At 42.9% G+C, this 72,089-nt stretch overlaps 1 protein-coding gene and 1 pseudogene across 1 annotated transcript; one reads left to right on the forward strand and one right to left on the reverse strand.

Annotated features, from left to right (window-relative positions):
- The first annotated feature begins 28,459 nt into the window (after window positions 1–28,459).
- Window positions 28,460–31,542, forward strand: LOC123395751. The gene is made up of 7 exons (XM_045090783.1): window positions 28,460–28,761; window positions 28,865–28,941; window positions 29,271–29,379; window positions 29,792–29,874; window positions 30,040–30,198; window positions 30,891–30,992; window positions 31,103–31,542. Exons 1-7 carry the CDS (start codon window positions 28,695–28,697, stop codon window positions 31,259–31,261), a joined length of 756 nt encoding a protein of 251 aa, XP_044946718.1. The 5' UTR covers window positions 28,460–28,694; the 3' UTR covers window positions 31,262–31,542.
- A 4,023-nt stretch (window positions 31,543–35,565) lies between these two features.
- Window positions 35,566–46,074, reverse strand: LOC123396600 (annotated as a pseudogene).
- Between the last annotated feature and the right edge of the window lie 26,015 nt (window positions 46,075–72,089).

Genomic DNA, 72,089 nt, shown 5'->3' on the forward strand with positions numbered 1-72,089 from the left:
TACAATTATAGCATGGATAATAAACGATTATCATGAACAAAGAAATATAATAATAACTAATTTATTATTGCCTCTAGAGCATATTTCCAACAGTCTCCCACTTGCACTAGAGTCAATAATCTAGTTCACATCACCATGTGATTCCAACGAATCCAACACCCATATAGTTATGGGGTCTGATCACGTCTTGCTCATGAGAGAGGTTTTAGTCAACGGTTCTGAAATTTTCAGATCCGTGTGTTCTTTACAAACCTTTATGTCATCTTATAGGTGCTGCTACTATGTGCTATTCGGAAATACTCCAAACATCTACTCTACTATATGAATCCGTTTCACTACTCATAGTTATTCGGATTAGTGTCAAAGCTTGCATCGACTCAACCCTTTACGACGAACTCTTTAACCACCTCCATAATCGAGAAAAATTCCTTAGTCCATCAGTTACTAAGGATAATTTTTGACCGCTGCTAGTGATTCAATCATGGATCACTTTCTGTACCTCTCAATAGACTTTGAGTCAAGGCACACATCAGGTGCGGTACCCTGCATGGCATACTTCAGATTCTACGGCCAAGGCATAGAAGACGACCTTCGTCTATTCTCTTTATTCTGCCGGGGTCGGGTTTTGAGTCTTACTCAAATTCACACCTTACAACGCAACCAAGAGCTCCTTCTTTGCTGACCTATTTTGAACTCCTTCAAAAACTTGTCAAGGCATGCACCTTGTTGAAACTTCTATTAAGCGCTTTCGATCTATCTCCATAGATCTTTGATGCTTAACGTTCAAGTAGCACAATCCAAGTATTCCTTTGAAAACTCCTTTCAAACAACCTTGTATGCTTTACAGAAATTCTACATTACTTCTGATCCACAATATGTCAACCACATATACTTATCAGAAATTCTATAGTGCTCCCACTCACTTCTTTGGAAATACAAGTTTCTCATAAACCTTGTACAAACCCAAAATCTTTGTTCATCTCATCAAAGTGTATATTCCAACTCCGAGATGCTTGCACCAGTCCATTGAAGGATCGCTCGAGCTTGCATACTTGCTAGTATCTTTAGGATCGACAAAACCTTCTGGCTGTATCACATACAATGTTTGCTCAAGGAAACCATCGAGGAAACAATGTTTTGACATCCTATGTGCAATATTTCATAAATAATGCAGCAACTACTAACATAATCTAACAGACTTTTAGCATCGCTACGAGTGAGAAAGTCTCATCATAGTCAACTGTTTGATCTTGTCGGAAACATCTTTGCGACAAGTCGAGCCTTTCTTAATAGTGACTTATCACCATCATCGTATGTCTTCCTTTTAAAGATCCATCTTTACTCAATAGTCTTACTACCATCAAGTAGTTATTCCAAAGTCTACACTTTGTTTTCATACATGGATCCTCTCTCGGATTTCATGGCCTCGAGCCATTTGTCGGAATCCGGGCCCACCATTGCTTTCTCCATAACTCGTAGGTTCACTGTTGCTCAACAACATGACCTCCCAGACAGGGTTACCGTACCACTTTGCAGTAGTACGCGACCTTGTCAACCTACGAGGCTTGTAGTAACTTGATCTGATGCTCGATGATCACCATCATCAGCTTTCACTTCAATTGGTGTAGGTGCCACACGAACAACTTCCTGCGCCCTACTACACACTGGTTGAAGTGATGGTTCAATAACCTCATCAAGTTCTACCACCCTCCCACTCAATTCTTTCGAGAGAAACCTTTCCTCGAGAAAGGATCCGTTCTTAGAAACAAACACTTTGCTTTCGGATCTGAGATAGGAGATGTACCCAACTGTTTTGGATATCCTATGAAGATGCATTTATCCGCTTTGGGTTCGAGCTTATCAGACTGAAACTTTTTCACATAAGTGTCGAAGCCCCAAACTTTCAAGAAACAACAGTTTAGATTTCTCTAAACCTCAGTCTATACTGTGTCATCTCAACGGAAATACGCGGTGCCCTATTTAAAGTGAATGCAGTTGTCTCTAATGCATAACCCATACACGATAGTGGTAATTCGATAAGAGACATCATAGCATGCACCATACCAAATAGTGTGTGGCCATGATGTTCACACACATCAGCACACTATGATGTTCCAGGTGGCATGAACTGCGAAACAATTTCCACATTGTCTTAACTGCGTACCAAAACTTGTAACTCAGATATTCATTTCTATGATCATATCGTAGACAGTTTTATCCTCTTGTTACGACAAACTTCACTCTGAAACAGAATTGAACTTTTCAATATTTCAGATTTGTGATTCATTAAGTAAATACTCTTGTATCTACTCAAATCGTCATTGAAGTAAGAACATAATGATATCCACTTCGTGCCTCAGCACCCATTGGACTGCATACATCAAAATGTATCACTTCCAACAAGTTACTTATCTTGTTTTCATCTCAATGAAAACAAGGCCTTGCTCATGTGGTATGATTTGCATGTCACTAGTGATTCAAAATCAAGTGAGTATAAAGATCCATCAGCATGGAGCCTCTTCATGCAATTTATACCAACATGACTCAAGCGGCAGTGCCACAAGTAAGTGGTACTATCATCATTACCTCGTATCTTTTGGCACCAATATCAAGAACATGTGTAACACTACGATCGAGATTCAATAAACCATTGAAGGTGATTATTCAAGAAAATAGAGTAACCATTATTCTCTTTAAATGAATAATCGTATTGCAATAAACACGATCAAATCATGTTCATGCTTAACGCAAGCACCAAATAACAATTATTTAGGTTTAACACCAATCCCGATGGTAGAGCGAGCATGCGACGTTAGATCATATCAACCTTGGAAACACTTCCAACACGTATCGTCACCTCGCGTTTAGCTAGTCTCCGTTTATGTCGTAGCTTTCATTTCGTGTTACTAATCACTTAGCAACCGAACCGGTATCCAATACCCTCATGCTACTAGGAGTACTAGTAAAGTACACATCAACATCATGTATATCAAATATACTTCTTTCGACTTTTGCCAGCCTTCTTATCTACCAAGTATCGAGAGTTGCTCCGCCTCAGTGACTGTTCCCCTCATTACAGAAGCACTTAGTCTCGGGTTTGGGTTTAATCTTGGGTCTCTTCATTAGTGCAGCAACTGTTTTGCCATTTCACGAAGTATCCCTTCTAGCCCTTGCCTTTCTTGAAACTTAGTGGTTTTACAAACCATCAACTATTGATGCTCCTTCTTGATTTCTACTTTCGCAGTGTCAAACATCGCGAATCGCTCAAGGATCATTGTATCTATCCTTGATATGTTATAGTTCATCACGAAGCTCTCACAGCTTGGTGGCAGTGACTTTGGAGAACTATCACTATATCATCTGGAAGATTAACTCCCACTTGATTCAAGCGATTGTCGTACTCAGACAATCTGAGCACACGCTCAACGATTGAGCTTTTCTCCTTTACTTTGTGGACAAAGAATCTTGTTGGAGGTCTCGTACCTCTTAACAAGGGCACAAGCATGAAATCACAATTTCATCTCTTTAGAACATCACTTATGTTCCGTGACGTTTCAAAACATCTTCGGTGCCTTGCTTCTAAGCCATTAAGTATTTTGCACTGAACTATCGTGTAGTCATCAGAAACGTGTATGTCGGATGTTCACAACATCTACAGACGACGCTCGAGGTGCAGCACACCGAGTGGTGCATTAAGGACATAAGCCTTCTGCGCAGCAACGAGGACAATCCTCGGTTTTACAGACTCAGTCTGCAAAGTTTGCTACTATCAACTTTCAACTAAATTTTCTCTAGGAACATATAAAAATAGTAGAACTATAGCGCAAGCTACATCGTAATTCGCAAAGACCATTAGACTATGTTCATGACAATTAGTTCAATTAATCATATTACTTAAGAACTCCCACTCAAAAAGTACATCTCTCTAGTCATTTGAGTGGTACATCATCCAAATCCACTATCTCAAGTCCGATCATGACGTGAGTCGAGAATAGTTTCAGTGGTAAGCATCTCTATGCTAATCATATCAACTATATGATTCATGCTCGACCTTTCGGTCTCATTTGTTCCGAGGCCATGTCTGCACATGCTAGGCTCGTCAAGCTTAACCCGAGTGATCCGCGTGTGCAACTGTTTTGCACCCGTTGTATGTGAACGTTGAGTCTATCACACCCGATCATCACGTGGTGTCTCGAAACGAAGAACTGTCGCAACGGTGCACAGTCGGGGAGAACACAATTTCGTCTTGAAATTTTAGTGAGAGATCACCTCATAATGCTACCGTCGTTCTAAGCAAGATAAGGTGCATAAAGGACTAACATCACATGCAATTCATAAGTGACATGATATGGCCATCATCACGTGCTTCTTGATCTTCATCACCAAAGCACCGGCACGATCTTCTTGTCACCGGCGTCACACCATGATCTCCATCATCATGATCTCCATCAACGTGTCGCCATCGGGGTTGTCGTGCTACTCATGCTATTACTACTAAAGCTACGTCCTAGCAATATAGTAAACGCATCTGCAAGCACAAACGTTAGTTTAAAGACAACCCTATGGCTCCTGCCGGTTGCCGTACCATTGACGTGCAAGTCGATATTATCTATTACAACATGATCATCTCATACATCCAATATATTACATCACATCGTTGGCCATATCACATCACAAGCATACCCTGCAAAAACAAGTTAGACGTCCTCTAATTTTGTTGTTGCATGTTTTACGTGGTGACCATGGGTATCTAGTAGGATCGCATCTTACTTACGCAAACACCACAACGGACCTCCTCGGTCAAATCTGATTCAACTAAAGTTGGAGAAACCGACACTTGCCAGTCATCTTTGAGCAAAGGGGGTTACTCGTAGCGATGAAACCAGTCTCTCGTAAGCGTACGAGTAATGTCGGTCCAAGCTGCTTCAATCCAACAATACCGCGGAATCAAGAAAAGACTAAAGTGGGCAGCAAAACGCACATCACCGCCCACAAAAACTTTTGTGTTCTACTCGAGAAGACATCTACGCATGAACCTAGCTCATGATGCCACTGTTGGGAACGTCGCATGGGAAACAAAAATTTTCCTACGCGCACGAAGACCTATCATGGTAATGTCCATCTACGAGAGGGGATTTCCGATCTACGTACCCTCGTAGATCGCACAGCAGAAGCGTTATTGAACGCGGTTGATGTAGTGGAACGTCCTCACGTCCCTCGATCCGCCCCGCGAACCGTCCCATGAACCGTCCCGCGATCCGTCCCACGATCTAGTGCCGAACGGACGGCACCTCCGCGTTCAGCACACGTACAACTCGACGATGATCTCGGCCTTCTTGATCCAGCAAGAGAGACGAAGAGGTAGATGAGTTCTCCGGCAGCGTGACGGTGCTCCGGAGGTTGGTGGTGATCTAATCTCAGCAGGGCTCCGCCCGAGCTCCGCAGAAACGCGATCTAGAGGAAAAACCGTGGTGGTATGTGGTCGGGCTGTCGTGGCAAAAGTTGTCTCAGATCAGCCCTAATACCTCAGTATATATAGGAGGGAGGGGGAGGGAAGAGGCAGCCTCAAACCCTCAAGGTTTGGCCGAAATTGGAGGTGGAGGAGTCCTACTCCAATCCTATTTGGAGTAGGATTCCACCTTCCCACTTAGAAACTCTTTCCACCTTGTGTTTTTTCCTTCTCAAACCTTATGGGACTTAGTGGGAACTTATTCCAGCCCACTAGGGGCTGGTTTATCTCTTCCCATAGCCCATGAGACCCCTTGGGGCGTGACACCCCTCCCGATGGTCCCCGTCACCCCTCCCGGCACTCCCGGTACACTACTGATGAGCCCGAAACTTTTCCGGTGACCAAAACAGGACTTCCTATATATCAATCTTTACCTCCGGACCATTCCGGAGCTCCTCGTGACGTCCTGGATCTCATCCGGGACTCCGAACAACATTCGGTAACCAACCATATAACTCAAATACGCATAAAACAACGTCGAACCTTAAGTGTGCAGACCCTGCGGGTTCGAGAACTATGTAGACATGACCCGAGTGACTCCTCGGTCAATATCCAATAGCGGGACCTGGATGCCCATATTGGATCCTACATATTCTACGAAGATCTTATCATTTGAACCTCAGTGCCAAGGATTCATATAATCCCGTATGTCATTCCCTTTGTCCTTCGGTATGTTACTTGCCCGAGATTCGATCGTCACTATCCGCATACCTATTTCAATCTTGTTTACCGGCAAGTCTCTTTACTCGTTCTGTAATACAAGATCCCGCAACTTACACTAAGTCACATTGCTTGCAAGGCTTGTGTGTGCTGTTGTATTACCGAGTGGGCCCCGAGATACCTCTCCGTCACACGGAGTGACAAATCCCAGTCTCGATCCATACTAACTCAACTAACACCTTCGGAGATACCTGTAGAGCATCTTTATAGTCACCCAGTTACGTTGCAACATTTGATACACACAAAGCATTCCTCCGGTGTCAGTGAGTTATATGATCTCATGGTCATAGGAACAAATACTTGACACGCAGAAAACAGTAGCAACAAAATGACACGATCAACATGCTACGTCTATTAGTTTGGGTCTAGTCCATCACATGATTCTCCTAATGATGTGATTCCGTTATCAAGTGACAACACTTGCCTATGGTCAGGAAACCTTGACCATCTTTGATCAATGAGCTAGTCAACTAGAGGCTTACTAGGGATAGTGTTTTGTCTATGTATCCACACAAGTATTGTGTTTCCAATCAATACAATTATAGCATGGATAATAAATGATTATCATGAACAAAGAAATATAATAATAACTAATTTATTATTGCCTCTAGGGCATATTTCCAACATGCAGACCCTGCGGGTCCGAGGACTATGCAGACATGACCGAGACACTCTCCGGTCAATATACAATAGCGGGACCTGGATGTCCATATTGGATCTTACATATTCTATGAAGATCTTATCGGTTGAACCTCTATGTCAAGTATTCAAACAATCCCGTATATCATTCTCTTTGTCCTTTGGTATGTTACTTGCTCGAGATTTGATCGTCGGTATCGACATACCTATTTCAATCTCGTTACCGGCAAGTCTCTTTACTCGTTCCGTAATACAAGATCACGTGGCTAACTCTTTAGTCACATTGCTTGCAAGGCTTATTTGTGATGTTGTATTACCGAGTGGGCCCCGAGATACCTCTCCCTCACAGGAGTGACAAATCCCAGTCTTGATCCATCCTAACTCAACGGACACCTTCGGAGATACATGTAGAGCACCTTTATAGTCACCCAGTAATGTTGCGATGTTTGATACACATAAGGTATTCCTCCGGTGTGAGTGAGTTACATGATCTCATGGTGATAGGAATGTATACTTGACATGCAGAAAACAATAGCAACAAAATGACACGATCATATGCTACATTTATAGTTTGGGTCTTGTCCATCACATCATTCTCCTAGTGATGTGATCCCGTCATCAAGTGACAACACTTGTCTATGGCTAGTAAACCTTAACCACCCTTGATCAACGAGCTAGTCAACTAGAGGCTTACTAGGAACATTGTTTTGTCTATATATCCACACATGTATTTATGTTTCCATTCAATACAATTATAGCATGGATAACAAACGATTATCTTGAAGCAAGAAATATAATAATAACTATTTTATTATTGCCTCTAGGGCATATTTCCAATAGCTAGAAATCTCCCATTTTCCCTGAGAGCCGTCCATGGCTTAGTTGGTGAGTGGCGACTGGAAAGGGGGCGGAAGAGGAAATGGATCTGGGCGCTCGAGCTTGGAGAAAGGGTGAGTCGAGATGGGAATGCGTGAGGTAGGATTTGTGGAACTTTTTCCTTTTATGGGGATCCCGTTTACTACGTCTTTGGCTCCGCTACTTACCAGAATTATCGTGTCGTTGCACGCGTGGGTAAATATAGGCAGTTATTCATATCCACTTAAATGCGGAGCATGATCTCCTCGTCAAGACGTGTTTGAGGGAAAGTGGCCTCGAGCCGTTGTTCGAGTTTTTAATAACTAAACTATCGCGACCTTTCGTCAGAAAGGCTGCTAGATGAAGGGATTGTTCACACCCAATCTTTTAAAAGCATGTGATAAAAATGGTACCCACTTTGGAGGCATAAAAGTGTTGGGGAACGTCGCATGGGAAAAAAAAAGTTCCTACGCGCACGAAGACCTATCATGGTGATGTCCATCTACGAGAGGAGATTTGGATCTACGTACCCTTGTAGATCGCACAGCAGGAAGCGTTAAGAAATGCGATTGATGTAGTGGAACGTCCTCGCGTCCCTCGATCCGCCCCACGAACCGTCCCGCGATCCGTCCCACGATCCGCTCCAATCTAGTGCCGAACGGACGACACCTCCGCGTTCAGCACGCGTACAGCTCGACGATGATCTCGGCCTTCTTGATCCAGCAAGCAAGACAGAGAAGTAGATGAGTTCTCCGGCAGCATGACGGCGCTCCGGTGGTGGTGAAGAATCTACTCCTGCAGGGCTCCGCCCGAGCTCCGCAGAAATGCGATCTAGAGGAAAAACCGTGGTATTTGTGGTCGAGCTGCCATGGCAAAAGTTGTCTCAAATCAGCCCTAAAACTCCACTATATATAGGAGGAGGGGAGGGGAGGCTTACCTTGGGGTCCAAGACCCCAAGGGTGCGCTCGCTAAGGAGGTGGAGGAGTCCACCTCCAATCCTAGTCCAACTAGGATTGGAAGGTGGAGTCCTTCCCTTCCTTCACACCTCTTTTTTTTTTCTTTTCTCTTTGATTTTTTATCCTTGGCGCATAGGGCCTCCTTGGGCTGTCCCACCAGCCCATTGAGGGCTGGTGCGCCACCCCTAAGGCCTATGGGCTTCCCGGGGTGGGCTGGCCCCCTCCCGGTGAACATCCGGAACCCATTCGTTACTCCTGGTACATTCCCGGTAATGCCCGAAAACCTTCCGGTAATCAAATGAGGTCATCCTATATATCAATCTTCGTCTTCGGACTATTCCGGAAACCCTCATGACGTCCATGATCTCATCCGGGACTCCGAACAACATTCGATAACCACACATATAACTCAACTATACTAAAACATCGTCGAACCTTAAGTGTGCAGCCCTGCGGGTTCGAGAACTATGTAGACATGCCCCGAGGTACTCCTCGGTCAATATCCAATAGCGAGACCTGGATGCCCATATTGGATCCTACATATTCTAGGAGAGAAACTTGTCGTTTGAACCTCAGTATCAAGGATTCAGGCAATCCCGTATGTCATTCCCTTTGTCCTTCGGTATGTTACTTGCCCGAGATTCGATCATCGGTATCCGCATACCTATTTCAATCTCGTTACCGGCAAGTCTGTTTTCTCGTTCCGTAATACAAGATCCCGTGACTTACACTAAGTCAAATTGCTTGCAAGGCTTGTATGTAATGTTGTATTACCGAGTGGGCCCCGAGATACCTCTCCGTCACACAGAGTGACAAATCCCAGTCTTTATCCATACTAACTCAACGGACACCTTCGGAGATACCTGTAGAGCACATTTATAGTCACCCAGTTACGTTGTGACGTTTGATACACACAAGGCATTCCTCCGGTGCCAGTGATTTATATGATCTCATGGTCATAGGAACAAATACTTGACACGCAGAAAACAATAGCAATAAAATGACACGATCAATATGCTACGTTCATAGTTTGGGTCTTGTCCATCACATGATTCTCCTAATGATGTGATCCCGTTATCAAGTGACAACACTTGCCTATGGTCAGGAAACCTTGATCATCTTTGATCAACGAACTAGTTAACTAGAGGCTCACTAGGGACAGTGTGTTGTCTATGTATCCACACATGTATTTGAGTTTCCAATCAATAAAATTCCAGCATGGATAATAAATGATTATTATGAACAAGGAAATATAATAATAACTAATTTATTATTGCCTCTAGGGCATATTTCCAACAGTCTCCCACTTGCACTAGAGTTAATAGTCTAGTTCACATCACCATGTGATTTCAACGAATCCAACTCCCATATAGTTCTGGGGTCTGATCACGTCTTGCTCGTGAGAGAGGTTTTAGTCAACGGTTCTGAAACTTTCAGACCCGTGTGTTCTTTACAAATCTTTATGTCATCTTATAGATGCTGCTACTACGTGCTATTCGGAAATACTCCAAATATCTACTCTACTATACGAATCCGTTTTACTACTCATAGTTATTCAGATTAGTGTCAAAGCTTGCATCAACGTAACCCTTTACGACGAACTCTTTAACCACCTCCATAATCGAGAAAAAAAATCCTTAGTCCACTAGTTACTAAGGATAACTTTGACAGTTGTTCAGTGATTCAATCCTGGATCACTCTCTGTATGCCTTAACAGACTTTTGCCAAGGCACACATCAGGTGCGGTACACAGCTTGGCATACTTTAGAGTCTATGGCTAAGGCATAGGGAACGACCTTCGTCCTTTCTCTTTCTTCTGTCGTGGTCGGGCTTTTGAGTCCTACTCAAATTCACACCTTACAACACAACCAAGAACTCCTTCTTTGTTGATCTATTTTGAACTCCTTCAAAACTTGTCAAGGCATGCATTTCATTTGAAAGTTATGTTTAGCATTTTGATCTATCTCCATAGATCTTGATGCTCAATGTTCAAGTAGCTCTATCCAGGTCTTCCTTTGAAAAACCCCTTTCAAACAACCTTTATGATTTACAAAAATTCTACATTACTTCCGATCAACAATATGTCAACCACATATACTTTATCAGAAAAACTATAGTGCTCCCACTCACTTCTTTGGAAATACAAGTTTCTCATAAACCTTGTACAAACCGAAAAGCTTTGATCATCTCCTCGAAGCGTATATTCCAACTCCGAGATACTTGCACCAGTCCATAAAAGGATCGCTGAAGCTTGCATACTTGTTAGTATCCTGAGGATCGACAAAACCTTCTGGTTGTATCACATACAATATTTCCTCAAGAAAAATGTCGATGAAACAATGTTTTGACATCCTATGTGCAATATTTCATAAATAATGCAGCAACTACTAACAGACTTTTAGCATCGCTATGAGTGAGAAAGTCTCATCATAGTCAACTCTTTGATCTTGTCGGAAACATCTTTGCGACAAGTCGAGCTTTTCTTAACGGTGAATAGTCACCATCATCATATGTCTTCCTTTTAAATATCCATCTTTACTCAATAGTCCTATGACCATCAAGTAGTTCTTCCAAAGTCTACACTTTGTTTTCATACATGGATCCTCTCTCGGATTTCATGGCCTCAGCCATATGTCGGAATCCGGGCCCACCATCGCTTCTCCATAGCTCGTAGGTTCATTGTTGTTCAACAACATGACCTCCAAGACAGGGTTACCATACCACTCTGTAGTAGTACGCGACCTTTGTCGACCTACGAGGTTTGTAGTAACTTGATCCGAAGCTCTAATGATCACCATCATCAGCTTCCACTTCAATTGGTGTAGGCGCCACAGGAACATCTTCCTACGCCGTGTTACACACTGGTTGAAGTGACAGTTCACTAACCTCATCAAGTTCCACCACCCTCCCACTCAATTCTTTCGAGAGAAACTTTTCCTCGAGAAAGGATCCATTTCTTGAAACAAATACTTTGCTTCCGTATCTGAGGTAGGAGATGTATCCAACTGTTTTGGATATCCTATGAAGATGCATTTATCCGCTTTGGGTTCGAGCTTATCAGACTGAAACTTTTTCACATAAGCATCGCAACCCCAAACTTTCAAGAAACGACAGCTTAGGTTTCTCCAAACCATAGTCTATACTGTGTCATCTCAACGGAAATACGCGGTGCCCTTTTAAAGTGAATGCGGTTGTCTCTAATGCATAACCCATAAATGATAGTGGTAATTCGATAAGAGACATCATAGTATGCGCTATATCCAATAGGGCGCGGCTATGACGTTTAGACACATCATCACACTATGGTGTTCTAGGTGGCATGAACTGTGAAACAATTTCCACATTGTCTTAACTGCGTACCAAAACTCGTAACTCAGATATTCATCTCTATGATCATATCGTAGACTGTTTATCCTCTTGTCAGGACGATCTTCACTCTAAAATAGCTTTGAACTTTTGAATATTTCAGACTTGTGATTCATCAAGTAAATACTCCTGTATCTACTTAAATCGTCAGTGAAGTAAGAACATAACGATATCCACTGCGTGCCTCAGTACTTATTGGACTGCCCACATCAAAAATGCATTACTCCCAACAAGTTACTCTCTTGTTTCATGTGGCATAATTAGCATGTCTCAAGTGATTCAAAATCAAGTGAATCCAAATGATCCATCCGCATGGAGTTTCTTCATGCGTTTATACCAACAGGTATGGTTTGCATGTCTCAAACGTTTCAAAAATGAGTGAGTACAAAGATCCATCAGCATGGAGCTTCTTCATGCATTTTACACCAACATGACTCAAGTGGCAGTGCCACAATTAAGTGGTACTATCATTATTACTTTGTATCTTTTGGCACCAATATTATGAACATGTGTACCTCTACGATCGAGATTCAATAACCATTGAGGGTATTTATTCAAGCAAATAGAATAACTATTATTATCTTTAAATGAATAATTGTATTGCAATAAACACGACCCAATCATGTTCATGCTCAACGTAAACACCAAATAACAATTATTTAGGTTTTACCATCAATCCCGATGATAGAGAGAGCATGCAATGTTTGATCACATCAACCTTGGAAACACTTCCAACACGTATCGTCACCTCGCCTTTAGCCAGTCTCCGTTTATTCAGTAGCTTTCATTTCGAGTTACTAATCACTTAGCAACCGAACTGGTATCCAATACCCTCGTGCTACTAGGAGTACCAGTAAAGCACACATCAATATCATGTATATCAAATATACTTATGTCAACTTTGCCAGCCTTCTTATCTACCAAGTATCTAGGGTAGCTCTGCCTCAGTGACCGTTCCCCTCATAACAGAACCACTTAGTCTCGGGTTTGGGTTCAATCTTGGGTTTCTTCATTAGAGCATCAACTGGTTTGCCGTTCCATGAAGTATCCCTTCGAGCCCTTGCCCTTCTTGAAACTAGTGGTTTTACTAACCATCAACAATTGATGCTCCTTCTTGATTTCTATTTTCCTAGTGTCAAACATTGCGAATCACTCAACGATCATCATATCTATCCTTGACATGTTATAGTTCATCACGAAGCTCTAGCAGCTTAGTGGCAGTGACTTTGGAGAACCATCACTATCTTATCTGGAAGATTAACTCCCACTTGATTCAAGCGATTGTTGTACTCAGACAATCTGAGAACATGCTCAATGATTTGAGCTTTTCTCCTTTACTTTGTAGGCAAAGAATCTTGTCGGAGGTCTTATACCTCTCAACAAGGGCACGAGCATGAAATCTCAATTTCATCTCTTTGAACATCTCTTATGTTCTGCGACGTTTTCAAAACGTCTTCGGCGCCTTGCTTCTAAGCCATTAAATATTGCACACTGAACTATCATGTAGTCATCAAAGACGTGTATGTCAGATGTTCGCAACATCCACAGACGACGCCCGAGGTGCAGCACATCGAGTGGTGCATTAAGGACATAAGCCTTCTGCGCAGCAATGAGGACAATCCTCAGTTTTACGGACTTAGTCCGCAAGGTTGCTACTATCAACTTTCAACTAAATTTTCTTTATAAACATATAAAAACAATAGAGCTATAGCGCAAGCTACATTGTAATTCGCAAAGACCATTAGACTATGTTCATGATAATTAGTTCAATTAATCATATTACTTAAGAACTCCCACTCAAAAGTACATCTCTCTAGTCATTTGAGTGGTACATGATCCAAATCCACTATCTCAAGTCCGATCATCGCGTGAGTCGAGAATAGTTTCAGTGGTAAGCATCTCTATGCTAATCATATCAACTATATGATTCATGCTCAACCTTTCGGTCTCATGTGTTCCGAGGCCATGTCTGCACATGATAGGCTCATCAAGCTTAACCCGAGTGTTCCGCGTGTGCAACTATTTTGCACATGTTGTATGTGAACGTTGAGTCTATCACACCCGATCATCACGTGGTGTCTTGAAACGACGAACTGTCGCAACGGTGCACAGTCGGGGAGAACACAATTTCGTCTTGAAATTTTTGTGAGAGATCACCTCATAATGCTACCGTCGTTCTAAGCAAAATAAGGTGCATAAAAGGATTAACATCACATGCAATTCATAAGTGACATGATATGGCCATCATCATGTGCTTCTTGATCTCCATCACCAAAGCACTGGCACGATCTTCTTGTCACCGGCGCCACACCATGATCTCCATCAACGTGTCGCCATCGGGGTTGTCGTGCTACTCATGCTATTACTACTAAAGATGCGTCCTAGCAATATAGTAAACGCATCTTCAAGCACAAACGTTAGTTTAAAGACAACCCTATGGCTCTTGCCGGTTGCCGTACCATCGACGTGCAAGTCGATATTAACTATTACAACATGATCATCTCATACATCCAATATATCACATCACGTCATCAGCCATATCATATCACAAGCATACCCTGCAAAAACAAGTTAGACGTCCTCTAATTGTTGTTGCATGTTTTACGTGGTTGCAGTGGGTATCTAGTAGATCGCATCTTACTTACGCAAAAAACCACAATGGAGATGTGCAAATTGCTATTTAACCTCTCCAAGGACCGCCTTGGTCAAAACCAATTCAACTAAAGTTGAAGAAACCGACACCCGCCAGTCATCTTTATGCAACGAGGTTGCATGTCAAGCGATGAAACCAGTCTTTCGTAAGCGTACCAATAATGTCGGTCCGGGCCGCTTCAATCCAACAATACCGCCCAATTGAGAAAAGACTAAGGAGGGCAGCAAATCGAACATCACCGTCCACAAAACCCTTTGTGTTCTACTCGAGATTACATCTACGCATGAACCTAGCTCATGATGCCACTGTTGGGGAATGTCGCATGGGAAACAAAAAATTTCCTAAGCGCACGAAGACCTATCATGGTGATGTCCATCTACAAGAGGAGATTTGGATCTACGTACCCTTGTAGATCGCACAGTAGGAAGCGTTAAGAAATGCGGTTGATGTAGTGGAACGTCCTCACGTCCCTCGATCCACCCCGCAAACCGTCCCGTGATCCGTCCCACGATCCGCTCCGATCTAGTGCCGAACGGACGGCACCTCCGCGTTCAGCACACGTATAACTCGACGATGATCTCGGCCTTCTTGATCCAGCAAGCAATACGGAGAAGTAGATGAGTTCTCCAGTAGCGTGACGACGCTTCGGTGGTGGTGAAGAATCTACTCCTGCACGGCTCCGCCCGAGCTCCGCAGAAATACGATCTAGAGGAAAAACCGTGGTGTTTGTGGTCGGGCTGTCGTGGCAAAAGTTGTTTCAAATCAGCCCTAAAACTCCACTATATATAGGAGGAGGGAGGGGAGGCTTGCCTTAGGGTCCAAGACCCCAAGGGTGCGCCGGCCAAGGAGGTGGAGGAGTCCACCTCCAATCCTAGTCCAACTAGGATTGGAAGGTGGAGTCCTTCCCTTCCTTCCCACCTCTTTTTTTCCTTTCCTCTTTGATTTTTTATCCTTGGCGCATAGGGCCTCCTTGGGCTGTCCCACAAGCCCACTAAGGGCTGGTGCACCACCCCTACGGCCAATGGGCTTCCCCAGGTGGGCTGGCCCCCTCCCGGTGAACATCCGGAACCCATTCGTCACTCCCGGTACATTCTCGGTAATGCGCGAAAACCTTGCGATAACCAAATGAGGTCATCCTATATATCAATCTTCGTCTCCGGACTATTACGGAAACCCTCGTGACGTCTGTGATCTCATCCCGGACTCCGAACAACATTCGTAACCACACATATAACTCAACTATACTAAAACATCGCCGAACCTTAAGTGTGCAGACCCTACGGGTTCGAGAACTATGTAGACATGCCCCGAGGTACTCCTCGGTCAATATCCAATAGCGGGACCTGGATGCCCATATTGGATCCTACATATTCTCCAAATAACTTATCGGTTGAACCTCGGTGTCAAGGATTCAGGCAATCTTGTATGCCATTCCCTTTGTCCTTCGGTATGTTACTTGCCCGAGATTCGATCGTCGGTATCCGCATACCTATTTTAATCTCGTTACCGGCAAGTCTCTTTTCTCGTTCCGTATTACAAGATCCCGTGACTTACACTAAGTCACATTGCTTGCAAGGCTTGTGTGTGATGTTGTATTACCGAGTGGGCCCCGAGATACCTCTCCGTCACACGGAGTGATAAATCCCAGTCTTGATCCATACTAACTCAACGGACACCTTTGGAGATACCTGTAGAGCACCTTTATAGTCACCCAGTTACGTTGTGACATTTGATACACACAAGGCATTCCTCCGGTGCCAGTGAGTTATATGATCTGTTGGGGAACGTCGCATGGGAAACAAAAATTTTCCTACGCGCACGAAGACCTATCATGGTGATGTCCATCTACGAGAGGGGATGAGTGATCTACGTACCCTTGTAGATCGTACAGCAGAAGCGTTAGAGAACACGGTTGATGTAGTGGAACGTCCTCACGTCCCTCGATCCGCCCCGCGAACAATCCCGTGATCAGTCCCACGATCTAGTACCGAACGGACGACACCTCCGCGTTCAGCACACGTACAGCTCGACGATGATCTCGGCCTTCTTGATCCAGCAAGAGAGACGGAGAGGTAGAAGAGTTCTCCGGCAGTGTGACGACGCTCCGGAGGTTGGTGATGATCTTGTCTCAGCAGGGCTCCGCCCGAGCTCCGTAGAAACGCGATCTAGAGGAAAAACTATGGAGGTATGTGGTCGGGCAGCCGTGAGAAAGTCGTCTCAAATCTGCCCTAAAAGCCCCATATATATAGGAGGAGGGAGGGGGACCTTGCCTTGGGGTCCAAGGGATCCCCAAGGGGTCGGCCGAGCCAGGGGGGAGGACTCTCTCCCCCCAAACCGAGTCCTACTTGGTTTGGTGGGAGGGAGTCCTTCCCCCTTCCCACTTCTTCCCTTTTTTTCTTCTTCCCTTTGATTTTTCTATCTTGGCGCATAGGGGATTGATGGGCTGTCCCACCAGCCCACTAAGGGCTGGTGTGACCCCCCCAAATGCCTATGGGCTTCCCCGGAGTGGGTTGCCCCCCTCCGGTGAACTCCCGGAACCCATTCGTCATTCCCGGTACATTCCCGGTAACTCCGAAAACCTTCCGGTAATCAAATGAGGTCATCCTATATATCAATCTTCGTTTCCGGACTATTCCGGAAACCCTCGCGACGTCCGTGATCTCATCCGGGACTCCGAACAACATTCGATAACCAACCATATAACTCAAATACGCATAAAACAACGTCGAACCTTAAGTGTGCAGACCCTGCGGGTTCGAGAACTATGTAGACATGACCCGAGAGACTCCTCGGTCAATATCCAATAGCGGGACCTGGATGCCCATATTGGATCCTACATATTCTACGAAGATCTTATCGTTTGAACCTCAGTGCCAAGGATTCGTATAATCCCGTATGTCATTCCCTTTGTCCTTCGGTATGTTACTTGCCCGAGATTCGATCGTCAGTATCCGCATACCTATTTCAATCTCGTTTACTAGCAAGTCTCTTTACTCGTTCCGTAATACAAGATCCCGCAACTTACACTAAGTTACATTGCTTGCAAGGCTTGTGTGTGATGTTGCATTACCGAGTGGGCCCCGAGATACCTCTCCGTCACACGGAGTGACAAATCCCAGTCTTGATCCATACTAACTCAACTAACACCTTCGGAGATACCTGTAGAGCATCTTTATAGTCACCCAGTTACGTTGCGACGTTTGATACACACAAAGCATTCCTCCGGTGTCAGTGAGTTATATGATCTCATGGTCATAGGAATAAATACTTGACACGCAGAAAACAGTAGCAACAAAATGACACGATCAACATGCTATGTCTATTAGTTTGGGTCTAGTCCATCACGTGATTCTCCCAATGACGTGATCCAGTTATCAAGCAACAACACCTTGTTCATAATCAGAAGACACTGACTATCATCGATCAACTGGCTAGCCAACTAGAGGCATGCTAGGGACGGTGTTTTGTCTATGTATCCACACATGTAAATGAGTCTTCATTCAATACAATTATAGCATGGATAATAAACTATTATCTTGATACAGGAATTATAATAATAACTATACATTTATTATTGCCTCTAGGGCATAATTCCAATAGTCTCCCACTTGCACTAGAGTCAATAATCTAGCCCTCACATCACCATGTGAATTACATTGTAATAAATCTAACACCCATACAGTTCTGGTGTCGATCATGTTTTGGCCGTGGAAGAGGCTTAGTCAGCGGGTCTGCTACATTCAGATCCGTGTGCACTTTGCATATATTTACGTCCTCCTCCTCGACGTAGTCGCGGATGAGGTTGAAGCGTCGTTTGATGTGTCTGGTCTTCTTGTGAAACCTTGGTTCCTTTGCTAAGGCAATGGCACCAGTGTTGTCACAGAACAAGGTTATTGGATCCAGTGCACTTGGCACCACTCCAAGATCCGTCATGAACTGCTTCATCCAGACACCCTCCTTAGCCGCCTCCGAGGCAGCCATGTACTCCGCTTCACATGTAGAATCTGCTACGACGCTTTGCTTGGAACTGCACCAGCTTACTGCACCCCCATTAAGAATAAATACGTATCCGGTTTGCGACTTAGAGTCGTCCGGATCTGTGTCAAAGCTTGCATCGACGTAACCTTTTACGGCGAGCTCTTCGTCACCTCCATACACGAGAAACATCTCCTTAGTCCTTTTCAGGTACTTTAGGATATTCTTGACCGCTGTCCAGTGATCCACTCCTGGATTACTCTGGAACCTGCCTGCCATACTTATGGCCAGGCTAACATCCGGTCTAGTGCACAGCATCGCATACATGATAGAGCCTATGGCTGAAGCATAGGGGACGGAGCGCATATGCTCTCTATCTTCATCAGTTGCTGGGCACTGAGTCTTACTCAATCTCGTACCTTGTAACACTGGCAAGAACCCTTTCTTGGACTGTTCCATTTTGAACCTCTTCAAAACTTTATCAAGGTATGTGCTTTGTGAAAGTCCTATCAGGCGTTTTGATCTATCCCTATAGATCTTAATGCCTAGAATGTAAGCAGCTTCTCCTAGGTCCTTCATAGAGAAACTTTTATTCAAGTAACCTTTTATGCTCTCCAAAAGCTCTACGTTGTTTCCAATCAGTAATATGTCATCCACATATAATATTAGAAACGCCACAGAGCTCCCACTCACTTTCTTGTAAATACAAGATTCTCCAACCACTTGTATAAACCCAAATGCTTTGATCACCTCATCAAAGCGTTTGTTCCAACTCCGAGATGCTTGCACCAGTCCATAAATGGATCGCTGGAGCTTGCACACCTTGTCAGCATTTTTGGGATCGACAAAACCTTCGGGTTGCATCATATACAACTCTTCCTTAAGAAAACCGTTAAGGAACGCCGTTTTGACATCCATCTGCCAGATTTCATAATCGAAAAATGCAGCTATTGCTAACATGATTCTGACGGACTTAAGCATCGCTACGGGAGAGAAAGTCTCATCGTAGTCAATTCCTGGAACTTGTGAAAAACCTTTTGCCACAAGTCGAGCTTTATAAACGGTCACATTACCGTCAGCGTCCGTCTTCTTCTTAAAGATCCATTTGTTCTGAATAGCCTTGCGGCCTTCAGGCAGCATCTCCAAAGTCCACACTTTGTTCTCATACATGGATCCTATCTCGGATTTCATGGCTTCTAGCCATTTGTTGGAATCTGGGCCCACCATTGCTTCTTCATAATTTGCAGGTTCATTGTTGTCTAACAACATGATTGATAAGACGGGATTACCGTACCACTCTGGAGCAGCGCGTGATCTCGTCGACCTGCGTGGTTCAACAGAAACTTGAACTGGAGTTTCATGATCATCATCATTAACTTCCTCCTCAACCGGCGTCGCAATCACAGAGGTTTCCCCCTGCCCTGCGCCACCATCCAGAGGGATGAGAGGTTCGACAACCTCGTCAAGTTCTATCTTCCTCCCACTCAATTCTCTTGAGAGAAACTCCTTCTCGAGAAAAGTTCCGTTCTTAGCAACAAACACTTTGCCCTCGGATTTGAGATAGAAGGTGTACCCAACTGTCTCTTTTGGGTAACCTATGAAGACGCACCTTTCCGCTTTGGGTTCCAGCTTTTCAGGCTGAAGCTTTTTGACATAAGCATCACATCCCCAAACTTTAAGAAACGACAACTTTGGCCTTTTGCCATACCACAGTTCGTATGGTGTCGTCTCAACGGATTTCGATGGTGCACTATTTAAAGTGAATGCAGATGTTTCTAATGCATAACCCCAAAACGATAACGGCAAATCAGTAAGAGACATCATAGATCGCACCATTTCTAATAAAGTACGATTACGACGTTCGGACACACCATTACGCTGTGGTGTTCCACGCGGTGTTAACTGCGAAACAATTCCACATTGTCTTAAGTGAGTACCAAACTCGAAACTCAGATACTCACCCCCACGATCAGACCGTAGGAACTTGATCTTCTTGTTACGATGATTTTCCACTTCACTCTGAAATTGCTTGAACTTTTCAAATGTTTCAGACTTGTGTTTCATCAAGTAGACATAACCATATCTACTTAGATCGTCAGTGAAGGTGAGAAAATAACGATATCCGCCGCGTGCCTCCACGCTCATTGGACCACACACATCGGTATGTATGATTTCCAACAAGTCACTTGCACGCTCCATTGTTCCGGAGAACGGAGTCTTAGTCATCTTGCCCATGAGGCATGGTTCGCACGTGTCAAGTGAATCAAAGTCAAGTGACTCCAAAAGTCCATCAGCATGGAGTTTCTTCATGCGCTTTACACCAATATGACCCAAGCGGCAGTGCCACAAAAATATGGCGCTATCATTGTTTACTCTAACTCTTTTGGTCTCAATGTTATGTATATGCGTATCTCTATCAAGATTCAATATGAACAATCCTCTCACATTCGGTGCATGACCATAAAAGATGTTACTCATAGAAATAGAACAACCATTATTCTCAGACTTAAAAGAGTAACCGTCTCGCAATAAACAAGATCCAGATATAATGTTCATGCTCAACGCAGGCACTAAATAACAATGATTTAAGTTCATCACTAATCCCGATGGCAGTTGAAGTGACACTGTGCCGACGGCGATTGCATCAACCTTGGAACCGTTTCCTACGCGCATCGTCACTTCGTCTTTCGCCAGCCTTCGTCTATTCCGCAGTTCCTGCTTCGAGTTGCAAATGTGAGCAACAGAACCGGTATCGAATACCCAGGCACTACTACGAGAGCTGGTTAAGTACACATCAATAACATGTATATCAAATATACCTGATTTTTCTTTGCCCGCCTTCTTATCTGCCAGATACTTGGGGCAATTGCGCTTCCAGTGACCCATACCCTTGCAATAGAAGCACTCTGTTTCAGGCTTAGGTCCAGCCTTGGGTTTCTTCGGCGGATTGGCAACAGGCTTGCCGCTCTTCTTCGAATTGCCCTTCTTGCCTTTGCCGTTTCTCTTGAAACTAGTGGTCTTGCTTACCATCAACACTTGATGTTCTTTACGGAGTTTAGACTCTGCGACTTTCAGCATCGCAAACAACTCGCCGGGAGACTTGTTCATCCCTTGCATGTTGTAGTTCAACACAAAGCCTTTATAGCTTGGCGGCAGTGATTGGAGGATTCTGTCAGTGATAGCTTCTTGCGGGAGTTCAATCCCCAGTTCAGCTAGACGGTTTGAGTACCCAGACATTTTGAGCACATGTTCACTGACAGACCAGTTTTCCTCCATCTTGCAAGCATAGAATTTATCGGAGGTCTCATACCTCTCGATCCGGGCGTTCTTCTGAAAGATAAACTTCAACTCCTGGAACATCTCAAATGCTCCATGACGCTCAAAGCGACGTTGAAGTCCCGGTTCTAAGCCATACAAGACTGCACATTGAACTATTGAGTAGTCCTCCTTACGTGCTAACCAAGCGTTCTTAACATCCTGATCAGCCGTAGCGGGTGGTTCATCTCCTAGCGCAGCATTAAGGACATAATCCTTCTTTCCAGCTTGTAAGATTAGCTTAAGATTACGAGCCCAATCTACAAAGTTGCTTCCATCATCTTTCAACTTAGCTTTCTATAGGAACGTATTAAAATTGAGGATGACACTTGCGTGAGCCATGATCTACAACACAAATATATTCAAAGTGGACTTAGACTATGTTCAAGATAATTAGAGTTCAACTTAATCAAATTATATGCTAAACTCCCACTCAAAAAGTACATCTCTCTAGTCATTTGAGTGGTTCATGATCCACTTACACTATCCCAAGTCCGATCATCACGTGAGTCGAGAGTAGTTTCAGTGGTAAGCATCCCTATGCTAATCATATCAACTATATGATTCATGATCGACCTTTCGGTCTCATGTGTTCCGAGGCCATGTCTGCACATGCTAGGCTCGTCAAGCTTAACCCGAGTGTTCCGCGTGCGCAACTGTTTTGCACCCGTTGTATGTGAACGTTGAGTCTATCACACCCGATCATCACGTGGTGTCTCGAAACGACGAACTGTAGCAACGGTGCACAGTCGGGGAGAACACAATTTCGTCTTGAAATTTTAGTGAGAGATCACCTCATAATGCTACCGTCGTTCTAAGCAAAATAAGGTGCATAAAAGGATTAACATCACATGCAATTCATAAGTGACATGATATGGCCATTATCACGTGCTTCTTGATCTCCATCACCAAAGCACCGGCACGATCTTCTTGTCACCGGCGCCACACCATGATCTACATCATCATGATCTCCATCAACGTGTCGCCATCGGGGTTGTCGTGCTACTTATGCTATCACTACTAAAGCTACATCCTAGCAAAATAGTAAACGCATCTGCAAGCACATGTGTTAGTATAAAGACAACCCTATGGCTCCTGCCGGTTGCCGTACCATCGACGTGCAAGTCGATATTTCTATTACAACATGATCATCTCATACATCCAATATATCACATCACATCATTGGCCATATCACATCACAATCATACCCTGCAAAAACAAGTTAGACGTTCTCTAATTTTGTTGTTGCATGTTTTACGTGGTGACCAAGGGTATCTAGCAGGATCGCATCTTACTTACGCAAACACCACAACGGAGATATATGAGTTGCTATTTAACCTCATCCAAGGACCTCCTCGGTCAAATCCGATTCAACTAAAGTTGGAGAAACCGTCACTTGCCAGTCATCTTTGAGCAAAGGGGGTTACTCGTAACGATGAAACCAGTCTCTCGTAAGCGTACGAGTAATGTCGGTCCAAGCCGCTTCAATCCAACAATACCGCGGAATCAAGAAAAGACTAAGGAGGGCAGCAAAACGCACATCACCGCCCACAAAACCTTTTGTGTTCTACTCGAGAAGACATCTACGCATGAACCTAGCTCATGATGCCACTGTTGGGGAACGTCGCATGGGAAACAAAAATTTTCCTACGCGCACGAAGACCTATCATGGTGATGTCCATCTACGAGAGGGGATGAGTGATCTACGTACCCTTGTAGATCGTACAGCAGAAGCGTTAGAGAACGTGGTTGATGTAGTGGAACGTCCTCACGTCCCTCGATCCGCCCCGCGAACAATCCCGCGATCAGTCCCACGATCTAGTACCGAACGGACGGCACCTCCGCGTTCAGCACACGTACAGCTCGACGATGATCTCGGCCTTCTTGATCCAGCAAGAGAGACGGAGAGGTAGAAGAGTTCTCCGGCAGCGTGACGGCGCTCCGGAGGTTGGTGATGATCTTGTCTCAGCAAGGCTCCGCCCGAGCTCCGCAGAAACGCGATTTAGAGGAAAAACTATGGAGGTATGTGGTCGGGCAGCCGTGAGAAAGTCGTCTCAAATCTGCCCTAAAAGCCCCATATATATAGGAGGAGGGAGGGGGACCTTGCCTTGGGGTCCAAGGGATCCCCAAGGGGTCGGCCGAGCCAGGGGGGAGGACTCTCCCCCCCCAAACCGAGTCCTACTTGGTTTGGTGGGAGGGAGTCCTTCCCCCTTCCCACTTCTTCCCTTTTTTTTCTTCTTCCCTTTGATTTTTCTATCTTGGCGCATAGGGGATTGGTGGGCTGTCCCACCAGCCCACTAAGGGCTGGTGTGACCCCCCAAATGCCTATGGGATTCCCCGGAGTGGGTTGCCCCCCTCCGGTGAACTCCCGGAACCCATTAGTCATTCCCGGTACATTCCCGGTAACTCCGAAAACCTTCCGGTAATCAAATGAGGTCATCCTATATATCAATCTTCGTTTCCGGACTATTCCGGAAACCCTCGCGACGTCCGTGATCTCATCCGGGACTCCGAACAACATTCGGTAACCAACCATATAACTCAAATACGCATAAAACAACGTCGAACCTTAAGTGTGCAGACCCTGCGGGTTCGAGAACTATGTAGACATGACCCGAGAGACTCCTCGGTCAATATCCAATAGCGGGACCTGGATGCCCATATTGGATCCTACATATTCTACGAAGATCTTATCGTTTGAACCTCAGTGCCAAGGATTCGTATAATCCCGTATGTCATTCCCTTTGTCCTTCGGTATGTTACTTGCCCGAGATTCGATCGTCAGTATCCGCATACCTATTTCAATCTCGTTTACCAGCAAGTCTCTTTACTCGTTCCGTAATACAAGATCCCGCAACTTACACTAAGTTACATTGCTTGCAAGGCTTGTGTGTGATGTTGCATTACCGAGTGGGCCCCGAGATACCTCTCCGTCACACGGAGTGACAAATCCCAGTCTTGATCCATACTAACTCAACTAACACCTTCGGAGATACCTGTAGAGCATCTTTATAGTCACCCAGTTACGTTGCGACGTTTGATACACACAAAGCATTCCTCCGGTGTCAGTGAGTTATATGATCTCATGGTCATAGGAATAAATACTTGACACGCAGAAAACAGTAGCAACAAAATGACACGATCAACATGCTACGTCTATTAGTTTGGGTCTAGTCCATCACGTGATTCTCCCAATGACGTGATCCAGTTATCAAGCAACAACACCTTGTTCATAATCAGAAGACACTGACTATCATCGATCAACTGGCTAGCCAACTAGAGGCATGCTAGGGACGGTGTTTTGTCTATGTATCCACACATGTAAATGAGTCTTCATTCAATACAATTATAGCATGGATAATAAACTATTATCTTGATACAGGAATTATAATAATAACTATACATTTATTATTGCCTCTAGGGCATAATTCCAACATGATCTCATGGTCATAGGAACAAATACTTGACACGCAGAAACCAATAGCAATAAAATGACACGATCAATGTGCTACGTTCATAGTTTGGGTCTTGTCCATCACATGATTCTCCTAATGATGTGATCCCGTTATCAAGTGACAACACTTGCCTATGGTCAGGAAACCTTGACCATCTTTGATCAACGAACTAGTCAACTAGAGGCTCACTAGGGACAATGTGTTGTCTATGTATCCACACATGTATTTCAGTTTCCAATCAATACAATTCCAGCATGGATAATAAACGATTATTATGAACAAGGAAATATAATAATAACTAATTTATTATTGCCTCTAGGGCATATTTCCAACAAAAAGTTACCAAGAAGCCAAGTCGAAACTAGCCGAGCATAGGGGGAACTCACCTTGCAAGCCGATCACTCTAAACATACAGAGTTGCCGAAGACTATACACATCAACGTTGAAGTCTAATTACGGGCTACTGAGGGAGTCTGGGATTATGGGGTCCTCGGGCAGCCGACTCGTCTCATGTGGGCCGACTCGGTGGGCCATGTTATTGAAGGTCGGATTACATGACGACCTCGTGCTCAGGAGGAAATGTTCCAAAGACCGACGTGTACTCCAAGTTTAGAAGGATTAGGCCGGTTCGTGTATCCCCCGCTATGGTCAGTGGCATGTAAACCCTAGGGACCCTGGTGTCTATATAAACCAGAGGTTCTCATGCGTGTAGACAGGTTGAATCATTTAGGGTTTAGCTCATATGATGTCGAGGTAGATCAACTATGTAATCATCATCCACATCAATATAATCAAGCAAGACGTAGAGTTTTACCTCATCAAGAGGACCCGAACCTAGGTAAATACTGTCTCCCACTTCTCCTGCAGCCCATCGATCCAAGGTCTACAGTTCGACCCCCCTACCCGAGATCTACCGGTTTTGACACCGACATGCACCCTTGCGACGAAGGGCTCATTGATGGCCGGGGAGCCGAACAGTGTAACTGACGGTCCTGACCCATGTGTATCCACTTTAGTGGCCAGCAATTTGGCTTCACACACTGTTTAATGCAGTTGCATCGAGTTTGAGAAAAAAGGTCTTCATTAGGCAAATTGCTCGTGGAAAGCTTCATGCTACTACATGTTTGGATCAAATTAAAAGCGTAGTGCTCGGGTTGTGGCTACATGTTGTCTTTGTTCTTGGCCAAAAGATTCTAACCATATATTTTGTAGTATGTGATTTTGCAGCCTTGTTGTGGAGTTGTATTCGGCCTTGGTGTGTGTCTAGCTTCGTTCACTTATTACCTCTCGTCAATTCTTTGTCTATCAACTGTTGCGTGTCTTTTACTCCCTCCGTTCCTAAATATAATTTTTTTAAAGATTTCATTAGGAAACTACATACGGATGTATATAAACATACTTTAGTTACGTTTCATTCATTTTATTCCGTGTAACCTCCTAGTAGAATCTCTTAAAAGACTTATATTTAAGAACGGAGGAAGTAGTTTAGCTTTGTTGCTATCAGTTGGGCTCTTTGGACGACCTGAAAATAAATTTACCATTGAACATGGGCCCTGATAAGTGTATGCATACGGTACAAAGCAATGTTGTCGCTCCACGTCGGAGCGGAGTGGATACATGAGCTTAGTATCATCACTTAGCATGGATATAGATTTCTTTTTAACACAGTACAGACGCAAGCACTCATATAAACACGTATACACTCATCTCTATGAACATCTTTGAGAGACTGGACCGACATATCATCTTGAGATTTATGAAGTTACCGTAGCGTCTCGTCGTCAATGGGAACATCTCCTTCCACTGAATACGCATCACCGAAAATCCTAAAATAAATCTAGAAATAATGCAAACACCAGGATTTAAATTATGATGGGTTGAGAATACTTTCAACCACATATTTGTTTGCTATGGATACATATTTAGAGCATCTCCAACAGCCGTGCTAAACAAGCGCCGCGCCGAAAATTAGGCCATTTTAGCGCGCGCGCAACCCGGCGGGTGGCTCCAGCGGGCGCGCAATAACCGCTTCCACGCGCGCCACACTCGAGCGCTCGCGCCGCACTCTCTCCTCTCCGCATGGGTGGCGGTGGCCTTGGCGGCATGAGTGGCATGGGTGGCTTCGGAGGTACCATGAGCGGTTTAGGTGCCATGGGAGGCATGGGTGCACCTCCGGCCGTCATGGGAGGCAGTGGCTTTGGAGCACCCCCCGACGCTATGGCCGCCATGGGAGGCATGAGTTTTGCTTCTCTCATGGGAGGCATGGATGCACCTCCGGCCGCCATGAGCGGAATGTCTTTCGATGTGCCTCCTCACACACATTCCCATGAAGATGCCGTTGAAGATCTTGCCAACACCGTCGGAGCTTCACGTGATGCGGTGCGTGATGAGATGAGGGAGGAAGATTCATCTTCGGAGGCGGAAGAATCATCTTCGGAAGATGAGGACGAAGACGAGGAAGAGGATTGATGTGTCTTTCATCTGTGTCTTGAACTTTAGTTTGCATTTTGAACTTGGTTGGATGAACTTGTGGGCATGATTTTGAACTTGTGGTCATGAACTTTTATTCATCAACTTGTTTGTGTCAAATTTTACATGTTCATTGCATTTTGATGAATGTTTCAAACTCATTTTGTGTTCAAAATGCCACATATGTGAAATGCCCGACGAGTCGCGCGCTGTATTTTTTGCGCGCTGCATTTTAGCGCGGCTGTTGGAGCCAGCGTTGGCGGCCGCGCTAAACCAGCCAAAGCGCGTGCGGCAAACAAGTTTTTTTACGCGCGACGCGAAGCGCGGTTGTTCGGGTGAAAAAGAAAACAAGCAACTTTTTCTTGAAAGCGAAAACAGGCAACCTTGTGAATCTGCTGTGCGGACAACCACCACCACAGATCCAGTTCCAATCATCCGCATATTCACTCGATCTCTTCCGTGCCCGTCTCATCTTCAACCAGTCCCCGAGCCAGCCCCGCCAACTTACACGTAGGTCCCACACAAATGTACGGTCCCACCTTCATCCAGTAACCCACGCGCGCGTAACGTTACTCGCCCAACCCCGTCTCCCTTGCCCGGAAGACGAATCACGTGCACACGATTCCCCCAAATTCTAACCCTAGAAACAGAACGGAGGAGGGCCAGCCGCAACCGGAACAAAAGCGGAAGCCAGCCAACCCCAAGCCTCGATTCCTCCATCGCCGCGGCAGAAACTAGAGGTCCAGAAGGGAGGGCGAGAAGCTTGCGTGAAGCACTCAACCATGGCGAGCGCGGATCTGTTGCGGAGGGAGGAGGAGTTCTACGAGTCCCTGTTCGATTCCGCTAAAGGTAGATTATTTTCGCTGGAAATTGGTGGATCTCGGTGTTAGCTGTGCCCAAAGTTTCCCTAATGTGGTGCTCCTTTCCTGGAATTTTATTCCTGTTAACGCAGGCGATGCAGCTGCCGCCAAGACACGTGGGCAGATGATCGAGAGGAAGATTGAAGCCCTGGAGGACATGGCAACCAAGGTGAGGAACCTGACCCGTCGATGATGTTCCCTATTTTGATTCTTGTCATGGGAGGTAGCGCTCGAGCCATGGTTTTTTCAAGGTTGGAAATATGAGTTTAATTGGTTAAATCATGGTGTTTCTTGTGCAATTCTTGTGAGAAGCAATTGAAATTAGCACAGACTTGCCATATTATTAGTCTCCTTGGGGTGAAACCTTCAAACTGGGAACAAAAAATTGATCTGTTTTATGCGACCTCATACTTTTATGCGTGTACATATGTGTTTCAATATAAAATTATCTAAGGCTATATGATTAAGCATGTTATGGTGGTTTACAATGTTTCACAGGTTAGTAACCGGAGGTCTCGCAGATGGTTGAATGATCGCTTGCTGATTGAGCTTGTCCCTCGTCTTCATGTTGAAGAAATCAAAGGCCTCTTTGCCCCTCCGCCATTTGGTGAGCTCCAATGCCGCTCAAATTTGTTACACCATTTTGCAACCTGACCAGAGAATTTGATTTTCTAACTAAGTCTGCACTGAGTATTCTAGTTTTCCATTTAAACCTACATGAATTGCAGTATGTGGTTTAGATTTTGTTAGGAAACATCTTTTCTCTTTAAAACATGCTTATTTTAACTTCTTATTGGTAGTGTTATGGCGTTAACTAATTTCTTTGTATTCATGATTCATCGTGTGAATGATCTGTAGTGATTCTTTCCGTGGCATGTTTTCCTCTAAGCGCTTATGCGGAGTTTCCCATTTTAGTTGTGCTCTCATTTGGCATAGGCATCAATACATTTTTTTCATGTATTTGTTATGTTTCGAACATCTGATTTGTTTGCTGCATTTGACCATTTTTTTGCATGTAGGTGAGGAAGCACCACTGTCAGCATTTTGCAGGACAAGTGTTGGTGAGTGGGATGCCTTCAGGAGCATTGACATGGACGTTGAGGTATGTTAGCATCTGTCATGCCGATGTATGTTGTCCATCACTAGTCTGCAATATATTAAACCCAAATGTACAGACTACAGAGACTTATAAAATGTGCCTATCATACTGCTAGTATGTATGCATTGTTAATAGATCCATGACACTTGGTAAGTTCTCTATTTGCAGGCAAGATTTATGCAACGGATGAAACAATCATCAGCGAAGCAGAAGAATCTTATGAATGAAGATGAGTTAATTGTGCTGAATGCTTGGCGTCGTATAGATTGCCAAACAAGAGAAGCTATGAAGAGAAACTTCCTACCTGAACTGCTTGAAATATATGAAGTATGACCTTCTGCCTTTTGGTCCTACTTTCTTTAAACCTAATCAGTTTGTTTGAACATTGGTATATTTTTTGTTTGTTGTCAAAATGCTTAGAACATGTGTGATGTCAAGACTTGGGAGTAAAAATAAAATGATCCTAGTAATATTTTGGTTGTGTTATGCTATGTAGCACATGAAGATAATTCATCCACTCTCATCTGTTTGGTTTGTAATTTCGGAACTCTGAGCACATATAGATAAAATAAATTATGCAAATGGAAAGAAATGAAATCTGATAATTCTTTGTCGAACTGAGTTCAGTAATTAAAACCAACAAATTATGCACTCCTTATATTAGTAAGTTCAGTTTATGTACTGCTGATGGGCTTGTGTATGAGTTATCGGTTTAGCACTATTATTTTGATGAAACAAAGAACATGCTGTTTTGATCAATTTGATTCTGCTTAGGATTGAGTAGGAAAATATTTTTAAGTGTTGACTGCATTGTGGATCTTCCATATGGAGTCCTACTCACTGTTTGTAAGTTCTATCTATATCTGTTTAATACTTGTTGGATTCAGTAGTGCAGCCAGCTTAGATGTTCTGCAGAAAGTATATACTTGACTACATTATTCTTGAAAAAAAAATACTTGTCTATATCTTATTATGTTGCTGTTGTTTAAGATTGCAAAAACCATGCTCCACTTTTGCAGGAGCGGATTAGGGCCTTCATTGAAGACAATATTGATAAAGATGTGCTTGTGTTGAATGTCCAGGACCCATTTCAGAGGTTGCTATTACATGGTGTGTGTGAGGTAAATGTTTTATCCTGAGCTGTGTAAGATTATCAGTTTTCCCGAGGAAAAAAAACTCAATCCATCGATTTCAAGGTTCCCGGTTTGAATCATGATGTACTTGCATGCAGTTCTACAACGTAACGTCGACGACCACGGGTACTGTGCAAGATGGAAAGCCGTGGAAGACAACAACAATCAAGAAGCGTTCGGGCACAGGTGTTGCCCCCAGGATCACATTGGTCAGTTTCCTGAGAACAAAGAAGAACGGGTCACACGTTGTCTCGTGAGGACCCCCCGTATTCCTCGGACAAATACAAAGGAATGTCGTCCAATGATCATGCTCCTGGGAGAAGCCAAAGTTGTTTCTTTAGGTTTTGCTTAGGATGTACACATATGTAAATTAATTACCATGCTTCGTTTAAAGAGATGACAAGGCACGCAAGTGATGAGTCGCTTCACAGCTAAGTAAGCACTGTACCTGTTTTGCGTTAAACCTTACTGCCAGCCTACTGGTGGTGGTGCCAAACAATTGTTTTCAACTGACTTTTGATTTACATCGTTCAAATGATGTGGTGAGACCGTCGCCGTAGTTTTGGTGATCCAGCTTATGACAAACTGAATGTAACTTCCACTGTACCGGGTGACATCCCAACATCCTCCGTTGCCTCCACGTGCGCAATGGGTTCAAACCAGAACACCCCTCTTCACTGTCGGCTCGGCTCTATGTGTTTCTATCTGCAGCTGCACCGAAATCATTACTTAGGGATACCATTTGCAAATGTCGCTCTTACCATCATGATAAATAACGCACTGCATGTACTACCTCTTTTTCAAACTAACTGTCTCAAGCTATTTTGGAATGGAAGGAATATAACACTTTCATAACAGAAGTTTCGTAATTTTCTCATAAGTTTGTTTTCTCATAATATTTTATCTTGGAAAAATCTAAATTGTGTACTACGCACCGATGTCCTCCCGTGCAGCGGATCGGACGCCACACGATTCCTTCCAGGGAAACTAGTAACAGTACACGTGCAACGCACGTGTCCACAAACATGAAGTTTAAGTGAGTATAAAAATTTGAAATCATATTATTCGATGACCGTCTTATTATCTCTAAAGAAAAGAGGGAAGGGGAAATACAAACCTATCAATTATCTTTTGTGGATGTCATGTGAAGTTCGAGCACAACAAGTAGAAATCACAATTGTACCGCTACATGTTAGAGATGAAGGACAATCGATTGGATGAACATATATAATTATAAGGAATTTTTATAATAATATATTTTCACGCATGGCTTAAAAAAGACAAATGTGTGCATATCAAAATGGGCCAATACTTTTGAACAAAATTTTACAGATCCGTAATAAAGATGTACACATTTTCATAGAAGAAATTTGATTCTTTTTAAAACTTCTATATACGGGTTTCAAATAAAGGGTGTCCGTCGCAAGGCACTTAGTAAAAGTTGCTCGATGATGGCATGATCTTGCGTCATAACTTGGACCCAGCCGTTTTTGCGTCATGCCAATTACTGTTATTCTGCAACAATACTATTGAGTTGGAAATTCAAGCTATTATGATCAGAATATCGAATAGTCTAACCTTCCGGTCCTAGTGCAATCGGACTCAATAGTGGCCCTGTCTTCTATGATGGATGCCTCACTCGACAAATTGCCCTTTGGTCAATTGGTTAAGTCAAGAATTACATGCTTGTCATGGAATTTAAAGCCGTGCTTTGTCACGGGATACATGTGTTCTCATGAAAAGATAAATAAATCTTAATCAGAGTTTGCTGAGATTATGTTTAAGTTATACCTCTCGTACAATCAGCATGCACCCTAGTGACTCACTTTTTCCAATCCCAACCCGTTTGCTCCTATGAAATAAAAATATATGGGCGAAATGTTTATTCTATGTTTGTCACAAACACAGGGGTGGTTTCCTTCCCATTTTGTAACCACTAAACACTCTCAGGTTACTTGCTTTCTGTCGATGTTTTGACCATATCCATCATTTTTTATTCTGCTTTTTCGCCGCCACCGCCACACCTGATTCACAATTTTGTTTTGACTATGGTTCCCACCAACAGCCAATGAATGGAAATAAACGATGGAGACTACACATCCATGGTAGCCTCACATTTGGCAGCCACACATGGAGACAGAAGAAAAGATGAGGAACAACATATGCATGTATGTTCTTTTCATTCGCAAAGCATTACAAATAGGTGTTCCATCCTACCAATGTTATATAACTAGATCCAAGGATTAAATAGTGCAGAAGAAATACAACATATCACAACTTATTATTAATTTGTTCTTCACTTGACGTTGTCATTGTCAATATCTTTGCAGAAATGTAAAAAGCATTTGGTACTCAAAATATATCTATTAACCTAAAGCAGCATGCGATGGGTTTTGAAATAAATGTTGGTGTGTAACATCAGTGGCCAATGAACACTATGTTAATAACACCGATTCATTCACCTCAACAACAAAACTTCAACTAAATCCTTCTTGGTATGACAAGTATGTTATATTAAACATTATGTATCCTAAAAGTACGTTTGAGCACCTCACATTGCTGATGTTGTATTTTTCAACATCATAAATATAGAATTGCTATATTACATCGTGTTGGCTACAACTGAAAGATAAAACAATATAAGCAAATTCCATAGTAGTATCTAGAAAAAGAAATTATAGGATTTACAAGTTCCTCTCAAACACCTCTAAAACTATATCTCTGAATCTATCTATTAGCACAATAAGGAGCATCAACAGCTTCAGACAACGGACCATGAAGAATCAAGTGTCGTCTTATATCACTTCAAAAGAAAAGTGATGTCATATGTACAAGAGGGTAGTTGTTTCCTACATCCTTTTTTTGGGCAATCGTAGGGATCTCTGCCTTTACATTAAGAAGAATAAGAATTGGTTTCCTGCATTCTAAAAAAATAAGAAATGGAGAAATTTCACCCTGTCTCGCGAACCTTTAACCTGTGTCCTAAATGACAACCGTGGCCATTTTCCGGCTCTCTATCAACCTCGATCACACCACACGAGGTTGCCCGACCATGGCTCTAGTAGATCTTGTAGCCACGCCAACTTGTCATATCCACCCGTGACCATGGCCATACCGATGAATGGAGGAATGTAATAGGGCGAGGACAACAAGTCGATCTTCACCGCAACTTTGACGTCCTACAAATAATGATGCGCGTGCTGCTGGTGATGTTCTCTGTCAGAGCAATTTTACTTCAGCTCCCTCAACACTCTTCGTCCAATGTGTTGAACGGCGACACTTGCATTCTCGATTGTTTTCGCTAAGGCGACAACTCTCCCAGGTCTACAAGTGAGAGTGGCAAAGGTGAAATATATTTGATATTACTTAGATGGGTAGTGGTATGAATCGCAACTTGGGAGGAAGTGGTAGGCCAGTTTTTTGGAGAGATTGTGATAGTGAACTGTTGTAGTCCTACAAGTAGCCGACCAATGGTTAATATCAAATTCAAAATCTATGGCACTCCAAAATAAAAATCGACAATTTTCAAAAATTGTGAAGCAATACAATATACCATATTATAGTCAGGAATATATGCTCTGTAGAAAAGCCTACTGACCTATGCATTTTGGTACATATGTGCATCAGGGTAGTGAGGTTTATTTGTAATGACACGGTAAGATAGAGCCATGGTAGGTGTTGTTTCAGACCCTAAATTCGAATCATCTGCTGGGTGAAAGACCACAATGGTTTACAATTATTGTCAAGTGCTCTGTCAGCAAAAAGAACTGAAAAGTGAAACCACTTAGGACAATCCTTACCAAGTCAAATCTCAGAACTAAAAACATGTTCTATTTTTCAATGCCATGTGTTAAGTTTTGTCTAGCATACACAAATGTACCTCCTGTAAGTTCTATACAGTACAAACTGAAAAATATTGCTTGCATTATTATTGATCAACTGATTATTCACAAACGAGAATCAAGTAACTAAGCAAATATTATTCCTGATCAACTGTTTGTTCATAAACAAGAATCAAGTAACTAAGCAAACATATGGAAGCTATAAAATGAAGGACAACATAATGAATGGCTGGTACCATACCAGGAGTGTAAAAGCACATGTAGGGTGAAAAAGAATAGTAGACCCCAGGTTGAGTAACCCTCTTCATCGGCCCAAAACATGAGCTCGGTCGTGAATAAGCCAACATTTATGGTAACAAAGATGACATCCACACCTTCCGCAAAGCAATCCCCGTGTGCTCCATTGCTATTGCAGGGATTCGACGTGTGAATGATTTTCTCCAGGTCAATGACCATGCATTGTAAAGCATGTTGCAGATCTCTTCACCTTCCTTAACCAGAGATGCCGACTGAAATCATTAACGCCAGCGAGCCCCATGAACTATCCTCTTTATGGCTTTGCCATCGACCAACTCCAGACCTTAGGCAGAAAGGTCCCTATCTTCATCTCGACCTCTAATATTCTTTGTTGGACCATCAGATATAGCCTCTTCTCTTTAAAAAGCAAAGGGAAACGAGGGTGACAAAATAAGGCTCAAACCCTACGTTCCCCATTCATGTCTGTTCATCGTTTCTGCGCCGAGTTCATATCTAGGTAGCCTGTAGGCAGAGCGACGACACAAAGCAAAGGGAAACGAGGGTGACAAAATAAGGCAGGCTTCCACTGTCCCTGCGGATGAAGAGGGCCTCATAGACCGGGGCATTGATGACCACTATGGCCACGCAGAGGACAGCCTGCAGAAACAGAGGTCCTAACCCTGCTGCGCCTTCGCGCAATAGAACTCTGCCCAGCCCGAGCACCAAGCACGCCAGGTTGAACAGCGAGATCGTGGTGATGATCACAAACATACCTGAGATGGGCCCAAACTCCATCTTCCCCTTCTTGTACCTCTCCATAGCCTGCGACTCGTCCACCTTCACCGTCAGCTCGAACCCGGACTCAGAGATGCCCAACATTCCCCCAATCGTGTCGATGGCCGCCAGGAGGTAGGAGGTGGTCCTTCTCTTGAGCCACATCCTTTGTGCGTTCCACCACTCCACAACAGTGTCACCACATTGTAGCGGCTCCATTAGGCTCCAGGAGTATGAAGCTACCACGACGTATATGAATGGAATGCACCAAGGGCTGGTTATCTGGATGAGTTTGCACATGCAAGTATCGTGTCAGAATTGAACTGCAGTGCATAAAAATAAGCTTCGGAACATACTGTAGAATGTCAACCATTACCGCAGGGAAAACAGAGATGCCACTAAGGAAGCAAAGTGAAGGGATGATGACATAGTAAAAGGTGGGGAAGCTGTTCAGGGCCCAGAAGCCACAAACCGAGTAACCCATTTGAAGCCCCAGCTTGATCTTACCATGGCCTAATAAAAAGGGGCTGTAATTGGAGAGGGATATTTGGAGGAACCCTTCTGACCATCTCTTGTGCTGAAACAGGATCTGGCCTAGTGAGGTACGCGCCTTGCCTAAGAAGCCCTTTCTGGACGGGTTGTAGTATACCGATCTCCACCCGCGGCATTAGATTTGCAATCCTGTAATAACATCCTCCAGTGGGCACCATATCTAACTCCTTTCTGCAATTCAGAAACACAGACTCATCAAAATGTGATCTGTATAACAGTACACAAATAGAAGGAAGAACATCATGCGAGTATATTCATTAAGGAGAAGTGGATCGATGAAAATGTTGACGACCCAAGTCAGACCGACCTGGATGTCTGTTTACCGTGTCGATGGTGGTCCGTCGGAGGAGGAGGGCGAAGGTGCCGCGGGCCGCTGCGGCTGGGCGAGGAGGAGACGCCGGTGGAGGCTGTCCGGAGGTGGGGACGGACGAGCCGCGGGCTGCTGCAGCTCGGGCAGGAGGAGGCGCGCACCGGCCGCGATAGGTGTAGGGGCGAGCGAGGCGAGCGGACGGCATGGGCGGGGCGCACAGGGTGCAGGGCGAGCGGGCGGCGCTGGCGGGCAGGGCGCGCGGGCGGGCAAGGCGCGGGGGCGGCGTTGGCGGGGTGAGGGGGCGGCATGGGCGGGGCGCACGGGCGGGCGGGGCGAGGGGGCGGCGGGGCGAGCGGGCAGGCGGGGCGCGGGGCGACCGGGAGGAGGCGCTGAGAACGGGGTGAGGTGGGCGAGTGGGAGGACCGGGAGAAGGCGGGCGAGCAGCGGCAGCGGGAGGTCGGGAATCTCCCCGGCGAAGCGGTTCTCCTCGAGGAGCAGGGTCTTGAGGCGGGTGAGGTTGGCGAGGGCCGGCGGGATGGCGCCCGAAAGGCCGTTCCCGCCGAGCGAGAGGTGGAGGAGGCCGGGCTGCGCGAGGAGCGGCGCCGAGAAGTTCGCCGAGAGTCGGTTCCCGTTGAGGAAGACGCTGCGGAGCGCGGCGAGGGACGCGAGGTCGGACGGAAGGGCCCCCGAGAGCGTGTTGTAGCGGAGGCGGAGGCGACGGCGATGGTGCAGGACAGGGCGGGTGGCTGCCGTTAATTCTGGCTAAATTTCAGTAGTTGGTTGGCTCGTTTTTTTTTTGCGGGGAGGTGCAACAGCTGGATCTATTTATGTTTGTTCTCTCTAGGAGGAGGTGGAGCACGGTCAGCCTTTGGTTAATTTGGTAACTGCACACCGTCATGGTGCATGGATGGTGGAAGGCCGTTAGATTGTAATTTGGTGACTAATTGTGTGGTGGTGATTGGTGTTTGTCTTTTGTGGGTGCAATAGCTGTGTGTACTTAGAGAAGTCTTCGTTTGATCTTTTATTAGTAGTATAGATGCACGCACGCGTGGATGCCATACGACTTTTTACAAGTAACAACAGTCGACTGGTACAATGCGTATTTTCAAAACCAGAACTGTTTTTTCTACAACATACATGCATGCAATGATGTCATCAAGATTCTCTTTGATGTTTGAAATTCAAAATTTTTTATCTACAAAATCATTAATTCAATCGATGATCCACTTTCACCATTGACTTTCTTGCTATGAGTTCTTCGAAACTAGATCCCATGTCAACATGTTCCGTCAACTATTTTTTCCGTTCATACTTCCATATTTTTTTGACCCATTTGCCATATTATTAACCATTTACTTGTCTGAGAAAAATAACTTAATTGACACTTTTAAATGTTGTTTCGTATAAAGTCTTGTAGCAGTTTTTATTATACATGATATAAAAGCATGTCATAGGTTGTGTTTGTCAATTTAAATATGCCAACTTGTCATGTTTACATACAACTTTGCCAGAAAATTATTTTATGTGCTTGTTAGTTTAACTATGCCAAGTTTTCATATTTACAAATGATGACCAACTTTTTTTTCTTGTGGTCACCAATTTTAAATATGTTGAGTTGTCATATTTTTGCGCGTAATCGCCTAAAAAAGTTGTTTGTTCTTGTCAGTTTGATTATATTGAGATAACATATTTATACGCAATTTTCTAAAATATGGCGATTAAGTTATTTTTTATTAGACAAGTAAGTACTTACTAATATGATAAGTAAATGCAACAAATGTGCTAAGTACGAGAAAAAAAAAATTGTCGAACCATGTTGACATGAGATCTAGTTTTAAAGAATTCGTCAAAATAAAGTTAACGACGAAAACGGATAATAGGTCGAATAAGAGATTTTTTTTTTAAATTTCGATCATTTAGAACAAATCTGATGACATCATTGCATACATATAAATCAAATTAACGATCTAAATACACGTGCATGTCTTCTAAACTGTGACGAAGAAAGTATTCACTTTTTAGAAAGCATTGTACGTGCTTTACACGGAAACATGAATTTGTTTTCCACTTCTTTTAGCATAACTCTGCTTTCACACCGTGTGCTTCATGGCAGAGAAAAAACAAAAAATATTTTAAATAAAAACATAGGAAAACACATGCAAAATCCAAAAATCCAAAATATATAAAAATAAAACAAAAAACATATGGAGAAGAAAATTGTGCTCCCGTGGGTGCGCCCAGAGCGCGATACACGGTGGCGGGTGGGCGCACCACTCGGCCTTGCCCGCTTGGAGCCTCCACACTGTGCACTCGTCGGGTATGTATATTTTTACAATTAGTGAACACCTTTTAATTCATGAACATTTTTACAGTTTACGAATATTTTAAAAAATCATGGAAATTCTTCAAATTCGTGAAAACCTTTTCGATTTTTAAAAACCTTTAGAAATTCTTAAACATGTTTCGACATTGATGAACATTTGTGTACACACACACATACACGCGCGCACACACAGGGTCGCGCTATTCGTCACCCTGGCTGAGGAATAGTTATTCTTACAGTCTTTTTTTACGCATGAAATAAGACAAAATTTGTGAAACATAAAATTATGGTGCATTGATATGAAAATAGAGGAGGGTGAAGAATAACCATTCCTGACCCAGGATGGTGAATAGTCAATCCCTGGACGAGGATTATATATATAGTCAATCCCTGACGACAAATGGCTGCTCCAACTTCGTGAAAGGGGCAACGATGACGAACAGATATACACCTGCTTCGATATCATCGACAACATGATTTTATTGTTCATGGCTGTCTTTTTGATTTTCTCAGGCACGGGGACATCATCCATCGGCCATCAACGCTGAACGGCCGATCGATCGTTCACCGTCGGACTGCCTACATACTTGGATCAATGCCTGCTAGTTCAGATGGTGCATAAATGACATTGTGTCTGCATGTTGTACGTATATGGCATGTACTATTCGGATGCATCAGCTAGATGTATATGCACATGCTCTGTTGTAGATCATGTCCACCAAACTCCTTGTATATTTATATTCATACTCCTTTTTCTATATATGTACTCCACATACTGCTACCTACTCTTTTTACATACTACATACTATGTGCATATGGTCCATTTTATGTCGAATGTCTCAACTAAATTTACTCTACTGTATTGTCATTGACATTCTTCATACTACTATTTTTTCAGCACAAAGTACCCCTTTCCCAAATGATTGTATACTCGACATACCCTCATTAGCATAAAAAATAAAGTCCAGACCACTACTTCAGTATATGTACAGATGCACACTCAATATCTTGGTTCAAAGACAAGTATATATGTTTGCTTCTTTCTAGAAGAAAAAAATTACATACTCGTGTACCAAAAAACATACACACATACTCCATACTAAAATTCGTAAATAAACTCCATACTACCACTAAGCGTGTTCATGGTCTGTGCTTTAAAAAGAACCACATACTATATACTACTTTTCTCAAGGTTTGGACTTTATATTTTAAAATGTTTTGATAAACAAATGTTAATACTCCATACTTCAATTTTAAGTTGATACTCCATACATCAGATCTAAGAAGTACATGTCAATACTCCATACTCCATCGCGAGTAAGTATATGTAAATGTTGTGATGCAAAACAAGAGTACATGTTAATACTCCACAATCCAATTATACGAGAGCATACATACTGTTTTAAAAAAGCAATATATTTGATACTCCCTCCGTCCCAAAATTCTTGTCTTAAGTTTGTCTAGGAATGAATGTATCTAAATACTAAAATATGACTAGATACATTCATATCTAAACAAATTTAAGACAAGAATTTTGGGACGGAGGGAGTACTATATTGCGCAAACTCTAGAAAATGTTAAGAAGTACACAGTTTTTGTAAGGAAAACTATGTATGTACTCTGACTAGCAAAAAAAAATCAGCAAACAAATATCTATAAGAAGTTTGTTCTATACTAGTACCACGTAGCCTAGAATCAAGGAGGTAGGTCAACCAGCGCCTACCTTGCCGGAATATTTAATTCGTAAACTAATATTGTTGTTGCCTATTGGATTGTACAGCACTCGCTAATGAATCTGTCTATCCGACTCACTTGATCCCACGTTTGAGGGAGGGGGAAGAGGAACACATGGAGGCCAAAGAAGATGGTGGTAACTACCACTGTTTGTAGATAAAATTTATCCTATATATATATATATATATAGAAACTCTATTCATCACCCAGGGTGCAGAATAGTTTATTCTTCATCCGAGATAATCTTACGATCAATTTACAAAAAAAAATACTTTTAAAATACAAATAGTTACATTTATATTGATGCACAACATAAAATTTGACAACAGAAAAACAAAAACATAGGTCACAAGACCAGAAAAAAAATGAATTTCTTGTATTTTTTACACTATTTTTGTATGTTCTTAATTTTACGTGACATAAAATATTTTTACGTTGATTATATTTTTTACGGTCTTTTTAAACATATAAAATAAGACAAAAATTACGGAACGTAAATTTACGGTGCATTGATATTAAAAATAGAGGGGGGTGAAGAATAACTATTCCTCACCCCGGGCGACGAATAGCGCGACCCTATATATATATATTGACTATTCGTCATCCTGGGTGAGAAATAGTTTTTCTTCACCCTCTCTATTTCAACATCAATGCATTGTAATTTTACGTTCCGCAAATTTTATCTTACTGTATACATAAAAGAGATAGTAAGAAAATTTATAATCACCGTAAAAAATATTTTTGCTACGTAAAATTACGAATGTAAAAACATAGTGAAAACTATACATAAAATGCATTTTTTCGGATTTTATGGCCTATATATTTGTTTTCTTATGCCAAAATTTACATAGTGGATCAATTTGAATGTAACTATTTGTATTCAAAATGTAATTTATTTATAAAACAATCGTAAGATTTCCTCAGGTGAAGAATAACTTATTTTGCACCCTGGATGATGAATAGTATTACTATATATATATATATATGAACATTTAAAAAATAAAACGCATCTATTGCAAAATAGCATGAGAATTTGAAAAAAAATGAACATATTTGCAATTCATGATTTTTTATATATTGGGTTTCTTTACAAACCGATTAGAATGTGGTGTTTTTTGACCATATTGGTGTTTCTCAACCATATTGGTGAGCGAGTCGAAGCCAACATGACCGAGCCAGCAAGTGAGTGACCAAGGACTAATGGCCCAAAACTCGCCAAGTCTACGTGAGCCTCATGGCCGCATTTTGTGGCTTGAAGCTGGGAATGAGAGGGATGTGTCTATGGATGTGTTTGGTTGAGCTGCAGTCTGTAAAAGCTATTGTGAGGTGTGAAAAAACTGTTATGAACTTTTAGCTATAGAAAAGTTGGAAGCTGTTTGACTGAAACGGCTACGAAACTGTAGATTTTGTTGTGATTTTTCTGTAATGCTCTTGCTGGGCAATGAGCGAATATGTTTATATGCAACTTGACCGTGGAAAAGTGATATGCACATTGGTAGGCGATAGAACAATCATTTTGCAAAGGAAAATTATGAAAATATAGATGACTTATAGCTAACACATACAAATTCAACGATTATAATTTTGTGTTGCATATTACATAATAATATAGATATTGACCCCATAACAATATTACAAAAGACATGCACCATAGAATATACACATGGTTCATATGGAGGTATAGCTAACCTATGTTGCTATCGCAAGACAAGCATCGGCTATCCTACTATGAATAGTATCCATGGCATCTTCTTTCTCCTTCTCCTCAGTGGGATCTGCTTGTGTTGGCGCTACTTCACGTCGTAGCAGTGGAGGTACATATTCATCATCGCCATCACATTTATCAAAACATGTTTCATTCAACTTGTTATCACAAACGAAGTTGTGCAATGCCATGCAAGCAATGATGATACATTTTTGCGTACAATATGAGAAACTTGGGACCCCTTTGAATATGCATCATTTCTGCTTGAGCACCCCAAAAACACGCTCAGTGGCATTGCGAAGGGACGAATGTGAAAAATTGAACAACTCATACTTTCCTTGAGGTGGATGGTGAAGACAAAGACGAAATTTCGATAGATGGTACATACTCCCCTTATAAGGAGCAAGATATCCTTTGACCCGTTCTGGTAGATGGTACATACTCCCCAAAGGCTGGTCGTTTTGTCCGTTGACTCGTTCGGGTGGGAATAGAACAAATAGTTTTTTACTTACCAGTGGCATATGTGGGTAGATATCACACAACTCTAAAGGGGGAGCTAAAATTATCACACTGTAGTTGGGGTAGCACCCGCTGCAAAATTGTACTACGAAAATCTGCTAGCCTCTGCAACTTCAGCTTCCATTTTTTGTCCTTTGGTTAACTTTTGGCTTTGAAAAGTTAGAAGTTGGTTTTAAAAGCTCAACCAAACACAACCATAGGGTAAGATAGACGACACCTCGCGTCTTGGGCCGTGCTCAATAGTGTCTTCCTTCGCTTCTTGACCCGACTCTTTTTTTCTTTTATTTATATTTTGAATTCTTATCCTACATATACATCTATAAAAGTAAAATGTTTTTAACATTTAAAAAGTATTCACATGTTTAAATATATGTTCATGCCATATTTTTAAATGTTCAAGAAAGCATAGATATTTGTACAAAATGTTCATACCATTCAAAAAATTCTTCATGACATTTAAAAAATATTGATGCCGTTAAACAAATGTTCACACATTTTTTTGGAAAATGTTCATAACATGAAAATAATGCTTGCGTCACTGCAAATAAAATAATAACAATAAGAAAAAGCGGATGAAACCTGACCAAAACCGGATAGAATGTAGATAAAGTGAAGGCGCACCACAGGAGGGACTTTCCTGAAACAGCTCACGCACCAGTACTGTTGAGCCGGTCACTCGGACGAACTGTGTAGACGGGGATGCTACCATCATTTCTTGTAGTAAGCGAGAGTTAATGAAATCATTAGTTAAAGAGTATTTTTTGTAAAGGTCATTCCAACCTTTTCAGATTGCGATAAGTGTTGTAGCTTGAGCATGATTCAATAGGGGGCTATTATCCAAAGACAACCAAATTAGTAGAGAGGGGTAGGGAAGGGGTGGCTAATATCTAGTTCAACCGCTAATTAGGCATAAAATATGGCATGCTTTTATATGGATAAAAAATCAGGGAGTGGAACATGGCCCCTGTTGGTCTAACTAAGCTCCGCCACTGCACGCCACATGTATGCCACTTGTCGTAACATGTGAGTTTTTTCACATTCATTTATTTAAAATGTTTTATCTCTTAAATTGCGTGCCCAAATCTTAAATCGTTTTCATCGTTGGATTCATCGCGATGAGATCTCATTCTGATATGTTTCGATGTTTTTTTCCTAAAAAAACAGACGGAAAAACCTAAACCAAGATCATGTTTTTTTTCCTTTCGAGAGGCATGGCCGTGCCCCTCACAGAAGCAAATTCGTGCCTCCAGGAACAGTAAATCTGTGCCTCTCGTGGTAAGAAAAAAAAATACATTCCTTCTGGACATGATGTTTTTGCATCCGAGCTCAAATGAGCTCGAATGAACAGTAAATTCAAGTAATGTTCAAAAAATAAGATTTTTTATGAAGAACTTTGAAAAATGTTCTAAGAGCTCGTAAAGTTTTGTCATGAAATCACATTCGTGGATGTCATGGCAAAAAAACAATTCGAGACTTTGAAAATGGTACTTTCAAAAGCATTTTGGAGCACTAATTTTATTATTTTTTCATGACTTACACAAATGTGATTTCATACTGAAATTTTGCAAGCTCTTGGAACATTTGTTCAAGTTTTTCATAAAAGAATTCAGATGTTTTAGAACATTTTAAAAATATTTTTAAAATTTACTGTTTACCCGAGTTCATTTGAGCTCGGATGTAGAAGGACACTTTCCGTTTCTTCTCCCTTTTATAAGAGGCATGCCCATACCTCTCGTGTAAGAAAATCCATGCTTCCACAAAGAATAAATCCGTGTCTTTCGTGAAAGAAAAATAAACACATTTTTTACCATTCCGAGAGGCACGGTTTGCCTCTCGCAGAAGCAAATCCGTGCCTTTATAAAAACTAAATCCGTGTCTCTCGTAGAAGCAAATCCGTGCCTTTACGAGAAGTAAACCCGTGCCTCTTGTGGTAGGAAAAAAAGTGCCTCTCGCGAAAGCAAATCCGTTCCTCCGTGAAAAGTAAATCCATGCCTCTCGCGTAAAAAAAAACATTATTTTTTTCTTTTCGAGAGGCACGACCGTGTCTATCACGAAAGCAAATCTGTGCCCATACCAGAAGTAAATCCGTGCCTCTCGTTGAATAAAATACATGTTTTCTTTTTCTTTTTACGAAAGACATAATTGTGTCTCTCGTGAAAGTAAATTCGTGCCTCCACAAAAAGTAAATCCACGCCTCATGCAAAATGGAAAAACGTGTTTCTTCACCTTATTTTTATTTACATTTTTTGTTCAAAATCTAAGAAAAGCCAAAAATAATAATCTAAAACGTGTGCAGAAAAGAAATAATTTCAGACAAAACTTACAGAACGCGACATGTGGTGCCGGTTAAAAGCGGGCTCCAAGTTCCCTTGAAGATGCTTCCGTAGGAGGGTTCTTTGATTAGTTGCTTCCGAGAGTTAGCCTTTGCCGAATTGAAGGAACTCCCGGAGTAACTGGGCCAGTGTCGTTGATGATGCAGAAAAGTAACTGGGCCAATGTCGTTGATGCGGCATCTCAACTTTTGTCTAAATCATCTCTCTCTCCTGAGCAAAATCCAATCGGCCGGTGATCCTACAAGTTTCCTGCTTTGGCCAAAGTACTAGAAACATTTTTCCATCCACTTGTGTTGAGATCGATCCTAACCTCTCCTGACGCCCAAACCACAGGAACAACCAGAAACATCTCCCATCCACTCGACGTCCCAAGAGCCAGCCGATCAAGGATATGTTTAGGAACCCGGGCGCTGATCCTCGTAATCCCGATACCTTTGTTCGTGCTGAGGATTTGCGCGGTCGGTAGCGACTTGACCAGATCGATCGATTAGCGCGCGGCGTGGCCAGCCGCTCTCTTGTAGTAGGAGTATTTACGTATGACTCGACACGCACGTAGACACACAGTCACATACAGCGGCGCACGCGCGCGCGCGCGCAGGGTGACACAGTGATAGGCAGGATTTTCATTAGTGCGGGCGTCGTATCGTACGGCCGGCATGGGGCCGCAGCGAGGCTGCATGTGCGGGGGCCACCCGAGGCAGAAGGCATGTGAGCCCTGTCCCCTCCCTCCTCTACCTCCATGCCTAGCTAGCTCTACCCATAGACCACCACCCAAAATTTCCATGCTTTCCCGCCACGAGGTAAACGCTTTTCTTTTCTACCGGCCGTAAAACCTTGTTGGCAAAGGAAAATCCTCCACCGTCGATCGCTTTTAGTAGATTTTAATCGTTTGCTGTCCCATGCTGCTACGAGCTTGCAAAGCAGCCGGCAAGCAGTTTTACAAAGGGACAAAGCAGAGAAGAAGGTTGGATGGATGGAGCCTTCTACCGATCGATCGTGTGACCTTTACTCTACTCTATCTATCTATCTATCTATCCAACTAAAGTGTAGCCCACTGACCCTTTTTTCTTTTCGGATCATGGTGGAATGATCGGTCGGCCGTCTTTCCAGTGGGACTATATCATTCATGCCGGAGTTCTGACACGTGGCACATACCCTAACATACGATGCTACTTACTCCCTTCGTCCACGAATAAGCATACGCTTGATATTCAAAATTTATTACTAAAAGAGTATAATTCTATCTTTTCAATGCATTTTGAAAAAGAAAAAAATGCTTCTCTTGTCAAGCGATAATCAAGACTAATAACATCTTCTTACTTTCTAAATACATCTGTTCTTGGGATGAGGTAATTAAAGAAGAGAAATGACGACTTACACATTTTAAATGTTTTTTTATCCCAACCCATAATCTGTTCTACAATTTATATATATAAATACTACTATATTAAATTGGTTAGAGCATCTCCAACAGACTTTGTATATTTGCACTCACTTGCTATTTTATAAATCTTGGCTAAAAAATCTTCTCCAACAGCCTTTGTATAAGTGGTTTTCCATCATTTTTTTTACAAAGTTTGTTATATTTGCGCCCACACTTTGCATATTTACCAAGCCAAAGGTCACTTTGAATTTTTTAGCAAGCCTCACTTTGTTTCAATGACAGGTGGGTCCGTGTACTAGTGTTGTACTGTGCGTGCGTTGTGTGTGTGCGTGTGTGTACGTGTACATGTTTTTTTTTTGTATGTGTACGCGTGTGTGCTGCATGTGTACGTGTATGTGTACACGTGTATGCTGCATGTGTACGTGTGTGTGCTGCATATGTACGTATGTGTGTGCTGCATGTGTGTAAGTGTACGTGGACGGGTTGTGCTAGTATACATATACATATACGTATGCTAGTGTGTAATGTATCTATGACAAACTGTCCCCACATGTCATTGTGTGTTTTGTACAAATATATCAATCTAATATACAAAGGCTATCAAAGCAAGAAAATATGTTGGCTTTATAAATATTTTCTCTCCTCTTGCTATAATAGGTTTGTAGCAATGCAATATACAAAGACTGTTGAAGATGCTCTTAAGCTAGAAGCCCTTCGGTGCATTTGCCATGGTGAATGATGGCTCTCCTAGGCCTCACACATGTACCAGTTTTTCACTTTGATTCACTCTAGATTCTTCATTGTTTTTGTGTTTTAAGTCAGTTTTGCTTTTTTTTTCACCACTTGGTAAGCGGCCGATAGATATTTCACTCCATTTTTTATGTTCTTTCTCTTTTGCAATTTTGTTTTCTTTTTTGAACAAACCTTCAAAAATTTGTAAAATGTTTGCATGTTTAAGAATTTGTGAAAAGATATTCGTATTTCCAAATTTGGTTTGAAAAAAAAGTTACCTTCATTTGATAAAAAGTTTGAATATCAAAAAAATCATCATCCTTCTCCTCCTCCCCCACCTCAAATGTGCAGTCTTCACTAACCCCGGCCTCCCTTTATCTAGCCCCTCATTCCCTTCCAACTCCCACACACTACCGGTATCGAGAGAGGAGTGAGCGCGCCTCACCCGCCTTCGCACATGACATGGATGCGCTCGGGACCGGCCATGTCGGCAGCTACCAAACACCGGTGAACGCTTCTACGTCCCCTCTTTTTCTCTCCCCATCACCCGCGCATTGCCCAAGCTCACAGACGAGCTCCTGTTTAGCGCCACTGTCGTCGGTATCGACGAAGACCTCTGCCGTCGGAGTTCTACGTCGCCCCAGCTCCTCCTCTCCTGCTCACTTAGACATCGATCGTGCCTTTCGTCGTAGCCCTTCATCATGTCGTCCATTACCCCACACAACGTTGTTGTCACGAGTCATAGCTGGCCAGCCATGGGCAATGATGAGATAGGAGGCATCAGACTCTCTTGCGCTCATAACCGTACCAGGCGGTCAAACATGAGTTCCTCTATGCCATGTGACTGACTAGGTTGTTCTGTTTGGAATCAATGGCTTGATGGTGAAATAACTGAATGAAGATTCCTTCTCCTTACGTATCTGAACATCCTTGCCTATTTTTTCTTTAACCAACCGATATTCATTTGTTCGTTAATTTACTTGGTTCTATAGGTTTACATGAGTACATCTGAGATTCATATTTATTTATCCATTTTATATTTTCTTTGAAGACTCTGAATCGGCTATCATATACATATAGGAGTCAATCTTCACTTAGAAAAGTTCACTTTTTAGAGAAAAGGCATGAGCCCGACTTTATAAATAAAGCCACCAGTCAGAGTCACAAATAGCAAACACCACGAGTCCGAACCGCCACCCAAGGCAAAACGCGAAGCAAAGAGTGAGATACATGGCACACGAGCCAATCCCACGACACGCAGGCCGGACAAACATTAAACTCTGAGAGAAAGACGAACAACAACCAAGCCCTCAGGCACTCCAAGATTTATACATCAGGCTCCTGCCGCGAAATGGAAGATGCCGAGGCCCGAATCTTAGATAACAACAGGTCGAAGTTGTATCTGTCTTCAAGCTTAGTCAATAATCTCCACCGCTACAGGAACAAGCAAGCTTTAAATAAGCAATCAACAGGCTTAGCAAGAAAGATATGTTCAATGGTAAACTTGTTCCTGATAGTCCATAAAGCCCAACAAACCGCCGCCAGCCGAATCCAGAACAAACGTTTCCTATCACCAACCAGAGGACTGGCTAGAATCCGGAGCTCAGAAAAAGAAGAAGGAGCCCATGACACTTGCAACCAAGATATAAATCAGCACCGGATCAATTTAGCCAAGACACAGTTGAAAAAAATATAATTGGTATCCTCTAAAGCATCACACAGGCACACCGGTCCGAACTCGGGCCGTTGCATTTTCGAATCTAATCAGACGTCGGGAGGCAGCCCCTGAAAGCTTGCCACATGAAGATTTTAATCTTAGGAGGAATACGCTAACGCCAAATCTGACAGAACTTATTCGTAGGAGTACCAACAATAAGCTTTGAATATAGGGACTTAACCAAGAAGCGACCCGAAGGAGAGTGAGGCCAGACCACCGAGTCCTCCGCCTCAGAGAGCGAGGGAAAAAGGGCAGGAAGACGCTGCCATTGAACCAACTCTTCAGGAGACAGCGCATGCCGAAAGGCCAACTCCTAGTTATCGCCCGCAAGCTCCGCCATGGAAATCTCAGGTTTAGGACGGAAAGAGAACAACGTAGGGAAGGTCACCGAGAGAGTAGAATACCCACACCACCAGTCAAACCAAAAACGGCTCGATGCACCATTACCCACCAGAAATTTGACATGGTCCTTGAAACGAGGGCGAACCTTAACCAAATCCTTCCAAAACTATGATCCCCCCTAGGGGAGGCAAACATAGGATTAGATGAGGGGAAATATTTCGCCTTGAGAATAGATAACCAAAGGGAGTCTCAGCCCGAGGACATGATTTTCCACCACCACTTGATCATAAGGCATTTGTTCATCACCGAGGTATTAATGATGCCCAACCCTCCCATGTTTTTGGGCCTACGAATGATGTTCCATTTGACCATGAAAGTGCGCTATATCGACTAGAGGGGGGGGGGGTGAATAGGCGATTTTTACAATTTCATCACTGAGGAACTTCCTAGTGAGGAAAGTCCTCAGTCATGAACTGAGTGCAGCAGAAATAGTACAAAGTCAGAAGTGCAAAAACGTCTACAACAAAGTACTCGGCGTGATTTCCGAGAATCAGTTTGCACAGATCACAAGTACACGATAAGCATGTGAAGAATAACTTAGGTGAAGAATTTGAGGTGAGGAATTCAGAGAAAGTCTTCAGTCAAATTCTTCAAACAGTAGAGATGAAAGTCTGCAACATGCAATTGATGAAATGAGAGTGTTGAGGAAATAGAAACAGTAGCTCGATGAAGACAATTGTTGATGACCTAGTTCCAACTGCTGTGACAGTTGTACGTTTGGTTTGGAGCGGCTTGGTATTGAAACCAAAGGACACACAGTTGTCGATGAAGACAGTTGTTGATGACCCTCTCCAAATTCTTGAGGAATTTGAGGACACAGGTAATGTTTCTTCAAGAAATGCTGCAAATGAGTTAAGTTGATGAGAACCTAGAGATTCATTACCTCGCATTTTGTACCGGTGAACAGAGTATAGGTGCGAAGAGTTTGGAGTGGTCATATGCTTTCTCAGATTTGAGGAAATTGAAAATGTCTTAAGTTGAGGAATTTGACTAAGCATTATGATCTTGGGTTCCAGAGTTGTGCAAATTCGAAAATTTACACAACTAAGGAATCTCGTGAAGAATTTAGGGGCTTAGTGAAATTCATCAAGTGTTCTAGACATGGGTGTGCACAATGAAAGGTTTTCTGAGGAAAAACTGATTTCACAAATCTAAAGAGAATAAATGGATCAACAGGGACAGTAAAATAGGATTTTAATTACTCTGTATTATGAACTCGATGGACTGGGGAAGTAAAAACAGAAGTTCTTCGGTTCAGATCTTCAGTGCCCTAACTTGGCGACTGAAGACAACTACGACGACAACGGAGGAAGATGATCCGCAGTTGCTGTGAGTCCGGCGATGGCGAGGTCGAGGCAATGAAGCTGTTCCTCACCGACAATGAGGATGTTAGCGGTGGTGCTAGGTTTTGAGCTCGAGCGGAGGAGTCAAGCGGAAGAGAAGAGTTTTTGACTGAAGGGGGTAAGGGGCTATTTATAGCTCAGGTGAAAACGGTGTGAAGCGAAAACTTCGAACGGAATTGCCCTTGCCCTTTCGTCTCTGCATGACACGTGCTACCCACAATCGAAGCGGTGGAGATCGTGGTTATCCTATCGTGAGTAGTGGGTGCGGTTACACTCGTAACATTTTTTTTTGAATTTTGAGGATTTTGTTGCAAAGTCATCAGCTGGCAAGGACTGAGTGAGGATTTTGAACAAGTGTCAAATAGAAAGCATATGAAGATTTGAGAATAGACTGGGTTGAGCTTAGCATAGAGGGGAGTCGGGTCCGATCACATTCACTTAGATGAAATATCAAATTGAAGACTGAGCTATAAGTGAATGATGTTGAGGACTGAGCTATATATATATATGCAAATGAAAATCATCAAACGTTTTGAAGAATTTGAAGATTTTGAAAACTTGAGGATTTTGTGACAAAGTGTCAGATTGATGAATTTCAACTTTAAAGAAATACCAAATTGAAGACTTAACAATAAGTAAATGTTGTTGAGGACATTGAAAGCTCATTATATAATATATAGTCAATGAAGATCATCACAGAAAGTTTTGAAGACTTTGAAATTTTTGAAGACTTTGAAAATTTTGAGGAACTTGTGAAAAGTCTCAGATTGAAGAATTTCAACTTTGAAGAATTTCCAACTTGAATAATTTCAAAGTTTGGTGGTGGCATGACCCACCGTATAAGAATGATGATTTGAGGCACCGCTTACAATTGTTGTAGGGCCCTGAGAACCAAATTCTTCATTAATTTCTTCACACTTAGAGTGATATTATTTATTGATTGAAGAAAATCGTTACTTCCTGTGTTGCACATCTAAGTCATCAATTTTGTATAAGTGTTAGGATGTGTGCATGCTTACAAAACATTTGAAGATTCTAGGATATTTAGCTCACACCGCAACTTGCAAATCCTTCTCTCATCCAAGGGCTTTGTGAAGATATCTGCTAGCTGGCCATCAGACTTCACATGGTCGATGATGATATTGCCCTTGAGTACACGGTCACGAAGAAAATGATGATGAATCTGGATGTGCTTGGTCTTTGAGTGTTGTACTGGGTTGTAGGCGATCTTGATTGCACACTCATTGTCGCAGTAAAGGGGCACATTCTTCATGTTGATGCCGTAATATCTGAGGGTTTGCTTCATCCATAGCAATTGAGCACAACAAGATCCAACAACAATGTATTCAGCTTCAGCAGTGGAGAGTGATACACAATTCTGCTTCTTTGATGACCAGCAGACTAAGGATTGTCCGAGGAAATGACATGTGCGTGATCTTGACTTACGATCCACACGGTCACGAGCATAATCAGAATCAGAATATCCAACGAGGTGAAGATTTGAGCCCTTGGGGTACCATAATCCTAGTGCTGGTGTGTGAGCTAGATATCGGAGAACATGCTTCACAGCCTTATGGTGTGATTCCTTCGGTTTTGCTTGAAAACGTGCACACATGCAAACACTCAGCATAATGTCTAGCCTAGATGCACATAGGTACAATAAAGATCCAATCATAGAGCGATATACCTGCCGACCAAAATCTATACCATTTTCGTGAGTGTAGAGGTGCCCGTTGGTAGGCGTAGGAATCTTGACGCCTTTGGATTCATGCATGCCAAATTTCCTCAGGACATACTTGAGGTATTTCTCCTGAGATATGAAGATGCCATTGCATTGTTGACGAATTTGCAAACCTAAGAAGAATTTCAGCTCCCCCATCATGGACATTTGATATTCTTCACCCATCATGTAGGCAAATTCATCACTGTAACGTTTGTCAGTACAACCAAAAATAATGTCGTCGACATATATTTGGCACACAAATCGTTCATTGCCACAGGATTTTGTGAAAAGAGTAGGATCAAGTGAACCATGTTTGAAGCCTTTCTTCATGAGGAATTCCTTCAATGTATCATACCACGCCCGAGGGGCTGGCTTGAGGTCATAGATTGCCTTTTTGAGTATGAAGACTTTGTCACGAGGCTTCGGGTCTTCAAAACCTGGGGGCTGAGCAACATATACTTCTTCCTCAAGCTTACCATTATGGAATGCACTTTTCACATCCATTTGATATAGAGTAATATTGTGATGATTATCATAAGCAAGTAATATTCGAATAGCTTCAAGTCTAGTAACAGGTGCAAAAGTTTCATCAATGTCAATTCCTTCAACATGTGTGTAGCCTTGGGCTACAAGCCGTGCCTTGTTCCTCACAACCTGACCATCCTCATCTTGCTTGTTTCGGTAGATCTACTTGGTGCCGATGATATTGTGTTTGTGAGGATCTGGTATTTTTACGAGTTCCCATACGTCATTTAACTTGAACTGAAGAAGTTCATCTTGCATGGCTTGAATCCACTCAGGTTCCATGAAGGCTTCAACAACTTTTGAGGGTTCTGTGATAGACACAAAAGAGGAATGCCCACAAAAGTTAACTAAATGTGAAGATTTTGAGCAAGTGATAGGACCTGGTTCATTGATGTCATCGAGGATTTTGTCAAGTTCCACTTCATTTGCAATCCTTGGGTGAGCTGGTAGAAGACTTTTGTTTGGCTGAGGAATTTGATCTGTAGCATTTTCCTGCGGTGCACCTGCTTGAGTTTGATCACCGTTGCGGAAGACTTCTTCAACAAGGGGTTGTTCCTCAGTAGAAATGATATCTTCAGTAGCCTTGTGCTTAATAGATTCCTCAATTTATCTGACATATGAGGCAGTTGCTCTCTTTGCGAGCCGTTAGTTTCATCGAACCACACATCTACAGTTTCAACAATCTTGTTGTGATAGGTGTTTAAGAATCTGTAGGTGTGCGAGTCCTTTCCGTAACCAAGCATAAAACCCTCAAGTGCTTTAGGTGCAAACTTTGAGCTATGGTGAGGATCTCTAATCCAACATCTTGCACCGAAGACTTTGAAATAACTTACATTGGGTTTCTTGTCAGTGAGGAGTTCATATGGGGTTTTCTTGAGGAATTTGTGAAGATATACCCTGTTGATGATATGGCAAGCAATGTTGATTGCTTTAGGCCAAAAGCGATGAGGAATCTGATATTCTTCAAGCATAGTCCATGTTATTTCAACCAGAGTCCTATTCTTGCGTTCAACGACTCCATTCTGTTGAGGAGTATAAGGAGCACACAATTCGTGAGTAATACCAAGTTCATCAAGATAATCATCAAGACCAGTATTTTTGAATTCTGTCCCATTATCACTCCTAATGTGTTTGACCTTGACGTCAAAGTTTGTTGAGGCTCTTGAGGAAAATTGTTTGAAGACTTCCTGCACTTCATTATTGTAAGCAATGATGTGTACCCAAGTATAACGAGAATAGTCATCAACGATGACAAAGCCATATAAAGATGCTGCATTGGTTAGAGTAGCATAATGAGTAGGTCCAAACATATCCATGTGAAGCAATTCAAACGGACGAGTAGTAGTCATGATAGTCTTCGAGGGGTGTTTGGATGTGGTCATTTTTCCACACTCACAAGCACCGCACAGATGGTCCTTGAGGAATTTGACAGATTCGATGCCAATGATGTGCTTCTTCTTCGCCAGTGTGTGCAAATTCCTCATGCCTGCATGACCAAGTCATCGATGCCATAGCCATCCTTGTGAGGTTTTTGCTAGTAAACATGTGGCTGGTTGAGGACGTGTGGAAAAAATCAACAATGTACAAGTCTCCTCTCCTAAAGCCTTCAAAGACTTTGGATTTGTCAGATTCCATGATGACTACACATCTATATTTTCCAAAGATGACAATCATATCAAGATCACAAAGCATTGAGACTGACATGAGGTTAAACACAAGGGATTCGACAAGCATGACTTTGTCCATGTGTCGATCCTTAGATATAGCGCAGATGAATTAGTACAGCTTACCATCACACATGCTTCAGACTTGAAGAATATGATATCAATTTCATCAGACAAGAATTTCATCACAAACAGTAAATTTGAGGACGTGTGAAATGTCAGATCATTTCATCATGTTTTAGCTTGCGTCTAGTCAAGCAATTTCCTCAGGTCTCCAGCAAATTCTTCAGATGATGACTTTCATCTGGAGACCTGACCTGCAGAAGTGATTAGTTCGATTTTTCACCACCCACATATGAAGGGGTGGCAAAGAATTCATCATCCTACGAGCACCATATGAGAATGGAGATATTGAAGCTAATGCACTTCTTTTCACAGTAGGGGGGTTAGAGTACTCAAATGAATAGGCAGAGAAATTCTTTGAGGACATATGAACATAACGATTTGAGAAATAATGTTCATATTCATGTCCCTTGTAGTTTCGCTGCATATCAGAAGCATTAGTGCGAGTACGCACATAATTTTGACCATTTGAGGAATGTGATCCTCGTGAAGACTTGGGTCCACCTGAGGAATTTGATCTGGGGTTCTGGTTCTTCACTGGTGGTGTCATGAGGACATTCACCTGAATATTTTCCAAGCAACTTTTGGGGACCCAGATTTTCCTCAGGGGAGGTCCATTCCTGCAGTTAGTTCCAACATATCGAGCAAATACTTCACCAGATTGATTTTTGAACAATTTATAATTCGAGTCAAATGACTCATCACAGGAATAGGACATTTCACATGCAAAGCCTGTTAGAGTGGATGGATCAATGGGAGGGCCTTTAGCAGCAATCCATGAGGTTTTGGGGCACTGCTCAGGTCTGTACCATATCGAAGAAGTCTACCGCTCCGGTGCAATCAAGATTAATAATTTTGAAGGCACAAAACCACATGTTGTGAATGGGCAAAGACTCAAGCATTAGATGGCTAGAGACCCCATCAATGTAGAGGTGGATGTGATACACGTAGCCACTCATGAAGAACATATTGCAACACTGTATCATACATAGGGAGAAGCAGAATAAGAATAGGTATGAGATACAGTGAGGAAACTTCGCGAACATCAATAAAAGTTCCGAATTATGTGTTTTTGAAAAATTAGGAAAATTCCCAGCCGAAGCAGAGCCGGAGAGGAGCCCTAGGTGCTCCAGGCGATCTGTGGGCGCGGTCTACCTCCTGGCCGCGCCAGGAGGCCGCCTGGACCACCCGGAGTCCGTCTCCGACTCTACTTTGGCTTGTTACCTTCCTTTTGGTGCAGAAACTTTTGCTATATATTTTCCCGGATCGTCCCGGCTTTGTATCTTGCGATTCCATGCGTTTTCTTTTCGATCTGTTTGTGCCAGGAGAACTTTCAGCAAACTTAGGTGCCATGGCTTTCCCAAAATCTCCCAAGGACAAGTTCCTCGTCAACGTCATCAACCCTTACCTCGTAGAGGTAAAGAGACACCCTCAAACATTTTGGGTGGATGATGGTGCCCTCCACAAAGAAGATTTGAAGGGACCTATCAAGGAGGGGAGCACCAGGGACAAGCTGGAAGAAGTGGAGCAAGAAGTCTTCAAGTACAAGTTGATGATCGAGCCTGGTGTCGAGGCCAACTGCGATATCATCACCGAGCTGAAGAGGGAACCTGAGGAGGAGATGAAGGAAGTGCGATCAATCATATCCGCACTAGAAACCAAAGTGGTCGATCTCAGGGGCACATCTATGACCTTCAAAACCAGAACTGTGAGTATGAAGTTAAGTTTTTGTGCATGGGCTTATCTATCGAAAGCAGGATCCTCGAGACTGAAGAATCCTGTGTGGAGGAAGGACCTCTGCCATGGAAGCGTTTCACTAAGAATTACCTGAGGAAGAAGAACAAGGATGAAGAGTGAAATCTTCATGGGTAATAGCATTCCTTTAGCTTGTTCCAAGCTTGGGGGAGTGCCCTTTATCTTTATTTATTTTTATCCTTTACCTTTTATGGTCAAGTTTAGTGTCGTATCATGTCTAGGGAAGTTATCTTATGAAATAGGTGTTTGCATTGAGGTCTATCACTCCTTTATGGAGAGTCTTGTATCCATGAGCGTGCAATGTCTATGATGAAATATTAATGAGAAGTCTATTGGTTTCTTTGCTGCACTTGGTATTCTCTTCATGAAATCGATCTTATATGCTGATTCTTATGGTAGTATTGATCTTACATATCAGGTATGGCTTTGAAAACTTTATTTAATCTTGGCAAACATAGCATTAGTCATAACAACAAGCATGAGTTTTTCTAGTAGCGACATAGCCAAAACCTTTATGTTCTTATGCTTGAAGTGATATGCTGACAAGGAAGACAACATGATGTTTTATGCCAATTCTTTATATTAAACTTTATATTGTTTTGCATCCAAGTCAATGTTATTTGTCTGCTCTCAAAAGCCTTTGCTAGCCAACCCTTGCACTAAGCAAGAATACTGCTTGTGCATCCATACCTTGAAACCTCAACCCTCCCAAGAGTCGACCATACCTTCCCTACATGTGGTATTTCAACGCCACACCTAAAATATATTACTCATGTGTTATCTTTAAACCTTCAAATATTACTCTCTATTTTGTGCCTCTGTTTTAGCTCATGAGGAAGTAGTAGATAATTCATGATCTTCTCATACTGGAAAAGTTTTATCCTGGGTTTGCATGTTTAATCTGCGAACCCCTAACACGAGAAGGGACTGGTATGAGCGCGCCTAGCTCGTAAAAGATAATAACAACAAACAAAACCTCCTTCACGCTTTGTTGATGAGAAATCAGAAAACTTTGGTAGTGATAAACAAAGGAGACTAAGGGGATGTGATCGTCCCCACTTTGGGAGCCGTTCCTCAAAACTTGTCCAACATGAGAAGTATTGGGCTATCTACTAGCATTTGTTGACAAATTATGCACCTCTCAAAAGCTTGTTTTACAGTCTTGTTGATTTTTAAAATCCCTAAAAGCTCTAGCACATGAGTTTTCCCTACTTCCCTCTTCGAAGGGCTAATCTTTTACTTTTATGTTGAGTCAGTAAAACCTACTTCTTTCTATCCTAAAAAGAGCAGACGCATTATGTTGACAAAGATACATGCATTTATATTGTTTCATTGAGAATTGTCATATCACAGCTTTGTTGATATTGCCATTAAGATAAGTAAGTTGTTTGTTAAAGCCTAGCTAAAGCAAACATCTTCCTTTGTGTTAGAATTTTCACTTCTTGACTAATAACATGTTCTTTCAAAAAGCTTCAATTGATCTCATCAAATTATAAGAGGAAGATCAAAAGTAAAAAAGTTATTAGTTGTTCTTTGACCAAGGACATGTTTGCCATGGTTTGATGAGTTTCCTCAGCCCTACTTTTGATTGTAATTGATATTACTCTTCCATAAGGGCCTTATGAGTTGAGATTGCTGTTGAGGATGGTTGAGTCTATTAGAGAAATTATGATGCTTCTTGTCCGTATTCTTATTTATCGAAACTTCACTCTCTAAACTTGTGGACAGGTTTACCGAGCTCAGTATTCTCTTGGGGACAAGCGATGTCTAAGCTTGGGGGAGTTGATACGTCCAAAATGCATCACTATTTTGTATCATAATTTATCTCTATTCATTGATATATTTCACATTATGATGATGTACTTATAGTGTTTTGTCTTATTTTACAAAGTTTACAACTTTCCGGTGTTGAAACAACAGACGCAGGATTCAGTGGAGAAAATAGCACAAAGAGTTGCAATATGAGAACATCTCCAACTGCGCTAAAAATTGGAGGGAAGGAGTTTCCGAACAGATCACGAAGACAAGCCGAAGAAGGGACGGAGGGGGGCCACAGGTCACCCAGGCGACCTGCTGGCGCGAGCCACCCCTAGGCCGCACCTAGAGGCCGCCTGGGTGGTGGGTCCCGCCTCCGGCGCTCTCCTTTGTCCTATATCATCCTCTTGACCTAAAAGTTACCGGGAGAGAAGAGTTTTCGCAGTTCCGCCGCCGCTCCACGGCGAAAACCTACAAAGAAGAAAATACCTTTCTCGCGGGCAGATTCTGCCGGGGAGAACTCCTCCCGAAAGGGGAGATCATCCTCATCCTCATCACCATCGTCACGGGCATCATCAAGATCATCATAACCTTCATCTCCATCACCAACACCATCTCCACCTCCATCCCATCTAGTGCACCATTGCAATCGGAGTTGTACCTTGCACTATTCATCCCCTCTACTCTACCGGTGTTGATTACTCTTTTGTGGTGAATGCTATTGAGTTTTGTTGGAGGATTATTGTTATGACCAGATTGTTAATCATATTTTCATCACCTCTGATCATGATCTCTTTTATGTCTTGTGAGTAGTTCCGTTAGTTCTTGAGGACATGGGAAAAGTCTAGATGGTAGTAGTCATATGATGTAGAAGTAATATGTGTTGATTGGTATTTAAGTTATAGTGTTATTCTTCTAGTGGTGTTATGTGAACGTCGACTACATAACACTTCACATTTTTAAGGACCTAGAGGGATGCATCGTGTATAAAGAATGCTTATGGTGGGTTGCTGGAGTGACAGAAACCTGAACCCCAGTTCACATACTTTTGCATGAGGGAGTATTGGATCCTAAGAGCTTATTGCTATGGTTAGGCTTTGCCTTATTTTCTCTCTTGTATTTGCGTATTCTTACAAGAGGGATTAATCATAAGAGTGTACTTGTCTTAGCCTAGACGGTGCACTAATTAAGATCCACCCACATAACACTTATCAATACAAAACATAGTACTAGACGGAATATGGCGAAAGCACTTGACTATCTCTCCCGTGTGTCCTCGGGAACGGCTTAGTCTTTATAAGTTTAGTCCCTCAGCTTATCCTTTGTGTTCAAATGGATTTGGCCACTTGCTGCATCTCTGCACCATTTACTTTCATTGCATTTATTTCCTTGTTGCTATAACTAGAAAACCCTTAAAAAGTTACCTTTTAGTACTTGGAGTTATTCCTTGCTCAAGATCACTTGTCAATACCTTCTGCTCCTCGTTGGGTTCGACACTCTTACTTATCGAAAAGGCTACGATAGATCCCCTACACTTGTGGGTCATCATAAGGTTCTATTGTCAATTTGAACTTGAATGTGTAATAATGCTATTTGTATGATGATGTGTAATAATGCTATTTTGAATGTGTAATAATGCTATTTGTATGATGATGTGAAATTTGTCAATTTTGAATGCTAGTCAGGCAAAATTTGTGGTGTGATGTTGCTATGTTTTATTTACCAAAATTTGAGGTAAAGTTTCTTTTCTGTAGTAAAACTCATAACAATGACAAATGTGTTAGAAATGAGCTCTAAAGCTAGGGTAAACGACCCCATTTGTAATCTAATTTTTTGACCTTGTCTAAACGAGGCAAATATTTTTTTAGTAATAGATATTCAATCTATAGAGTGTTAATTCGAAGTCTCAATATTTACTGAATTAAACTTCATATTTTTACTTTTTTTTGTTTAGAAACATGCTTTAATAGAAAATCGTAAGAAAAATAGTTAAAATTTTGAAAAATGGAAAACTAAGCTCATATCCTTCTTATTCACTCAAAGATGAAGCTTTGGTGATTTTTCTGATTTTTTTGTAAACCTAAACCTCTATCGCTCTCATCCTTGAACTCTATACATTGTTGTACACGATACCTCATTTTTGTGAAGGGTGTTTTACTCAAATATTCTAAAACAAAGTTTCTTATTTTTGTCTAAGCCATGTCACATAACACGACATTATGCACAGGTTTTCCAATTTTTCGATTGTTTTTGAATTAGTCTGCCCACTTTAAGTCGATTGTGGTGCCTCAATTCAAAATATGAATTTTCATAAAATTATCCGTATACCAAGTTTGTATTTTTTAATAGTTACTATGTCTTATAAAATGACGAACTGTGAAGGTTTCATAATTTTTCGATTTTGTTTGAATTAGTTATTGTTGGTCAAACGTAAGATAACCCAGTTGACCGGCTCTAAGCCCCGGAGCATCTCTCCAAACCCTAGCGTCACACTGCAGCCGTCTCATCATACCCTAGTGCCAAATTACAGCCGTCTGATATGTTCTTCTAGAAGGAATTCCATTGGCACTCTCCTCGCCGTTGGATCGGTTGGTGATCTGCGTCACTCGATCAGTTGGCCATCCGCGTCATTCGATCGTTGGCGATCCACGAGCACCTCCTTCTCCATGCCAGAGATAGAGCAACCACGCTGCCCACCATAGCCTCCTCTTTCTTCTGCTCCTTTTTCTTCCTCGACGAGACCACCACTCATCTATTTCTTCTTCTCTGGCGACTAGAAATGTCCAACTCCACTTCAGCCTCCCACCCCTCATGGCCCGTGTATGGTCCAGTGCCCATGGAGCCATGTCCTGAATGCCTACGCATCGCGCCATTGATACGGTGGACCTCGAAGGAGACCAAGTATGACATGGCTTCCTGAAATGTGAAAGCAAGCGAGAGGGAAATATTAGATCTCATGATTTCGCTCTAATTTCCTTCATTCTTCATCTGAATTCTTTTTGTTTTTCCTCTGATTTCTTTTCAGATCATGGAGAAATCCAATCATTTCGAATGGATAGATTAATGCGTTACGAGGCTTCAACGAGAGGGCTTGCATGATTTGAAGGGGGCGCAACACGGGAGCTCAATATGCCGTCAGCCATGGAGAATTTGGTCTCTCACAGCTGCTGTTTCGACAATCTTGGATGCGGATCTGAAGGGGGAATTAAATAAGATGAACAAGAATTTGAAGCAAATGATTGAACTGAAGAAGCAGGACAATCTGATATCTTTAGGATTTTATTTTCCTATAGTTGCTCTAGGACTTGCTTACTTGCTGGTCATCTCTCGTTAAGATATGTTATTACTGTTGGGGAACATTGCATGGGAAACAAAAAATTTCCTACGCACACAAAGACCTATCATGGTGATGTCCATCTACGAGAGGAGATTAGATCTACGTACCCTTGTAGATCGCTAAGCAGGAAGCGTTAAGAAACGTGGCTGATGTAGTGGTACAGCTTCGTGATTCAAATCACCGTCGTCCCACGATCCCGTTCCGATCTAGCGCCGAACGGACGGCACCTCCGTGTTCAACACACGTACAACTCGATGACGATCTAGGCCTTCTTGATCCAGCAAGCAAGATGGAGAAGTAGATGAGTTCTCTGACAATGTCACGGCGCTCCGGTGGTGGTGATGATCTAGTCCTGCAGGGCTCCGCCCGAGCTCCGCATAAATCCGTTCTAGAGGTAAAACTATGTGGAATAGGCTTGAGTTGCACGTGGAAAAGTTATGTCTCAAAAATCCCTAAACCACCAATATATATAGGAGGAGGAGAGGGGCTAGCCTTGGGTCACAAGGGCCCCAAGGGTGCGCCGGCCGAAGGGGTGGAGGAGGACTCCTCCTCCAATTCGGTTTGGGAAGGAGGAGTCCTCCTCTTCCTTCCCACCTCCCTCTTTCCTTTTTTTCTTTGCTTTGGTATTTCTGCTTGTGGCGCCATAGCCCTCTTGGGCTGACTCCACCAGCCCACTAAGGACTTAGTGCGCCACCCTAAGGCCATGGGCTCACTCCCGGGTGGGTGGGCCCGTCCCGGTAAACACCCGGAACCCATTCGTCACTCCCGGTACACTGCCGGAATTGCCCGAAACTTTCTGGTGACCAAATGAAACCATCCTATATATCAATCTTCATTTCCGAACCAGTCCGGAAACCCTCGTGACATCCATGATCTAATCCGGGACTCCGAACAACATTCGATAACCACACATATAACTACACTATACTGAAACATCATCGAACCTTAAGTGTGCAGACCCTGCGGGTTCGAGAACTACGTAGACGTGACCCGAGACACTCCTCGGTCAATATAAAATAGCGGGACCTGGATGCCCATATTGGATCCTACATATTCTCCGAAGATCTTATCGGTTGAACGTCTGTGTCAAGGATTCATATAATCCCGTATGTCATTCCCTTTGTCCTTCGGTATGTTACTTGCCCGAGATTCGATCGTCGGTATCCGCATACCTATTTCAATCTCATTACGGGCAAGTATCTTTACTCGTTCCGTAATACAAAATCCCGTGACTTACACTTAGTCACATTCTTGCAAGGCTTGTCTGTGATGTTGTATTACCGAGTGGGCCCCGAGATACCTCTCCGTCACACGGAGTGACAAATCCCAGTCTTGATCCATACTAACTCAATGGACACCTTCGGAGATACCTGTAGAACACCTTTATAGTCACCCAGTTACGTTGTGATGTTTGATATGCACAACGTATTGCTCCGGTGCCAGTGAGTTATATGATATCATGGTCATAGGAATAAATACTTGACACGTAGAAAACAATAGCAATAAAATGACACGATCAATATGCTACGTTCATAGTTTGGGTCTAGTCCATCACATGGTTCTCCTAATGATGTGATCCAGTTATCAAGTGACAACACTTGCACATAGTCAGAAAACCTTGACTATCCTTATTCAACTGGCTAGCCAACTAGAGGCTTGCTAGGGACATTGTTTTGTCTATGTATCCACACATGTATCTATGTCTTCATTCAATACAATTATAGCATGGATAATAAACGATTATCTTGTAACAGGATATATAAAAAAAATTATTATTGCCTCTAGGGCATATTTCCAACAGTCTCCCACTTGCACTAGAGTCAATAATCTAGTCCTCACATCGCCATGCGATTTACATTGTAATAAATCTAACACCCATACAGTTCTGGTGTTGATCATGTGTTGCTTGTGGAAGAGGTTTAGTCAGCACGTGTGCTACATTCATATCTGTGTGCACTTTGCAAATATTCACGTCATCTCATTCGACATAGTAGCAGATGAGGTTGAAGCGTCGTTTGATGTGCCTGGTCTTCTTACGAAACCTTGGTTCCTTTGCTAAAGCAATGGCATCGGTGTTGTCACAGAACAGAGTTATTGGATTTAGTGCGCTTGGCACAACTCCAAGATCCGTCATGAACTGCTTCATCCAGACACCCTCCTTTGCTGCCTCCGAGGCAGCTATGTACTCCGCTTCACATGTATAATCTGCTATGATTCTTTGCTTGGAACTGCACCAGCTTACCACACCCCCATTAAGAATAAATACGTATCCGGTTTGAGACTTAGAGTCATCCGGATCAATGTCAAAGCTTGCGTCGAGTAGCCCTTTACGACGAGCTCTTCGTCACCTCCATAAATGAGAAACATTTCCTTAGTCCTTTTCAGGTACTTCAGAATATTATTGACCGTTGTCCAGTGATCCACTCCTAGATTACTTTGAAACCTGCCTGCCATACTTATGGCCAAGCTGACGTCTGGTCTAGTGCACAACATTGCATACATGATAGAACCTATGGCTGAAGCATAGGGGACGAAACTCATTTGTTCTCTATCTTCCGCAGTTGCTGGGCACTGAGTCTTACTCAATTTTATACCTTGTAACACTGGCAAGAACCCCTTCTTGGACAGTTCCATTTTGAACTTCTTCAAAACTTTATCAAGGTATGTGCTTTGTGAAAGTCCTCTCAGGCGTCTCGATCTATCCCTATAGATCTTAATGCCTAGAATGTAAGCAACTTCTCCTAGGTCCTTCATAGAGAAACTTTTATTCAAGTAATCCTTTACGCTCTCCCAAAACTCCACGTTGTTTCCAATCAGCAATATGTCATCCACATATAATATTAGAAACGCCATAGAGCTCCCACTCACTTTCTTGTAAACACAAGATTCTCCAACCACTTGTATAAACCCAAATGCTTTGATCACCTCATCAAAGCGCTTATTCCAACTCCGAGATGCTTGCATCAGTCCATAAATGGATCGCTGGAGCTTGCATACTTTGTTAGCATTCTTTGGATCGACAAAACCTTCGGGTTGCATCATATACAACTCTTCCTTAAGAAAACCATTAACAAACGTCGTTTTGACATCCATCTGCCAGATTTCAGAATCGAAAAATGCAGCTATTGCTAACATGATTCGGACGGACTTAAGCATCGCTACCGGTGAGAACGGTTCATCATAGTCAACTCCTTGAACTTGTGAAAAACCCTTCGCCACAAGTCGAGCTTGATAAACGGTCACATTACCGTTCGCGTCCGTCTTCTTCTTCAAGATCCATTTGTTCTGAATAGCCTTGTGGCCTTCAAGTAATACTTCCAAAGTCCACACTTTGTTTTCATACATAGATCCTATATAGGACTTCATGGCCTCCAGCCATTTGTTGGAATCCGGGCCCACCATTGCTTCTTCATAATTCGCAGGTTCATTGTTGTCTAACAACATGATTGATAAGACATGATTACCATTCCACTCAGGAGTAGTACGTGATTTGTCGACCTGCGAGGTCCGATAGGAACTTGATCCAAAGTTTGATGATCATCATCATTAACTTCCTCCTCAACCAGCGTCGCTTCGATAGGGGTTTCCCCTTGCCCTGCGCCACCATCTAGAGGCACTAGAGGTTCGACAACCTCATCAAGTTCTATCTTCCTCCCACTCAATTCTTTCGAGAGAAACTCCTTCTCAAGAAAAGCTCCATTTTTAGCAACAAGCACTTTGCCCTCGGATTTGAGATAGAAGGTGTACCCAACTGTCTCCTTTGAGTAACCTATGAAGACACACTTTTCCGCTTTGGGTTCCACCTTTTTAGGCTGAAGCTTTTTGACATAAGCATCACATCCCCAAACTTTAAGAAATGACAACTTCGGTCTTTTGCCATACTACAGTTCATATGGTGTCGTCTCAACGGATTTTGATGGTGCCCTATTTAAAGTGAATGCATCTGTCTCTAATGCATAACCCCAAAACGATAACGGCAAATCGGTAAGAGACATCATAGATCACACCATTTCTAACAAAGTACGATTACGATGTTCGGACACACCATTAAGCTGTGGTGTTCCAGGCGGTGTCAACTGCGAAACAATTCCACATTGTCTTAAGTGAGCACCAAACTTGAAACTCAGATATTCACCCCCACGATCAGAATGTAGGAACTTGATCTTCTTGTTCTGATGATTTTCAATTTCACTCTGAAATTGCTTGAGCTTCTCAAACGTCTCAGACTTGTGCTTCATCAAGTAGATATATCCATACCTACTCAAATCGTCAGTGAAGGTGAGAAAATAACGATATCCGCCGCGTGCCTCCACACTCATCGGACCACACACATCGGTATGTATGATTTCCAACAAGTCACTTGCACGCTCCATTGTTCTGGAGAACGGAGTCTTAGTCATCTTGCCCATGAGGCATGGTTCGCACGTGTCAAGTGATTCAAAGTCAAGTGACTCCAAAAGTCCATCGGAATGGAGTTTCTTCATGCGCTTTACACCAATATGACCTAAGCGCCAGTGCCACAAAAACATGGCGCTATCATTGTTAACTCTACATCTTTTGGTCTCAGTGTTATGTATATGTGTATCATCGCTATCATATGAACAATCCTCTCACATTGGGTGCATGACCATAAAAGATATTACTCATAGAAATAGAACAACCGTTATTCTCTGACTTAAACGAGTAACCATCTCGCAATAAACAAGATCCAGATATAATGTTCATGCTTAACGCAGGCACTAAATAACAATTATTTAAGTTCATAACTAATCCTGATGGTAACTGAAGTGAAACTGTGCCGACGACGATTGCATCAACCTGGGAACCATTTCCCACGCGCATCGTCACTTCATCCTTTGCTAGCCTTCGTTTATTCCGCAGTTCCTGCTTCGAGTTGCAAATATGAGCAATAGAACCGGTATCGAATACTCAGGCACTACTACGAGAGTTGGTTAAGTACACATCAACCCTATTTTTTGTAGTGAGCAGTTACTTGTGTTTACCATGTCACCTCCAGAATGGTTGAGTCTAGACTTGTACGTTGTGTTGTGCACACGACATGTTCTTTTGGTGATCAAGCCTCAAGTGAATTGGGCATTGTTTTGTTGTACTTTGATTTGAATCCGGACATGTTGATCGATGCATACATGCACGTGTGCTTTAAATTTGCACAAGCCAATCCTCTTTTTTAGTGTGCAGTCACTTTCCTTGACCATGTCACCTTAGGAATAGTTGAGTCTAGACATGTACATTGTGTTATGCACACGACATGTTCTTTTGGTGAAGAAGACTCAAGTGAATTGGGCATTAATGTTTGGTTGTACTTTGATTTGAATTCAGACATATTGATGGATGCATACATGCATGTGAGCATTTAATATGCACAATCCAACCCTCTTTTTCGTGTAGTGAACAGTCACCTTTCTTGACCATGTTACCTCAAGAATGGTCGAGTCTAGACATGTACATTGTGTTATGTGCACGACATGTTCTTTTGGTAAAGAAGCCTCAAGTGAATTGGGCATTGTTTGCTTGTACGTTGATTTGAATCCGGACAAACGCATGGATGCGTTCAATTTGCACAAGCCAAGCCTCATTTTTTTGGTACTCACCAGTCACTTGCTTTGAACACATCACCTCAAGAATGGTTAGTCTAGACATGTACATCGCGTTATGCGCACTATAAGTGCATCTAGTGCCCCTTACTGGGTTTGGAGTATTGAAGACAAATAGGTTACGGGTCTAATATGTTTGTGAGTGTACACGGGTAATATATACCATGAGAAATTCGGTTTAACCAACGAAAGACGACCTTGAAAAATGTATATCTTCATTTGAATACTTTGGCGCTCTTCTTGAAGACTTTAAAAGTGAGGAATTTGGTGTGGCCTTGAAGATATTGATGCGAGGACTTTGAAGCATTAATACTTTGTTTTCATAGTTCTTTTCCTCCTTTTGAGTCATAGGAAACACCGTTTTGTTGAACGAGGTCGAGGTAATGCTAAGGAAAAATTCCAAGTGATGCCCATCTCAAAACGTACACATACCCAATCCTTCGAGTGAAGCTTTTGGAAATCTCTTACAATGCATTCAAATTCTTTAGTGACAGAGACGAAGTTCTTCCAGTCTCTTAGGAAATTGGTCTAACTAAAGAGTTAAGATTTCACCGGTGCGAATTGCCTACAATGAGGAAATTGATTGCTCAACGGAATTTGAGAGTTCAAATTGCCGACCGTTACTGTGCTTAACACCAACTGTCCAAAGCATCCTATCCTTACAACGGTCATATCATTAGGGGAATTTATGTCTTATAATGTCATGTTACACCCTAGCTATAAATAGCCCCCTACAACCACTAGCTTGTTGGTTGCTCCGGGAGAGATCGACAAGTGTCATTTAGAGCAAGCCTTCATCCGATGACTTTGAGAGAATCATATGTGAGGAAAATCCAAACACCCAAAGCCACAAAGTGATTGAGCATCACTGAATAGATTGTGGAACCGACACTTGTTACCATTGAAGGTTGTGTATCTTCGAGACGTTAAGGCGACATGGTCTAGAGCATCAAAGAGGCATTGTGGATCACCGGGTGATTGAGTTTGTGAAGGTTTGGAAGTCTAGATTGAAGACATACCATGAGTGATTGAGTGGAGTCTGTGTGACTCTAGCTCAAGCAGAATACGGTAAGGATTGAGTGTCCTTTGGTTTAAATACCAAGCCACTCCACATCAGTTGGAACTGGTAGACCAAATTATTGTCTTCACCGAGCACCTAGTTCTATTTCCCCAACCCTTTCATTTCCTAATTGACTTGTTGATGAAGTTGACCCTTACTATTTGAAGACTTTGACTGAAGACTTTCTAAATTTCCTTAATCCAAATTTTTTAGTCATCTTGTTTTATGCGTGCTTATCCTGATTACTCAGTACTTGTACTTTCTGTATGCTTCATTTCATCATGATGACTTTGCTACTCCCATGTTTCACATGCACGTGATTACTTTATTCGCTGCTTGTATTTCACTACTCTGACAATTCCTCCTCTTGTAATTCCTAAGTCACAAATTCATAAAAAGTCGCCCAATCACCCCTGGTGGATATAACACACTTTCAATTGGTATCAGAACAAGGTACTCCCTTGTTATGGGTGATTTTGGTTTAACCACTTGGAGTTCTAGTTATGTTGACTGTAGGTATGATCAAGGTATCTGATGGGTGTCCTACCTTTGATGTGATGGACTAACCCTACTGTAAGAACAAGATGCGCATGCATCTTGAGGCAATTGATAACAATCTTTGGTACGTTGTGGAAAAGGGTGTTCGATCCTCCCAATGTTAAAACTGCTGATGTGAAGATATTCAACCAACTTGACTCTCAAGCGAAGAATATCATATGTGGCCATGTGAGCAAAGGACAATATGGTAGAGTGAGTGCTTTGGAAACAGCGAGGCTCATCTGGGAAAGGTTGTCCCAAGTCAACAAAGGGGTTTCAACTCAATGTGACTCCCAAGTTGATGTTCTTCAGAATCTCTTCAACCGCTTCAAAAAACTCGACAACATAAATGTTCAACAAATTTTGATCGCCTCACTGATATCTCCAATAAGCTTCAAGCTCTTGATTCCACTTACATCACTGACCATGAGGTGGTGAAGAAACTGCTGAGATATCTTGATTCCTCACTGGCTTTGATGATTCAATAGCTGGAGACAACAAGTCATTGGATCCTGCTGATTTTCTTGAGCGGCTCAATACTCATGAATTCCAGCAAGACGAGAAGAGATATATCTATGGGACAAACTATGGAAGCTCTCGTGCATTGAAGGCAAAGGAAATTTCCTCATCTGAAGAAGACTCTGACAACAGCCTTGGTGAGCCTAAAGAACATAGCCAAGTGCTAGCACTGCGCATGAGTAAATTCCAGAAGTTCTCCACAAGAGGTCGGTTTGGAAAATCTTCAAGAAGTTATGTGAAGAAATCAGAATCCTCATCATGTGACTACAAGAAAAGAACATGCCACAAATGCAAGAAGTCTGACCACTACATTGCTGATTTCCCTCTCTAGGAGAAGGAATCAAAGAAGAAGAAACACAAGGATGACAGTTCTGACAACACGAAGAAGTAGAAGTCTCCGAAGTCCTCATCCCACAAGAAGAGCAGTGATATAAAGGCTCTGGCACTTATTGGCAAGGAAATGGATTCCGAAGAAGAATCTAAAGAATATGAGGAAGAGGAGGAACTTGAGGAGGAGTCGGACTCTAGAGTGACAAGCTTAGTGTCGGTGTACTAGAGAACGGGTCCCCTAGTACCATGACTTGTGCACACACAACATCGGCCTCCTCCTTGCCCGACAACACTCTACTGGATGACAAGCAACAAGATCGAGCCCCCCGACAAGCCACCTTGCCTGGGGGGTTGGGGGGGTGGGGGAGAAGACCTGACAACCATTGTGCCCGGCAGGAATCCTCCACATCTCCTCCACTCCACCTCATCAGGCCGATTGTCACCATCAGTGAGGTGTTGAGCATGCAGACAGTTAGGTGGGTCTAGTTACAGGCCTCTCGCAACAGTAACAGACATGCAATGTCTTTACAGACACTCGTCCCGTGACGTGTCAAGGGTATAAAAGGTAGCTAGGCGAACCACATAGAAGGAGAGGCAATCCTTGCCTGAAGGCGTCGCCAGCACAACACCTTGTAGCACATTTAATGCGCCTGTCCTTATCCATGAGGGTTAGGTACGCACAACTGTAGCTCCTGTCAGCAGTTTTGGCAGCTATAGTACCCACTGTTCACACAAACAAATGACCATTTTAGCCACTGTGGTAGCCCCTTGCACTATAAAAGGAGGTCCATGGCTACCTTTAGAAATCTCGACTCTTTGTTCATTTGCACGCATAGTCGTTCTCCCTGTGCATTCTTGCCAGGCTGCATCACTCCTATATTTGGACACACGAACATATAATCCCAGTACACATCACGTAGGGTTTTATGCTTCTGAGCGGCCCAATCCGTCTAAAACCCTCAGAGTACGCATGTGTTTGGCGATTCTCTTTGTGCATGCGTAACCCCGCCTGAACCATAAGGGACCACTTTGATCCCATAGATCGTCGTTCGTAACCTAACATCTTTGGTGCGCGAGGTAGGGGGAATCGACGGCGTGAATCTTTGTCTAATTCCGCGTGCCTTCATTGGCATCTTTTCCAACCCTCATGGATCCCAAGAAGGCCAAGGGCACGTCTACGGCCACTTCGTCTTCGTCTAAGACGCCATCACAGGTGGTTACACGTGACATCGATGGGGGTGATCGTCACGCTCACCGTGCTGGCAAGCGCAACCACAACACCGCACAGAGTTCCATGAGCCACAACCCGGACCACGTCGTTATGATAGCACAAGGCGCGCATGCGATGGGTGAGGACAACACCGGTGCTGCAGCAGCTGCTGCAATGCAGGCGGCGATAGGACCTCCATCGCATCCTTCACAAGATAATTATAACCAGTGCCGTGGAGCAATGACCCCAGGGGATGTGCATACAAGACCCATGCGGGCCATTCTCAGGGTGTGTAGGATCAAGATCAACGTCAACCTCCACAAGAGGGTGTGCATCGTATATCAGGACGTGGGAGCATTCCTCCCGGAACAGCCGGGAGTAGAAGCGCCACCCGTGCCTAGCGCCGTTCCATGCCCAAGACCATGGAGGAAGTTGTGGCACGGGCACAACTTTTGCAGAACTTCCCGCCTGCACCGGAGAAGATAGAAGACGGGAGGGCGACCATATAGAGCCTGCTGAGCTTCGTGAACCGCGACAAACCGGAGGTAGCGGGTCCCTCACAATCACGCCATGTTGCTCCAACAGGGTGCACCGCCGGACGCGAGGCTAGCGGGGCAACCACGGAGCAGTTGCCCCCGCATGAACAACAACCGTCCTGCTGGTCTTCCGCACAAGACCGAGTATCCTATCCTTCAACAGACCCACGACAGAAACGAGACCAACATCAGGTTTTGAAGGACAGATGCAAGGAGGATGCACGCACCACCATCGAGTGGCAGCACGAGACGTGTCACCAATCAAATGAGCATGCATATCTAGCCATTGATGAGCATGCACCTGTGGTGCCCGATAGCCTGCCTTACGAGGTAGGTTACCCCTCATTCACCCATGATCTGCGACAAGTTTTATGGCCCTCCGGTCGTCCCTTCAAGCCCGAGCTGCCGAATAAATATGACAACACGATCAACCCATCAGAGTTCCTTAGCATATACACGATCACCGTGCAGGTTGCCGGGAGATGATAT

This window comes from Hordeum vulgare, chromosome 5H (assembly GCF_904849725.1).
Source record: "Hordeum vulgare subsp. vulgare chromosome 5H, MorexV3_pseudomolecules_assembly, whole genome shotgun sequence".
NCBI classification, from domain to species: Eukaryota; Viridiplantae; Streptophyta; class Magnoliopsida; order Poales; family Poaceae; genus Hordeum; species Hordeum vulgare.

Excerpts from the sequence above, each read along its gene's own strand:
- LOC123395751 (XM_045090783.1), top strand. The coding sequence starts at position 28,695 with ATGGCGAGCGCGGATCTGTTGCGGAGGGAGGAGGAGTTCTACGAGTCC. Across the intron at positions 28,762-28,864 it reads CCTGTTCGATTCCGCTAAAG|GCGATGCAGCTGCCGCCAAG; the intron begins GTAGATTATTTT and ends CTGTTAACGCAG. Across the intron at positions 28,942-29,270 it reads TGGAGGACATGGCAACCAAG|GTTAGTAACCGGAGGTCTCG; the intron begins GTGAGGAACCTG and ends AATGTTTCACAG.